The sequence below is a fragment of the Urocitellus parryii genome, chromosome 4 (assembly GCF_045843805.1).
Source record: "Urocitellus parryii isolate mUroPar1 chromosome 4, mUroPar1.hap1, whole genome shotgun sequence".
NCBI classification, from domain to species: domain Eukaryota; kingdom Metazoa; phylum Chordata; class Mammalia; order Rodentia; family Sciuridae; genus Urocitellus; species Urocitellus parryii.
The window spans coordinates 60,617,896-60,689,984 of NC_135534.1; the positions used below are offsets into that span (position 1 = coordinate 60,617,896).

Genomic DNA, 72,089 nt, shown 5'->3' on the forward strand with positions numbered 1-72,089 from the left:
CTCAAAAGATTAAACCCTGAATGTGGGTGGAATCCTGGAAGCTGAAATTCTGAAAGCTGCAATTCCCTCTGTGAGCAGTGGGGGCAGGCTATACAAGACGAAGGGAAAAAACAAACTGTGGGGAAAGTCTTAGTGTTTGGGTTGTAGGCAGGATTCTTGTGTCATTTTAGTTGAAATGAAAACCCAGAAACATGATAAAGCATTATTTTTGAGTCTGTGAGGGTTTCTAGAGACATGAGTGTATAGCTATGAGTGGCCTAGATGGGTAAGGTCCATTGTGGCTGGCACCATCCAATCTGCGTTGGCAGGAGAAAATAACTATAGAAGGTTGACCAGGACTTATCTATATTTCATTTTCCCATCACTGTTAAACCTGTCCAACTGCTGTACATATGCCTGAATGTTCATGCTTACAAAAATATGTATGAGATCCTTGCATATCTTAATGTATGAAGAGGTTATGAAGTGTTCGGTTTCTCAAATAATCTCCTTTAAAAAATGTACACAGATGACTTATAAAGAATTTTTAAATATTTTCCAGAATATGTTCTTGGGATTTTGATTTTTCAGGATATTAGACTTTGGGGATTTGATCTTTTGAGAGTTTAATATTTGGAATTGTGTCTTTAGGGACTTTGCCCAAAACTATGCACAAGTGTATATGAATTCATCAATTCTGAGCCAGGCACTTTAGTCTTCATCCAGCATGGCTGTTTTATTCCTCCTTATTTCTATACCTCTTTATGTGAATTCCAGCAGTGACACAAATGGCCCTGATTTACATTGTATACACAAGGTTATTTTTATTTATTAACTTAACTGCTCTGGGAGTACCCAGATTAAATATCCTTTTTGGGTATGTCTCTAATTGTTTCTCATTCACATTTGAACCACAGAACTAGAAATTACTCTTATAACTATATATCTGAATATCTATTTAACTGTCACTCTTATGCATGACTTTGTAGTCAATATAAGAAAATGGGGGAAATAGAGAAATTCTCTTCCTGACTTTGTGAAATTTAGAGTTGAGGGGTACAGTGTGGAGAGGAGGATGGATTTACTAATGATGGTCTTGAGGGATAGCAGCTGCCCACAGCAGTTCTTCTCATCACCCTCTCCTCACATATTTTCATTTCCTAATTCAGAGGGTACTGACTGAATCTTCACTTCTGCTAGATATTTGTTCCAGTGATCATCCTAGAAAGCTATGAATGGCCTTCTGGACCGGTTCCATAGAGACTAGCAGAGGAGAATTAGGCCTGGCCCTTCTCAAGCATGAAATACTTAGAGAAGACAACAGGGACAGATGGACAGTTCATTAAGGCTTCAATGCTTAACTGTTGTAAGTGTAATATTGTAATATTTCTGCATGGCTTTCCAGGTCAATTTCTAGCATCAAACCCTCTGAGTATGGAACTCTTAATGGTGTGGCAGCTGCAATGATCTGTGGCTTCATGGTTTACTCATCTTGTAAAACCCCCAAGCCCAGACTCAAGGAATTATGTCGGTACTCTAAATATCCTTAACTATGTATACTCTTCTCTATGAGCCACATCAGCTGGCTGAAAGCACAACCCAGCTAAGGTATCAGGAACAAGAGGAGCACATGGAAAGAATTTCCATTAGGAGCACCTTTTCTAACTTTCAGTACTATGTTGGGTTAACACGAATTATGTTGGAAGTGACAGGATAACAAGATCCTGTAAAGGGGAAAGGGACCAGAGAAGGGGGAAGAGACAAGAGGGTAAAAGAAGACAGTAGGGTGAGTGGACATGAATAAATCAATATATGCACATCTGGAAATGTCATAATCAAACCCATAATTTATATAATTGACATGCACTCATAATTTCGAAAAATCTGGGAAATAAAATACTCAACAGTAGAGCAAAAGATACCCAGAGGGCAACATACTAGGTAACAGCCAACATATTTCAGAGCTACAGTAATTCGAACTGTGGCCAGGCAATAGATAGCAAGTTGAATGGGTCAGAGGTCGTTTTACCTCAGCTCCACCTGCGGAAGGCAGGACTGCACAGGGGCCTATTAATTGGGGTGTGGGGGGACCAAGAGGCTTACGTGAAGGCAGCACATTGGCCGAGTTTCTCTTCCCCGCCCACAAGAATATAACTTTCGTTTCTCTGGAGGTGCACTAAGCTCAGGGGGAACGCCCTGGTGGAGGCAGGTTTGGAGAAGGAATCTTGCCCACATCTGCCTAATACCCCAGACCCCACTTTGAATGAGTTTCTGAAGAGCTACTGAGCCAATTTGCAGAGAGCAGAGTTAGGAAGACTTTAGAAGAAAACCCGGATTCCCTTGGGTGAGTTTAACTTCTTGCCAGGAAGCTGTTCTGAAAGCCCGCTGGCCCAGCTCCAGGATTCCCTGCTGAGAGCAGCCTGGGGGAGGGGTGCTGTGAAACAAGTTGGGAGTAAAGGGATGAAAGGCATTCACTTCCTGGAGGGACCTTAATTGTCCATGCTGAACCTAACCCTGTCTCCCTCCTGGTCTGGAATTTTGAATTGCACCTTGGTGAAGGGTGCCAGAGTCCTTTTTTCCTTGGATAGATGTTCCCTCCCGCAACAACTGTGGCAGAGCTGGAGAGATCTTTAAAATTGAAAGCATAATGCCCGTCAGGGTAATAATGTGATCTGCAGCTACAGAGCCATTCCCATCACCTGGGCCTGCATTCAGAAGCCCTGATGCTTTGTGGCCTCTTATCTACTCGCCAGGCCTATTTCACAGCCCCCACCCAGACGCGGAACTACTGCAGTTCCTTAAAAACAAAGAAAGTCCAGGGTTGTATATTTTCTCACATGTTGACTCTAAGGAGAACCAAGGGGATCTCCTGAAAAGAGAACTGTAGGGTAAAAGAAGGGGAGAGTGGGAGGAGGGAGAGAGAAGGGGCTACTTGGGATGAACTGTAATGAAGTTTGTTACATGCATGCATAAATATGTCACATGAAGCTCATTGTTCTCTATATAATTAAACAATAAAAAGAAGTCATCTCCCTTGCTCTTCCCTCCCCTTGAGCCATATCTGCCAAAAGCAGAACTCAGCTAAGAGTAGAACTGGCAAAGGACATGGGAAATTACAGAAATCTCACTCTTTTTTTTTTTTTTTTTAATACCAGGGATTGAATCCAGGGTCGCCTAACCACTGACTGAGCCACACACCGCCATTCCCTTTCTTAAAAAAAAAAAAATATATATATATATATATATATATATATATATATATATATATATATATAAAATAAAATATATATATCTTTTTTTTGAGACAGGGTCTCATTAACTTGCTTAGGTTGACTTTGAACATGTGATCTTCCTTTCTTTGCCTCCATAGTCAATGGAATTAATGCCACCTGTTATAGGTGACTAGTTCTTCTCCATTGCATGTTGAAGTTTGAACACTAGAGAAGCATGCAGAAGCAAGCATAAAAGGCAGAGTTTTATTTAAAAAGAGGTAACATAGACTTTCCCCAGGAAGAAGAAGGGAGCCATAGCTTGTATCCTGGTATCCCCAGAAACAAGTTGTTCTACCTTTTTATATGTCCTAGGTTTCCTTTGTTCTGCTCTCTTCCCCTTATCTCTCTCCTTCCTGCTTACTTGAATAGGCCCAGAATGCTCAGTGTGGGAAATAGGTGGGTTGAAGGGGGAAGGGCAGGATGGAGCAGCCCAGAGCACATTAATTAACAAGCTTATAGCTCTCTGTGGGGTGGGACAATTCCTGGGACAGGTTACCTTAGCAACCTGTTGGAGCAAGGGCAGGTTCCTGATGAGGGTGCAGGAAAGGCTCTGTAGGAATTAACATTTCACAGTATTTTGGAATTGACTTATTATTTTTCAGTTTAAAGCCTCAACTGATACTAGATGACAGTGTTTAGCAAATGAAGTATAATTCAATTCTATTTTCTCAGCCTCTTTAGAGAAAGTAATCCTTTCTACATAACATCAGTACTTCCATCATGCCAAGAGAAACAGTTTACCTCAATCACAAAAGAAGAAAGTTCTGTTATGTTGCTTAGCTTTTTACAAACCTAGTTTGTCCTCTGGGTTCATTCAGGTTGTGCCAAATGACAGGACTCCTCTTCTGAGGCTGAATTATGTATCATTAATAGATGATGGATGCATGGACAAACAGACATAAAAATTTCTTTATCCATTCGTCAACCAATGGACAATTTAATTGTTTCCAAGTCTTGACTATGGTGAATAATGCCACAGTGAACATGGGAGTACAGATATCTTTATAAGAACATGATTTCATCTCCTTTGGACATGTACCCAGGAAGAAGACTTACCAGGCCATTTGGTAGTTCTGTTTTTCATTTTGTTGGGGTCTCCATATTGTCACATGACTACATTCTCACAAAAGTATGCAATGGTTCCCTTTTCTTCATGGCCTTGCCAATACTTTTTATGTGTCATCTTGTCTATAAAAGCCATCTTACCTGGTATAAGGTAATGTCTAGTGTAGTTTTGAATTGCATGTCCCTGATGATTAGTGATGTCTAGTACCTTTTAAGATATGCCTCTTAGCCAATTGTTATGTCTTCTTTGCAGAAATATCCATCAGTTTCTTTATCCATATTTAAAATCAGGTTTTTCTGTTTCTGACTTGTATGAGTTCTTCGTGTATTTTTTGTATCAACCAGTTATTTGATCTGTGCCTTACAAATATTTTTTCCCAATCAGAAGACATTTTTATTTTGTTGATTGTTTCCTTTGCTGTGCAGAACCTTTTCTTATGATTATTTTTTGATTTTGTAATCTGAGCTCCATGCCTCCCTCTGGTGCTGCGAATCCAACCCAGAACATCACACTGTAGCCTGGATTTTTTAAAAAAATGTTTATATTAGTGCATTATAATCATAGTGGTGTTCATTTGACATAATCATATGTGCATGGAATACATTTTGTTCCATTTCAATCCCCACTACTTCCCCTTTCACTCTCCTCCCTTCTGTTCCTCTTTCTCTTCTCTGCCACAGTCTAGCTGGACACAAATAACCGAGCCCCCAGGAGGCACTTGTAGGTCCAAACAGGAAGTCCTTTATTGCCCGAACTCCACCAGCACTCCACGAACACTCCCCGGGAACTCTCTCATAATCCACCGGGCTCTGCTCCCACCACCGGGAACCCCTGCGAGAACTCAACTTGGGAACTCCAAAGTAGCAGGCACCGCCCTATTGCTGGAGCTGCCCTATTGCCGGACAACAGGGGTCTATATACAACTCAATACACAGTCTGTTTCAATCCAGCATCATCCAGTCACACCAATTATAACTTAATTATCATCATCTTAATGGCTCACTGGTGTCACCTCTCAACCACTCCTCTGGCAATGTCAGGTGCCATCCCGACTGGGCTGTGGCTCTCAACATCTCCCCCCTTCTGTTTAATTAAACAACAAGCATGTGGCTTAGGGACCGTGCCTGTCTTAGGTTGTCCAATAATACATGTGGTCCTTACCCATCATCAGAGGAGCTCACCTCAAGGTGTCAGCCTCCTGTCTTAGATTGGTACCATTGCAATTGGATCTTACCCATCATTGACTACCAGCCCAGCATACAGCCATACTTGTGGATAGCCTTTGCACCAGTGGGGGGGTGAGGTTCTTTGCCTCACCTCTGTTGGCCCCCAAATTTTAGCTGAATGACTATCACAAGCAGAAGGGAAGAGGATACAAAAATACCATGACACCAAGCCAATTGACGGCTCCTTTTGGAAAAATTGTACCACCGATGACATCATCAGCAAAAATACCCCGGCACTACCACAAGTCACTGCACCAACAGATAGTTCACAATGCATACAAGTAATACATAGTCCAGGCAAGTTCTGCAAGCAGTTCAAAGCAGAGGAATCCATTAATATGTCCATTTCCTCCCAAAGTAAATCAACTCCTTAATTGAGCATCACTTGTTGAGTTACATTATTCATTGATGTATCAGTTTATACAGTTTGTTGTGATAGCTATCGCAGAAGCTGTAGTTTGATTTTATCTTTGTCTTCACGGGCACTGGGATGAAGATAGGAATTCTGGCAATGATGGCTAAAAAAAAAAAATTATGTAACATTCCAGCAGGCACTAAAAAAAGCAAGTTTCTAAACAATTTAGTATCCTGAATAGAATTAGATATAATGAAAAGGAAAGGTGAAAGTAAACAAACAGGTCTGTTAACCTCCTTTTTTGTTCACATTTTAAAACAATCTTCAACAGCTGTTTACCCAATTTAAATTAAACCATTTAAATCACGTGAATAATAAAAAAAAAATTGGATCCATTTTTTTCATGAGCGCTCCTCATATATGATATATGGACATACGCACATACAGACATACAACACAAAACACAAGTGTGCATACATAATACAACACATACAACACATAACATAATAGTAAATGCCTTGTAGCTTTTCACAGGTGAAATCTCCATTACAATGTTTAAAAACTCCACAGTCAAAAAATAGAACTGATAAGAAAAACATCAACCTAGGTCTGTATGAGCTCAAAAAATAAAATGGAACTTCATGATGTGGGAAAGGGCAATAATAAAATAGATATTGAAAAAAGCATTCTGGTTACCACCTGGGTTTGACTCTTCTTTTGATATCCCATCTTTTTTCCTGTAACTTGCATATGGGTCTGAAGGTATTCCCTCAAGCAAGCCCCAAGGTTTTTTTACATTTGAAATAGGCCTTAATGGTATTCATTATTCATTAGCCTCCAGGTGTGGGAGAATCACTGTCACAGATGTAAGGATAGCCAAACTGGAGTTCTGGATATCAGCTGTTATGGATTTGAGCCAAGTCATCTTCATTTTGGTCTATAGAAATCGCTTTAGTTAGTTTCTCTGGAATCCAAATCAGCTGCTGTTCTCCCTGTGGAAACACACAAACAGACCCCTAACTCCAGACAATGACTGGGTCAGGAACTTTTCATTGTCCTGTTAGAATATCCTTCCAGAGTACCTTGGGCTTATGTAATTTTTTGGACACGTATGCCTTTCCAAAGCACTAAGCCCTGATGAATCCAAATTTTAAATGTTTAGAGTAAAAAGGGTTATTTTAAGTTTATCTTTGGGGGATATATACCCCTTCCCAATTCCCTCTTTTTGCTTTAAAAAGTACATTTTAATAGTATGATGAGCAAAATTGTTTAAAAGAGGCAGAAGTATAGCCAGGGCCATTATTTATTTTTAACTGTTTTGGAATGCCTACAGTGGCAAAATTTTGTAAGCAATGAGTCATAATATCTTTAGTTTTTTCTCCAGCATGAAGGCATCTTAACCACCTTCAATTTAATCTTTTAAAGCCTTCCAATTATCATCTATACTGTACTTTTAAATGACTATTCACCACCTACAGCTTCACTCTTTTAAATGAGGCTTACATTCTGTTTAAATCGCTTTAATGTTAGTTTACACGGCTGCCATTCAATTAAAGGCTTTTATTAAGAACTCTGCAATCCTCTTTAGACAACTTTTTTAAATCTCTTTTTTTTTTTCTTTTTTTTACTCCATTAAGAATCTTTGTCTCGGGCTGGGGATGTAGCTCAAGCGGTAGCGCGCTCACCTGGCATGCGTGCAGCCCAGGTTCGATCCTCAGCACCACATACCAACAAAGACGTTGTGTCCGCCAAGAACTAAAAAATAAATATTAAAAATTCTCTCTCTCTCTCTCTCTCTCCTCTCTCACTCTCTCTTTAAAAAAAAAAAGAATTTTTGTCTCAATCTGCCATGTACAAACACCTTTTTATTCTTTCTTTCTTTCTCATGCTTTCAAAGTAAGCCTAGTTTCCTCAAAATCTTTTTTAAATGGCATTAAAATTACTTTAAGAACTTAATGCTAAGCAGTATTTTAGAAAGCTATTTCCTATTTTTGTCTGATAAAGTTATCCTAGTCGCTATCTTTTCCTTTTAGATAGAAAAACTTCTCTGCTGCTATCTCAAGCTGGGCTTCCTCCTCCTGTGCTCTCTCTGCACTCGCTGCCAGAATGCCTCCTTCCTCTAGCAATTTACTTAACACCCTTTCGGTTTGTTTTTTTTGCTAATTTCTGACCCCATATTTCTGCTACAAGTATAACGCAACCCAACAAGATAACACAAAACAAAACCGAAACAGAATGAAACAAAAACGGAACAAAAATTTGTTGTATCAGTTTTTCTATTTTCTTGATATGTGTATCCGTGGTTTATCTCTGTCTCTTCCTCAGGGCCAAACAACTTTCAATCCTGAGCCAACCATTTTCCCCAGTTTGCCTGAGAAAGTTCTAGGGACAGGCAGCTTGAAACAAAAACAAAACAAATCAAAACAAGAACACATTGTTGTTTGAAATGGTCACCCATTCTCTCCCTCTCCTTCAGAGGCCAGCAATTTCACGTACCCCCAAGCTTCAGGCGTCCCCCACATGGGCCACCAAATACTGCAGTCTCCCTGGGCACAAAATAACCGAGCCACCACGGGAACTCCAAAGTACTGGGCGCCTGAGGCAGCAGGAGCCGCCCTATTCCCAGACAGCAGGGGTCTATACACAACTCAATACACAGTCTGTTTCAATCCAGCATCATCCAGTCACAGCAATTATAACTTAATTATCATCATCTTAATGGCTCTCTGGCATCACCTCTCAACCACTCCTTCTGGCAAAGCTAGGTGCCATCCCGACTGGGCTGTGGCTCTCAACACTTCTCTACTGGTCTTCTTTCTGCAGGTGAAAGTCATTGTACTATATTCCTTCATGTATATAGAACCATTTGTCAATTTCATTTCATGATTCCTCCCATTTTCTGTGCTCTTCCCTCCCCCCATCTTCTCTTCCTTTACTCCACTGATGTCTCTTCTCTTTTCCTGGAATGCTCCCCACCTTTTCCCCTTTATTTTGGTCTAGCTTCTGCATGTGAGAGAAAATGTTCAATCCTTGACTTTGTGAGTTCAGGTGCCTATTAACAGATGAATGGATGAAGAAAATGTGGCATATATACACAAGGGTGTTTTATTCAACCATAAAGGAAAATGAAATTATGGCATTTATTGGTACATGGATAGAACTAGAGAACCTTATGTTATATATAGCCTGGATTTTTAATATGATCCAAACTATTATTGCCAAGGCCAATGTCGGAGAGCTTTTCCTCTGTTTGCTTTTAGTGGTTTCATGCCTTACATTTAGATCTTTTATTGGCTTTCAGTTGGTTTTTTTCTAGGGCTTAAGATAAGTGTCAACTTTCCTTCTTTTGCATTTGGAAATTCTTTTTTCCAGTACTGTTTATTAAAGAAACTGTCTTTTCTTTATTGTTTTTTTCTTGGTTCCACTGTCAAAAAATTATTTGACTATATACGTTTGGATTTATTTCTGGGCTCTCTACTTTGCTCATTCATCTGTGTGTACATTTTTATGTCAGTTGTACTGTTTTCAGTAATTTTGCTTTGTAACATACTTTGAAATTTCTCAGGGTTGACCTTTTGAAGTTTTATTTGTCATTTCCAATGAATGTTAGGCTTGTTCTTCCTATTTCTGTGACTGATACCATAGAGATTTTTATAAAGGTTACCTTGAATTTGTGTATTGCTTTAGACAGTATGGATTTTTTTAAGAATGTTAATTCTTGCAATCATTGAATACCAGACATTTTTATATTAACTTATGCCCTTTTCAATTACTTTCAATAGGTTAGCTTTTATTGTGCAAATATTCCATGTCTTTAGTTACATTTTTCCTATTTTTATTTTTTATGCTTTTGAATGAGGATAGAATAAAATAGATCAGTAAAATGGCCAGGCAGTCAAGAAAATGGGCCCCCTTCAACCACACCTGGAGGCTAAGGGGTACAACAGTGTACATATGAATGCACATGTTAAGGCCTATTTCAAATGTAAAAGTCCTGAAGGCTCACCTGTGAGTACACCTACAACCAACTTCTTTGTCCCAGAGGTAGAAAATGGAAGGTGGAGGTGAACCAAATGGAAGTTACAGGAAGGAGAATGGATTACAGTAAGAAGGATTGAAGTGAAACTTGGATGATAGCCACATGCCTTTTCCATACCCAGTTTACATAGATTTGCTTCATGCTCTGCCCTAGAACCATATATAAACTCCAAAGATAGCACAAAGTGGGATTGTATTTCTTCTCGCTTAAATAAATCCTGTTCCATTTACTTCCCTTCTGTGATTATCTGTGGACTTTATTCTTCAAAACTTGGGAATTTGGTAAAGTGGAAAATCTAGTCTCATCCCCCAACTCTGGTTTCACTTTCATAAATGGAATGATTTCTTAATTAATTTTCAATACTAGGAATGGAAACCAAGCCCTTGCACATCCCAAGTTGCATCCCCAGCCTGGTTAATTTCTTTTTCGGGTGTGTAGGTGGGTAATCATTATTTGTGCAAAGAAATGCAGCCTGATTTTTCTATGATGACATTGTATCTTGTGACTTTGCTGAATTAATTTACTGGCTCTAAGAGGTTTTATGTAGTATTTGGAGTTTTCTGTCATCTGTAAATACATACAATTTTACCATTTCCTTTCCCATTTGTATAGTTTTCTTTCTTGCTTTCATCTGGTTGTTCTTCTTAGTACTTTTATAACAGTGATCCATTTTATGCTTTGAATGTAGTAGCCTTTGTTGCTCTGGCACTGCAACTTATTTTTAAAATTTTCATGCTTCTTTCTCTTCTTCTCTCCCTGCTCCTCCCTAATCTTTCCTTTTCCTTAATCTCATGGGAAATAGGGTTACCTTTCTTCCCCCATGGTAACCAGATTTATCTGTCCTTGGATACACACCCACCATAGGAAGAAGTAACTCAGACTTTGGGGGTGGTATCAGAAGAATTAACAAGTAAATTACAACTCCAACAGAGAACACAACACGTGGAATGTAGCCTTTGAATCACCTCTTTAAAAGCCCCCTTTCTGCTGACAGGCAAAATCATAGACTTCAGTGCAAGAATCCCCCATGTTTCTCCTTAGCAAGTAAAGCAATAAGTCTTCTTTTTCTTTTTCTAAGTTGCCACTAAGTCGCCACCAAGTCACTACCACCGACCTAACAACTATGTCCTCATTATTGGATTGGCTTCAAGGACAAAGACTGACTTTTCAGCAATACTTTCAGTACTATGATGAACAGAAATGACAAATGTGAACATGTTCTCTATCAGATCTGCAAAGAAAAGCTTTTATCCTCTATTAGTTATGGTATTTTCATATATGGTCTTTATTATCCTGAGAAAATTTTTCTTTTATTCCTAATTTTTTTTTTTTAAACTGGGGATTGAACCTAGGGCTTCTTAACCACTAAGCAACATCCCCAGCTCTTTCTTCTATTTTATTTTGAGACAGGGTTTCACTGAGTTGCTTAGGGCCTTGCTAAATTGCTGAAGCTGGTTTTGAATTTGTGATTCTTTTGTCTCAGCCTCCTTAGCTGCTGGGATTACAGGTCTGCACTACCTTGTCCGGCTTGATTCCTAAATTTTTTAGCTTTTAATAATAAAAGGATGTTGTACTTTGTCAGATGCTTTCATGCACCAATTATGGTCATCATTTTTGTTTGTTGTTTGTTTGTTTGTTTGCAGGGAGGCTACCAGGTGTAAGCAAAAATAACCAACATGGTTTCTGCACCATAATGAAAATACAGATAACCAGGACCGAAGCTGATCTCAAACAGATCAGCAAGCTCTCCTTTATTCTACAGGGCAGTCAATCAATTTTGCATGAGAGGGCTCATTTTCTGTTTGCAGAAATGGCCTGTGGATTACAGAAGGAGTCTGAGTTTTATAATTTACAATGAGGGTGAATTAATCATTGGAGACTGTAGAGGTGCTATTGGAACAATCAGGGACCTAGTTGTGCAGGTTAAAATTTTAGCTCATGAAGACAGTTGTCAAAAGTTTGAAACTCATTGTCACTGGGAAAAGCTCAGAACCTTTTTTTTTCTTTTTTTGTATGTTCACTGCTTATCTTCCTTCCTTTGGGACCCATTGTTACCTAGAGTTTCACTATTGGCTTTTCACCTTCCAAAACTCATCTGCAGTGGGAAAGGGTAAAAGTCCAGGGCCTAGCTTTTCAATACCTGCCTCCTCCTTTCAGGATTGATTGTGGTTGGGAAGGGATGAATGTTTGCTTTTGGTGGAGATGCTGGGGATGAACCCAGGAAAGGATGAAAGTTTGTTTTTTTTACCTTGGTGCCCATTGTTTCTAGGAGAGGTTTAATGTTTGGCTAGTTTCCTTTCCTCCTCCTGAGTCACACTGTTCCTCTGTTGTTAGGGGGTGGTGGGGTTCTTGTAGGAATATTATTTTCCATAACCCCTTCACTGGGGATTGAACTCAAGGGGACTCTACTGCTGAGCCACATCCCCAACCCTATTTTGTATTTTATTTAGAGACCAGGGTCTCACTGACTTGCTTGGTGCCTCAATTGTGCTGAGACTGACTTTGAACTCAAGATCCTCTGGCCCCAGCCTCCTCAGCCACTGGGATTACAGACTTGCATGACCACACCTGGCCACCATGTGGTTTTAATCTTTTGTTCTGTAATATTATGTGTTTTATTGATTGATTTGTATGTGCTAGTTTTTTATGCCACAGATAAATCCCACTTGTGTTTTGTTTTTGTTGTCATTGTTTCTTTGTTTGCTTTACTAGAGATCAAAACCAAGGCCTTGTGCATGCTAGGCAAGCACTCTACAACTAAGCTAAATACAAAGCCTTTATATTTAGGGTCAGGGTTTCACTAAGTCTCACAGACTAATTTTGAAATTTCATCCACCTGCTTCAGCCTCTTGAGTAGCTGGGACTACAGACATGCACACCAAACACAGGTTCCCAAATTCATAGATTTTTTTTTCTTCTGCCTGAGCTAATCTACTGTTGAAATTCTCTCCTGCAGTTTTAATTTCCTTTGTTGTATTGAATTTTTCAGCTCTAATATTTCTCTGTGGCTCTTTTGTTAAGTTTGCTGAAATTCTTCTTTGCTCGTTGTTATTTTGAATTGCTTTGGGTGCAGTGTAGATTTTCATTTCCTTGGGGTCAGTTACTGGAGGTTCCTTTGATAGATTCCTCTTTCTTTGCTTCTTCACACCTCTTGAGTATACATGTGGCTGTCTGCATGTTAGCTTTGCAGATTATCTTTTGTGGGGAAAGACTTTCACTTCAGGTGACTACAAGAGTGCCACTTGAACAGGGTGAAGTGGCTCTGGTTTTAGGTAGGCATAATGGTGGAGTCTTCATGTAGCTCTGTCAGCTGTAATCAATGTGCAAAGTCTGAATGTGACTCAGTGGCCTGCACTGCAAGAACCTGTGGCAACAGCCATGGCAACACAGCTGGTGTCTTGTCTGTAGCTTTTAGATGCCACTTGGGTTCCAGGGTACATATGTTCAGAGTGGCTGCAGAGCCAGGATCTTGGACTTAGAGACTTGTGGAACCAACTTCTGTGGCACTTAGGAACTTCTGGTTCATGAGATCATTAACCAGGGTATATGTAGGTCACCCTTACAACCCTACCCTGAGACTCTCAGGTGTACCCTAGCAGCTGAGGCCCAGGGAGAGGACATATAGCTATGGCTCTGACATGGGGTAGAATGGGGCCAACCCTTGAATCTATGCCAAAATTTACATGTTGTAAACTTAATCCCCAATGCTGTTGACAGGTGGGCCCTCTAAGTGATGAGGTCATGAGGCTTCTGTCCTCATTAATGGATTAATGCTGTTATTACAGGAGAGAGTTAGCATGGGAGTGAGGTGCTGATGAGTTTGGCTTCCTTCCCACTTGTCTCATATTCTGTCTCTTTCATGTATGCACTTTACTCCTTTTTGCCCCGTACATCAGGCATTCTGGCAATTTTGTTCATTTGTTTATTTACTTAGGTACTAGTAATTGGACCATGGTGTGCTTAACTACTAAGCCACATCCGTAGCCCTTTTATTAATTTTTTATTGTGAGAAAGGGTCTTAACAAGTTGGTTAAGTCTACACCAAGTTGCTGAGACTGTCCTCAAACATGCGATCCTCCTTCTTTGACTTCCCAAGGTGCTGTGATTACAGGCACATGCCACCACACCAGCCTATGCTAGCAATTTCAAAAACATTGAAGAGCTTATGTCATACATGAGTAGGCTCTTCATAAGGGTGATTTATTTTACCTAACACATTTGTCTCCTTTTTCATTCCATATTCCCCTTCACGCTTTTTAGTTTTGTTAAACCTTTGTTTTTACCTTGGAATTCTTGGAAAAATCTTCTATTTGCCCCTTTTATTTAGTTTTGCAGCAACTTGCCCATCTCTCTAGTAGTGTTTGTCATGTCTGCTCCTTCTGGCTATTTAATTTACTATGCCTGTCCAGTTGATTAATCCCTAGTTGTTTATACTGTGCTTGGGCTCAGTATAAACAACTATATATTTAATCTAGTTTTTGACATTTAATCTAGTTGCTAACACATCATCAGTGACATTTTGTACAATGATTGCAAGACCTATAGGTAACTATGCAGTTAGCTCTTTTGTCTTGGATTAACTGTAATGTAGAGAGGAGACTTCTAAATGGACCCTAAATGGAATTAGTTCATCTCACGTCAATGTATTGAAGATAAATCACATTGAAAATAGTAAGTCACTTAGTATCTCTATTAATACATCTAGTGAAAGGATTATAACTTATGAGGTTCAGACACACTCCCAGGAGCACACACTCATTTTTATTTATTATGTGCTGATAAGAAAAAATAGCATTGCATAAGTATCAGAGATGAAGGTGTTTGAACTCTTAGTAAGGTAGCCAGAAAAGCTCTTTATGACAAGATAACAAATAAGGAGTCATACTAATATAAAGGGGACCTTTCTATTACTGGGAAAAAGCAAGGGTGAAATACCTGAGGCATAAATGGTTTGGTGCTTTTAACATTGAGGATGTGTTTTTGGCCAGGGGAAAAACAGGCAAGGATAGATGGTAGGTTACACAAAATTCTTGCTAAAACAGGCCTCCATTTCTCTGCCTTTCCAGTAATAGTAAAGAGAAATAACAGTCCTTACATATATGAAATTTATCATGTGACGTAACCTACTTGATATCATTATGAAAAGATCTTACACCATGTTACCAAACTCTGTTCTTTTTTTCTCTTCTTTTTTAAAAATTTTGGTCTTGGTCCATTATTATTTCTACATAGTCAATATCCATTCTATTTCAATCTTTCTTACTCTGCCCACTTTTAATCTTCCAATCATGTAGGAATCTGAGCAGGAGGAATCTCAGAAGTCAGGACAGACAGGAGCAGGAAAACAGATGCTATGGCTGCAGCAATCCTGGGAAATGTAAAGGAGGAGGTGACCTGCCCCATCTGCCTGGATCTCCTGACACAACCTCTGAGCCTTGACTGTGGCCACAGCTTCTGCCAGGCCTGCATCACTTCAAGCTATGAGTCCATGATGAGTCAAAAAGGGGAGAGCAGCTGCCCTGTGTGCCAAATCAGTTACCAGTTTGAGAACCTGAGGCCTAATCGGCATGTGGCCAACATAGTGGAGAGGCTCAGGGGGTTCAAGCTGAACCCAGAGGAGGAACAGAAGGTGTATCACTGTGCACGGCATGGAGAGAAGCTCCTACTCTTCTGTCAGGAAGACAAGATAGTAATTTGCTGGCTTTGTGAGCGTTCTCAGGAGCACCGTGGACACTCCACATTCCTCTTGGAGGAGGTTATCCAGGAGTACCAGGTAAGAGATCAGGTGGAGGGAGGACACAGACGATATCTCTTCTAATTTCATTGTATCATGAAACCGATGCCTGTGATTTGTTTCTATGCTATGCTATGCTTACCTTCTGAGGCCTAAAGGAGGTGATTTTACCTTCACTTAATTGCTAAGCCTGGAGTAGAAACTCTTGGACAGGGAGCATAAAAATACAGTGCCTTGTGCTAGATGGGTAGAGATTTCGAGTCCAAGAAAAGCTCTGAAGGCTTTTTTCAGCAGAAGAGTGAAGGAGAAGGGTTGATATATAAGTTCTTTCCTTGCTGCAACATCAGGTTCCTCTTCTAGTGCAAAAATATTTAGACTACTGTTGGTGAGAGGTTGGTAACATTATTACCAGAGACTTAGAGAAGACACCTTCCACCACAGGATTTCTTCCAATTCATATATTACCATTGTCTGTTCACACAGTTTCTGAAAGCTCTAGTTTCTTCTGAGATCTACCTGATTTTTTTCCAGGTTTATCCTCTCTCTAGGTGCTAAGAAAGTTCTTCCCTTGATTCTGGTATGGTTCTTTTCTCACAGGAGAAGTTTCAGGAAATGTTGCAAAACCTGAAGAGATCCAAGGAAGAAGCTGAGAAGTGGAAAGTTGACATCCAAACTGAGAAAACTTTTTGGAAGGTAGGAGGAAATACTTTCTGAGAGAATTAGCTAGAACTCTGGGCAGGATCTTGAGAAGAAGGGATTCTTCTTTATTTCATGTCAGTCTATAAGGTGGAAAGCATTTGAATAATCCTCTTTGCCCTTTTCCTTTTGGAGTGGAGGCTGGAGAGTGGGTACATCACAAAGGAATACAGCTGTTTGGAGAGAGCTATTCACAGGGAGGCACTCCAGTGAGGTTGGCTTGCATCCTGTTGCTGTGGTGCTTTTTGAGACTCTGATTCTACTGAAGGAATACTTTGGCAATGGGTCATGGTTCTGTCTTCGATGTTCAGCTTTTGGCAGAGGTTCAAGATTGGAATGAGGAAGTGGTAGCTGGAGGGTGGGCATCCCCAAGAGTTAAGTGGTTCTTCTCCACTGTGCCAATACAGTCGCCACATTTTTTTCTTTTTAATTCCTTCCAAACCACTTGCTCAAAAAATAAGATGCCCAAATAGCGCTGGTTGGACCTACAGGAGGATAACTCCTCCAACCAGAAGCCTGCAGGGAACAAGAGAAAGTAGGACTGAGAATGTGATAGAGGGCCCAGAGAGCCAGAGAGAGAGAAAGAAAGCCAGAAGGAATTGTGAGCTTCAACCAATTGCTGTGCTTATCAGTGCTGTATTAGGACCTTTGAAACCTTCCCATTTATCTTATCAACACATTCTGCCTATTCAGTGCACCCACTGGACGTGCAGGACACAAATCACTTCTGCAGTGTATTAATCCACTCACCAGTTTACCCCATACACCTTGATACTATGATATTCTAAAGAAATGACTTCAGCTCTTTGTTTTTAATAGGTTTACAGATATGCTGGTTATTTGTTATTTGTTCTGGTTGGTGAGACTGGGTCTGGTAAGACAACACAGTTCCACAGTTGTGTGTGGAGTATGTGTGATCTTCACCAGGACCCAAGAGAGGAGTTGCCTGTACCCAGCCCAGGAGAGTGGCTGCAATGAGCGTGGCTCAGAGAGTTGCTGATGAAACAGATGTGACGTTGGGCCAGGAAGTTGGTTATTCCATTTGATTTGAAGGCTGTAGTAGTGCAAAAACTATACTTAGGTATATGACTGATGAGATGTCACTTCATGAAGCCATGAACGATCCCCTCCTGGAGCACTATGGTGTAATAATCATTGATAAGGCTCATGAAAGAACACTGGCTACATATATTCTCATGGGTGTTTTAATGCAAGTTGTAAGACATCGATTCGATTTAAAGGTTATAGTTACCAACCAACAATAAAAATAAATAAATAAATAAAAATTAAAGGTTATACTTACGAATGCTACTCTACATGAGGGAAAATTCAGATTTACTTTGATCACCCTCCCCTATTAATTATGCCTAGCCTCATACATCCTGTTGAGGATCTTTTATACTCCAGAACCAGAGAGAGACTATCTTGAAGCAGCAATTAAAACAGTAATCCAAATACATATGTGGGAAGAGGAGGAGGGAGATCTTCTACTTTTCTTTACCAATCAAGAAGAAATTGATGAAGCCTATAAAAGAATAAAGCTTGAGGCTAATGTTATGGGTTCTGAAGTTGGTGACATTAAAATTATTCCATTGGGCTGGGGTTATGGCTCAGTGGTAGAGTGCTCATCTAGCACTGTGAGCCACTGGGTTCAATCCTCAGCACCATGTAAAAATGAAATAAAGATATTGTGTGTCCACCTACAATTAAAAAATAAATACTTAAAAAAAAGTTATTCCAAAAAATATGAATTGTAATGAATTCTGCTATCATATATAACAAATTAGAATAAAAAACCAAAAATTTTTAATAATCAAAATAAGGCATTTCTAAAACAGTGTACAGAACTGAGAAAGCCATAGATTTGTCTAAATTTTCTTCTCAGTTCATCTAAGTGTTATCGTCAAGAATATATTAAAAAAAAAATCATTCCACCCTTCTCTACACTCCACCCCAGCAGTAGCACCCTCCACCTCCCAATAAATAAAATGGAGTAATTAGAAGAATGTTGATTGTGTCAACTAACATTGCAGGACATCACTGACATCACTGTCACCCTTTTGGTGACAGCTATTAGAGCAGCTTCAGAGCTGCTTGAGCTAGACATACCAAACCTAGGAAATGCTTCAGGATTTACAGAGAGAAACATTATAAAATAGGAATGCAGGATAACACCTATCCTGAGATTGTGCATTTTAATTTAGCATCAGTGGTGTTACAGTTGAAGAAACTTGGTTTTGATGAATTGGTGCATTTTGATTTTATGGATCCATCAGCTCCTGAAACTCTGAAGAGAACCCTAGGAATTTTGCATTATCTGGGTGCTTTAAGTGATGATGGAGCTCTGACTGAATTGGGATCCATGATGGCAGAGTTTCCTCTAGATCCACAGCTTGTTAAAATGGTTATTGCAAGTTAAAACTACAACTGTTCTAATGAGGTCCTATCTATTACTGCTATGTTGTCAGTCCCACAGTGTTTTGTTTGCCCCATGAAGGCCAAGAAAGCTGCAGATGAGGCCAAGATGAGATTTGCCCACATAGATGGAGATCATCTGACCCTGCTGAATGTCTATCATGCTTTTAAACAAAATCATGGGTCGGTTCAGTGGTGTTATGGCAACTTCATCAACTACCAGTCCCTGATATCCACAGACAATGTACGCCAGTAGCTATCTCGAATTAGGGACAGATTATGGACAGTACTTCTATGCCTCATAGAAGTACTGACTTTATCAGCAGGGACTATTATATTAACATAATAAAAGCTTTGGTACTGGGTATTTTATGCAGGTGGCACATTTAGAAGGAACAGGCCATTACTTAACTGTGAAAGTTAATCAGGTCATTCAGTTGCATCCCTCTAGAGTTCTTGACCACAAGGCTGAATGGGTGCTTTATAATGAGTTAGTTCTAACAACAAAGAATTACATCTGGACACATACAGATATCAAGCTATAATGGCTGGTGAAAATTGTCCCTCAATATTATGACTTGAGCAGTTTCCCACAGTGTGAAGTAAGCAGGCAGTTGGACTACATTATTGCCAAACTTCAATCCAAGGAATACTCGCAGTACTGAATTCCATGCTTAGAACTGAAGTTATTCAGAGGAGAGCTTTAAAAGATGAATGAATTCAAAAGTTCAAGTTGTGCTCTTCATGTAGGTTCAATAATGGCCTTTAGGCTGGCTGTGGTGATGCACGCCTGTAATCCTAGTGACTCAGGAGGCTGAGACAGGAGGATGGCAAGTTCAAAGTGAGCTTCATTAAGGCGAGGCATTAAGCAATTCAATTAGACCCTGTGTCTAAATAAGATATAAAATAGGGCTGGGGTTATGGCTCAGTGTCAAGTGCTTCTGAGTTCATTCCCTAGTACCAAAATAATAATAATAATAATAATAATGGCCTTTATTCGAAAGCTTTTTAATTTTTCTTTACAGTAAGTATTACAATTTGATTTCATAGATTTAAACATTTATGCCTCCCCTTTGTGTTGACATGCAAGGTCATTGTAATTGTTGAGATTGATTTTAGAAGTTGTAAAATGTTACATCTTCTGCTTATGTAAATACAATCTTCTGTCTCAGTACATAGGCAGTGACTTTAAAAAAGTCTATCATACTAAAAAAAAAAAAAAAAAAAGAAGAAGAAAGAAAAAAGAAAAGAAAGTGAAATGAGGAGCAGATATGAGTGTCCTGGATAGCTGAAGCTGAGCCACACCCAGGTATCCCACTGCAGCTCAGGTTGAGTCTGGACAATGCTGACCTCAGGTCATTGTTTTGGAATGCCATGAAGGAAGGGAAAGGGAAATATCCGCCTCCCTCAGAATCTCTCCCTTGGTTCCAAGACTACCCTGTGAGAACTCTCCATGTAAAATAGTTCTTTTTATGGTTCCTATTTCCAGTCTCTCTCTCTCTGTCTCTCTCTCTCTCTCTCTCTCTCTCTCATCCCAAAGAACAAAATACAGAGTGAGGTGGAAAATGTCAAGATAGAGTTTGGAAAACTGAGAGACATCCTCCAATCTGAGGAGGAGCAGGAGATTCAAAAGCTGAAGAACGAGGAGGAAGGTATTATGAACAGCCTGACAGAGTCTGAAAGTGAGCTGATGCGGCAGAGCGAGTTGGTGAAAGATTTCATCTCAGATCTGGAACATCGGTTGGGAGGGTCAACAGTTGAGATGCTGCAGGTAAGACTTTCAACTTCTCTGGGCCCTGAAGTGCCTCATTCCCAAATCAATTATGAAGCTTATGGAATAAGTAAATGTGTAAATAGCAAGGAAAATAATCCAATTTTCATTATTTTATCGAGTGCAGTTCAAAAGTTAAACCTTGGAGGGAAGATCCACTGTAACCACTGATATTTGGTAGGCCCTGTTTTCTGCTTTTTTAAGCATCTTTGTTTTTTTTTTTTTTTTTTTTTAAGAGAGAGAGAGAGAGAGAGAGAGAGAGGATTTTTTTAATATTTATCTTTTAGTTCTCTTCGGACACAACATCTTTGTTTGTATGTGGTTCTGAGGATTGAACCCGAGCCACACGCATGTCAGGCAAGCACGCTACCGCTAAGCCATATATCCCCAGCCCTAAGCATCTTTTCCTCAGCTTCATTGCTGACAAACAAATGGCTTCCGGTTACAAGAGATGTATCTATCCTTTCCCGCATAGAATGAGTTGAGACTTCCCCCTTTCTGTAGTTCCTGGGGACGGGGGGGATTGGAAGAATTGGTATTATTTCTTCATTAAATATTCAGTGAAATTCACCCGTGAAGCCATCTCAGTCTATTCTGCCCTTTTGGGTGCAATACAAATTTTTAAACTTTTTTATTGGTGTCTGGCTGTTTTAGATTTATACTTCCTGTGTCTGTTTTTGGTCATTGATATCCTATAGGAATTTGTTAATTTCATCTGATTTTCAAATATGTAATCCTAATTAATCATAAGAATTCTTTGTAATCCTTTTAATGTCTATGTGTCTATGTATTGACTATTTTAATTTACAGAAAATGTGTATATTTATCACATGTGTGCCCAATTCTCCAGCCCTTTAGCCCCTGACTAGCCCCATTTTAACTCTCTACTTGTATGAGATCATTTTCTGCCCATTCCTCATACTTAAATGAAATCACGCAGCATTTGTTCTTTGTGCTTGACTTGTTTCATTTAGTGTAATCTCCTGCAGGTTCATTTCATGTTGCTGCAAATGACAGATTTCTGTCTTTTTTAAAGCTGAATAGTATTCCATTGTGTGTGTATGTGTGTGTGTGTGTGAGAGAGAGAGAGAGAGAGAGAGAGAGAGAAAGAGAGAGAGAGAGAGAGAGAGAGAGAGAGAGAGAGAAAGACATTTTCTTTATTCATTCATCCTTTGATGGGTGCTTAGGTTGATTCCAAAGCTTGGCTATTGTGAATAGTGTTTTAGTAAATCTGAGAGATATCTCATGGACATACTTATTCATATACTTTGGATACAGTCCCAGTTGCTGGGTGGCTAGATTATTTTCAATCTTTTGAGGAGCTTCCATATTATCTGTCATCATAGCTGTGCTCATTTACATTCCCCCAATATTGTGCCAAGGTTTCCTTTTCTCCGTGTCCTTGCCAATGCTTGCCTTTCCTTTGTGATAATAGTCTTCTTACCAAGTGTGAAGCGAGATCTCTCAGTGTAGTTTTAAATTATGTTTCCTTGATGATTAGTGATTTTGAGCATTTTTTCATATACCTGCAGTTTGTTTGTCTTCTTTTGAGAAGCGTCTGTTCAAGTCCTTTGCCGGTGTTTAAATTGGATGTTTGTTTTTCTGCTATTCAATTATACGTGTATATGTGTTCTTTATATATTTTGGATATTAACCCCTTAAAAACATATGCTTTGCAGATGTTTTCTCCATTCTGTAGCCTGTCTTTTCATTTGGTTGATTATTTCCTTTTCTGTGCACAAGCTTTTCAGTTTGGTGTAATACCATTTTTCTAATTTTGTTTTTGTTGCCAGGGTTTGGGGTTCAGTCAAAATATCATTGCTCAGACCAATCACATGGAGTACTGCAGTATATTTTCTTCAAGTAGTTTTATAGTTCCATGTGTTATGTTGAAGTTTTTTATCTACTTTGAAATGATTTTTGTATGTGGTATGATATGTTCTTAATTATCATTCTTCTGCATATAGTTATCCATTTGTCCCAATGCAATTTATTCAAGAGACAGTCCTTTCTTCTCTGTACTTAACCCCCAGCACTATTGGTTGACCCAAGGGGAACTCTAGCACTTAGGTACATCCCTAGCCCTATTTATTTATTTATTTATTTATTTATTTAGAGACAGGATCTTGCTAAGTTGTCTAGGCTGGCTTGAACATATGATCAAGTCACTGGTTTAGTGGGCATTGCCACTATGCCTGAACCTTCTGTGTACTCTTGGTACACAGTGTATTAAAAATCAACTGACCATAAATACACCCATTCCCACCAACCTTCAGACTCCCTATTGTTTTCCATTGACAAGTGAATCTGTTTTCATAGCCATTGTTTTGTGTCTTTATTAGCATAGCTTTTTTGGGGGCTGGCACACTCGCCTGGCATATATGCGGCCCAGGTTCCATCCTCAGCACCACATACAAACAAAGATGTTGTGTCTGCCGAAAACTAAAAAATAAATAAAAATTTTTTTAAAAAAGATTGCAGATCAGGGCTGAGAATATAGCTTTGTCAGTAGAGTGCTTATTTAAAAAAAAGAAAAAAGCATAGTTTTGTTATAGATTTTAAACTCATGGTGATGCCTCCAGCTTTGCTCCTTTAGCTGAATTTGAAATATTTTAGTGTTTCTCTATATCAGTTTTTTCAACCCATTAGCACAAGATATCTTTCAACTTTTTTTGTCTGTTTCAATTTTTGTATCAACTTTTTTATAGGTTTCATTATATAGATATCTCACTTCTTTGTTAACTTTAAGTATTTTATTTTATTATAGCTATTATAAGTGGGGGTTTCTTCATTTCTTTTGGATAGTTGTTAGTATAGAAAATCAATTAACTTTTGTATATTGATTTTACATCCTAGAACTTTACTGAATTAGTTTTTTATTCTAAGATTTCTGTGTGTATGTTTGTGAAATCCGTAGGGTTTTCAATAAGATCATGTTGTCTGCAACGAGGAAAAATTTAACTTCCATGTTGGATATCTGTTTCTTCTTTTACTTGCCTAATTGCTTGGGCTAAGACTTTCTGTACCATGTTGACAAAAGTGGTGAGAATGGGCTTTTTCCTGATCTTGGAAGAAGGGTTTTCACCATCTCACTGTTGATTATGATATTACCTCTGAGTTTGTCATGTACGGACTTTATTTATTGTATATTCCTTGTGTAATTAATTTGTTGAGAGTTTTTATCATGAAAGGATATAGAACTTCATGATATGCTTTTTGTGTATCTTTTGAATTCATCATATGGTTTTAGTATTACATTCTGTTAAAATTTGTATGTTGAAGCATCCTTGCATTATGAGTCAGGGTCTCACTAAGTTGCTTATGACCTCACTGAATTGCTGAGGCTGGCTTTGAACTTGTGATCCCCTGTGCCACTGCACTTGGCCTTTCTTTTTCTTTCTTTAGTCAGGTTAGTTACATTTGATCACCTTTATTAACTCTTAAAGGAACATTTTTTTCATCTATTGTTAGCCTGTTTATGTCATTTATTTTTGCTTGATGTTTATTTGGCAATCTCTATTGTGATAAGGATATGGAGACCATAGAATTCAGTGCAGTCACTGATATAATTGTGTTTATATTTACTACTTTGTTATTTGTGTTCTATATTTCTTCTGAAGTTTCTTGGTATTTTTCTTCTCTTGAGTGCCTTTTTTTGTTGTTGTTCTTGAATAAATATATTCCAGGATAGAAATTTAGTCTTCCTGTGTTTCTAGCTGTATTTTTGTTGTCTTAGTGCTTGATCTGGTGATTACAAAATGCACTCTATTCTGTCTCAATCTACTTCACATCAATACTAACTGAATTCCTGCAAAATATAGAAACTTGGCACAAATACTTCATTTCCTTCCTCCTTCTTTGTGAGCTTATTGTTATATATACACACACACAATATACATATATAAATTATCAAAGTAGTACTTAATTATCGTGTTAATATATTTCCAAATTATTAAGAAGTAATTTGGGAAATGAACTATAGAGTTTTTGATAGTTTATTTCTTTCTATGAATTTGAACCACGTGTTGAAGGAATTTTAGTTGCAACTGAACATCTTTCAATATTGTGCCACACACCATGGCACATGCCATAACCCCCAATTTGGGAGGCTGAGGCAGGAGAATCGTAAGTTCCATCAAGGTCAGTCTCACTAACTGAGGAAGTGTCTGGGTTCAATCCCCAGTGGGCCCCCCGTGTGCCCCCCCAAAACAAATCCAAAAAAAGAAAAAAAAATCATCAAGCTCATGTGCCAGCAACACACTCTAATTCTCTTCTGGTATTACATCTATTTCCCTTTATTTTTGAAGAATTTTTTTTGCCTTATATGGATTTCTGGCATTTTCCTCTTTCTTTCAGTCTTTTACTCAACTTTGGTTACCCAGAGTCTGCTTATACTTGGTAAATAATAGTATATCAGTTTATGTAAATGTTGAATAAGTGAACGAATTGTGCTTTATTTAAATTATCTCATGGGGAGCCATAGAATGACTGGCTTGAATTATCTTTTTTTTATTTTTATTTGTGTTGTATGTGGTGCTGAGGATTGAACCCAGGGCCTCGTGCATGTGAGGCAAGCACTCTACCAACTGAGCTATATCCCCAGCCCTTGAATTTATCTTTACTATTTTGTTCATCACACTGTGACCATCTCTGTTCTCAGCTGATCAGGGGCTGGTAACAATGTGATGAAGCTTGGTTAGTGAGGACAGTCTGTGATTTCTTAACTTGTGTTTTTCCCCCCTTCTTTCTAGGATACGAATGATGTCATGAGAAGGTATGTGTGCGATACCAGGGATGATCCTTTTGTGTAGTAAGAAGAGATTTGTAGTTAGTAGAATTATCTGGCGTTCAGTTAGAATACAACATCTCCCAGATCAGGTAAATTTAGATATAGTATTATCTTAAATTTATAATCACAAATCACGATTTGAGTATTGTATAGACTAGACAGATTCTATGATGGGGACTTGGGTTGTGGAGGTCAGAGTTTGAAACAGTAGTTGTCCTGGGGATAAGATGTTCTAACATCAGACCCCCTGTGGCATTTCTTGCCCTCTTGTGCCTACTTCTAGCTCTGATTGCAGTTTTAATGCCTGCTTTATTTACTGTAGGCAAGATTTTTCTTCTTTGTCTGATAAGTACTAAGAATTATTCGTTGGGACAATTCCTGGATGTTTGTATGTTTCTTCTGGGAATAAAGGAGACCAAGGGCTTCTTTGTGATTTCTATTTAGATTTTCACAAACAAACTAGAATCCCTGGATAATTAAAAATCTTGACTGAAGCTGAAGTTGGTCTATCAGGGATAAAGTGTATGAAAGAGTTTCTGTATGTACAAGCATCTTCCAGTTGCATGATAAGGAGTCTGAACCATCAGGAACTAAGTTGAAGTTGCCAGAAGGCACTGCCTTGATGTGCAAGGATAGCAACACACCAGAATCAGTTGATCCATGTGCATCACATACATTGGGAAAGGTGCATATTTTCAGAAACATAGACTTCAGACTACTATGACTTTTGTGTTCATAGTATTGCCCTTCCCAAATGTTTGACATTTTTCCCCAGAGAATATGAAACCTCAGATGTCACATGAGGGCTTCCCTATTAGTAATAAGCTTTGAACATTTCCAGATATGATTCTTACATTTCTTATTTCTCAAATACCCAGGAGCCATGACCTGCAGTCTTAGTTTCTGAACATTTTCTCCAGAACACACACTCATAGCACTGATTTTCCTCATATTCTTTTTTCTTAGACACCAGAGTTTCGTAAAATCCAATATTTCACCATTGACCATGCATTCTAGGAGGTAGAGAGAGAGGGGCAACTTGATTCATTTTAGAAATTATGCTTCTGAGATGTTAAGCCCCTCACAAGATCACAAAGAAAGTAAATAGGGAGGTGACCATGAAACATTTCTTAGGAGTTCAGAGTTAGGAATCTTCCCTTCCCTTCTCAGGATCCTTGGTGAAGAAAGTTCAAGTGCATCAATGGGGTGAAATGATGGAAAGAAATCGTTGTTGTCGGGTGGGACCACAAGGTCTGAAGTGTGGGTCAACTTTTTCCATCCCTAGGCATAAGGACTTAATGCTGAGGAAGCCAGAAACTTTCCCCAAGGAACATAGAAGAGTGTTCCAAGCTCCTGATCTGAAGGGGATGCTGCAGGTGTCTCAAGGTGAGAAGAGCTAGGTTAAGTGTGTGATTCTAGTGGTGGCAGGTGATAGATGGGGAAGAAGGTGTGGTTTCTAGGTATGGGTAGAGGAGACAAGGGAGAGTGGACTCTGTGTGTTCACAATGTGATCATATTTAATGGGGAGTGGCCATTCATCCTCACTTGCCAGTTTACTGCCCTATGATATCCCTCCTCCTTTTCCTAATCTGGAAATGGAATGGATTTCAGTGCTGACACCTTTGTATTTCACACTATGAATTTTTCTCATTTCAGAGCTGACAAATGTTCAACGATACTGGGGTAAGCAGAAATTATTGTATCATAAGCCACAGTCTTCTCAATGTCTTTCAGAATTGATTTCTCTGATAGTTCTCATGTTGCTCCTTCCAACAGTCACTCACATACCTTGTTTCTTCAGTGTTCTATCTCTCTGACTTTTTTTTTTTGGTAGTTGTACATGGGTAGAGTGCCTTTATTTTATTTGTTTATTTTTATGTGGTACTGAGGATTGATCCCAGTGCATCATGCATGCTATGCAAGCCCTCTACCACTGTGCTACAGTCCCAGCCCTCTCTATGACTTCTGATCAGAATTTATTCCACTTCTTAAATTCTTCTCAGGATTCCTTTAATAAGATCACAAATAAAGCTAAATTGTAGCTGTCATGTAACTCTAATTTTTCTACAGTTCACCTGACACTGTCTCCAAGCAACAATCCAAATATTGTCATTTCTAAGGACCAGAGACAATTAAGATATGTAACTCCCTACTCACGCAAGCATGTATTTGAACACTCGCGTAAGCGTGGGAATTATCATGAAGGTGTTCTGGGCTACCCACCTATCACATCAGGAAAACATTACTGGATGGTAGATGTGTCCAAGAAGAAGGCCTGGTATCTGGGGTTGTGTGATAGAAGTTATTTTCAATCCTCAAATTTCCAGGGACAGAGTAAAAATTATCAACCTAAATGTGGCTATTGGGTTATAGGGCTTCACACATTTGAATATAATCCTTTTGTGGAGGATGCTAGGCTTCCCATATTTGAATATAAAGCTTTTGCGGAGGATGTTCACTGTGATCCTTTGACCTTGGTCCTCTCTGTGACTGTTCCTCCACAACATATTGGGGTTTTCCTAGATTATGAGGCTCGTGAACTTTCTTTTTACAATGTTACAAACCATGGGTTTCTCATCTATAAATTCTCCAATTGTTCCTTTCCTAAGGAAGTTTTTCCTTATTTCAATCCTGAGACATGTCCAGAGCCCATGACACTCCACTGGCCAAGCTCTTGAAACTTCTTACTCTGACTCCGTCTGTGCAGTGCCTCTGGCCCTTTTGTGTATCCTATGCACCTGAGCTCACCTGCATCATTTTATTCACCTTTCCTTGCTATCTTCAGCATTTCTGTTAGGAAGTCTTTCACTCATAGATGTGTATAAGGATTTATAAATCTTCATATGAGGATTTATCCCTCCATCATCTCCCATGCTTCCAAGGCAAAATGACCATTAAATAATCCTCATTAAATAATCCCATTGTTGAGATAACACCTCTGCCAAATCTTGAAAACTCTATTCTTTTTTTGCTACTGACAGAAGATTATTGAGGTCTATGCATAGGAGTGCCTCTATAGAATGACCCCTTAACCCATGTCAGTTTACCCATGATGCTTCTTATTCATCAAGGAATCAAGGAGTTAAGAAGATGTCTCCTAAATGTAATATACTAACAATAGTTGTTTTGTATATGGAGTATCTATGTTCAGATTCTGTCCCTTTACACATTAGCCGTATAACCTTGAATAACAACAACAAAAATGGATGTGCTTTTTTTTTAATAATAATTTTGGCTTAAAAATTGTATCTGATACTTTGGATCAGTGTGAGAAAGTAAATGAAGTACAAAGTATCTTTTGAAGTGTCCCAATGAGTATTTGTTCTGTTAAATACCAGAAAGTATCAGTGGTATCAGTATTCCATGAAACAGGTTGTGTGAAAGGGAGCTAGGATTGACTTTTTACTGGAGTCTCATTTTTATGTCCTAGATACTAATACCAAGACCACCTATGTGCCAAGTATATATTATGTATTTTACTTTTTCAATTTGTTTATTTGTTTTGCTTTTTTAATTCTGGTGATGCCACATGTGGTCCCTATCAAGTAAATGAAACTAAATTGTAAGGGATTCAGATTACCATTTAAAAGAAATAGATACAAATAATCCTTATGAAACTCACTCCATGTACTATTGTGAAAATTAACCAACAGGATATTTTTAATAACCTATCTTGATTTGATAAGAAGTAATCCCTTGATAGGCAGTAATTCAGTGATAGATTATTTCCTAGCATGTGCAAAGCCCTGGAATTCAGTCCTCAGCACCCCCTGAAAAAAGTAAGAAAATGTAATACTGTAGCCTGATGTCCATTCTTTTTTATCCTCCTCACAATGATTAAATAAATGATTTTTTAAAAATAACTAGATTAAAAGATCACAGATTTTTAAATTTTAAATAGATTGTAAATAAGTGTTTCTGTATAATTAAAAATGTTAACTTCATGCCTGTTTAGTCTTTTTTTTCTTCATACTTCTATAGTAATTCTGTTTCATTGAAAGTCCTTTTCTCTGTTTTAAAATAAATTTTCATGTATATTAATTACAATGTTACAGGGAGTTAGAAGCATATTTGAGGATTTCTGAACAGTAGTATGGTAAGTATTTTTGTTTTTGTTTTTGTTTTTTTTTTCCTTATTGTGATGAAGAAAAAAGCCTGTTATTCAGTGAGCTCCTAGGAGAATTGTTTCTGTGGTGAATGTTTGTACAGTGTCCTGTGGGAGCCCTATGTATTCCATTTCTTCCCCAGTTGAACTCTAGGCTAAGAAGAAGAAAAAGAAAAAAAAAAAAAAAGAGGGAGACTGTTTGGTCAAGTAGTATTTGTTCTCAGTAGTTCTTTGACATAGGAATTCCTAAGTTCTTTATCTTTGGGTGAATTTTAATGAGAGTCCAAGATAGACAATGCCTAACTGCTCTGTGTGTGTGTGTGTGTGTGTATACACGTGCGCACACGCCCATCTCAGTACTCATCCTTTGAAACTGGAGAAAATCAAACCTATGAATTTTCCCTTAAATCTTGCCTTCCTGTCACCCCATTGCTCTGATGACTGAGGTGTTCAGTCACTAGAAACAATTGGTACTACCTTAAGTTCTTGAAAAGTGTCATTCATGTCTTTCCATGTACTGAAATACCCAGTAGCCCGGTTCAGAATGAAGTTTACAGTTACAAGGAAATAAAACCCAGAAATTGTGGAAACAACAGAAGAGAGGGATGTACTACAGGGTATCTATCTGCCGCAGTCTGGCTGGGCACAATTCAGGAGCCACTTGTCAAAAGAAACTAACTTTATTTTTAGAAACACACACGCCAAACAAAACAGCTCCTCAGGAAAAACCCTCAGAGCCCAACTGCCACCAGCGGCTTCCCACAAGCCTCTCACCACAACACACGCCTCTCCACCTCCCACAATGCTCCTGCTCTTGAGGCCGATTGGCTGGGTATGTGGGCAGAGCGAAAAAAGTCCCCCAATGAGCAGCTCTGTGGTCTGAAAGGGCAGGGAAACAGCCCAATGAGCATCACCGCAGAGGAGCCAATCAGCTAGATGTTGCTGGGGCCGCTGTGAGCCAATCATCAGTTGGCAGTCTGAAAGGGCAGGGAAACAGCTCAATGAGCAACACCGCAGAGGAGCCAATCAGCTAGATGTTGCTGGGGCCACTGTGAGCCAATCATCAGCCGGCAGCTGGAAGTTTGCTGGCAGCTGGAAGTTTGCTGGGGCCCCTTTGGCTGTGGCTCTCAACGTCTCCCCCTCTCCGTTTAAACAACAAGCATGTGGCTTAGGGACCGTGCCTGCCTTAGGTTGTCCAATACTATATATGGTCCTTACCCGTTATTGGATGAGCTGACCTCAGGGCGTCAGCCTCTTGTCTTAGGTTGGTACCATTGCAATTGGATCTTACCCTTCACTGACTACTGGTCCAGTGTACAGCCACACCTGTGGAGAGGTCTTTGTACCAGCAGGGGGGTGAGGTTCTTTGCCTCACCTCTGTTGGCCCCCAAATTTTAGCTGAACGATCATGACAAGCAGAAGGGAGGAAGATACACCAAGCCAATTGACGGCTTCTTTTGGAAAAATTGTACCACCAATGACATCATCAGCAAAAATACCCCAACACTACCACAAGTCACTGCACCAACAGATAGTTCACAATGCATACAGGTGAATTCACAATGCATATAAGTGATACATAGTCCAGGCAAGTTCTGCAAGCAGTTTAGTGATGGCTTATTGCAGAAGCTGTAGATTGGTTTTATCTTTGTCTTCACTGGCACTGGGATGAAGATACGAATTCTGGCAATAATGACTAAAGAAAAAATTATGTAACATTCCAGAAGGCATTAAAAGAAAACAATTTTCTTAACAATTTACATTATCTTGAAGAGAATTATTAGATATAATGAAAAGGAAAGGTAAAAGTAAATAAACAGATCTGTTAACCTCCTTTTTTTCACATATTAAAACAATCCTCAACAGTTGTTTACCCAATTTAAATTAAACCATTTAAATCACGTGAATAAAATATATATATATATATATATATATATATTTGGATCCATTTTTTCATGAGCGCTCATCACATATGATATATGGACATATGTACATTCAAACAAATAACACAAAACACAAGTGTGCACACATAATATAATACATACAACACATAACATAATAGTAAAGGCCTTATAACTTTTTACAGGTGAAATCTCCATTGCAATGTTTAAAAACTCTATAGTCAAAAAATAGAACTTATCAGCAAAACATTAACCTAGGTCCAGCATCTTCAAGGGATACTATAGCATTAACTATATACTAACCTTCACATCCTTCAGGATCCTTCCAATCTAACCATTGCACTGATCAGCAAAACATTAAACTAGGTCCAGCATCTTCAAGGGATACTATAGCATTAACTATATATTGACCTTCACATCCTTCAGGATCCTTCCAATCTAACCATTGCACTGATCAGCAAAACATTAACCTAGGTCCAGCATCTTCAAGGGATACTATAGCATTAACTATATACTGACCTTCACATCCTTCAGGATCCTTCCAATCTAATACCATTGCACTTCTATGGGGACTAGTTGCCACTCCTAAGCCTCGAAGCATTTGAATGGCTTGTTGTAATGGCCAATGTTTTGGCCATTCTTGACGAGAGATGATGCTAAGGTCTGCACCTGTATCCAGTAGCCCATTAAATTCATGTCCTTGAATATTTAGTTTTAGCATGGGGCAAGAATCTAAATTTAAAGAAAGCATAGCCCAATCTACACCTGTAGAGTCTAATCCCTTGGAACCTTTTTCTACAGCATGACTGGAAAATTTATCTTGTAGGCTTGGTATTATTAGTAACTGTGCTATTCTATCTCCTGGTGAAATTACTGATATACCCTTTGGAGAACTGGCTATAATTTTTATTTCACCTTCATAACCAGGATCAATTACCCCAGGACTTATCAGAAGTCCTTTTAGAGTAAACAGCTGCGTCCCAATAATAAGCCTACTGTTCCTTTGGAAAGAGGTCCTTTTACCCCTGTGGGAATGATTTGAACTCCCATCTCTGGAGTTAGTACTGATCTGGCGGAGGCGCAGATGTCCAACCCTGTGCTCCCTCTGGTTTGTCTGATGAGGGATCTGATGGACATTGTGTCCTGGGCACTACTCTGATGGGGTTGCTGGGTTCCTCCAGTGCTCCGTTTATTTGTGGTTTTGGGCCCCGGAGCATTGGGCCCCCCTGTCCACTTTTTGGCAATGGAGCCCGATGCCTTTCTCCACGATATCGTGGATAAACACCTGATCCTTATTCGTTTTTTGATAATGGAGTACCCTCTATGGTGTTTTGAGAAAGGAATTCATTAGCCCAATGTCTCCCTCTATGGCATCGTGGGCAAATACCCTGTATTCTACTCCTTTGATACCTAGTTTTGTTAAACCCTCCTCCTATGGGGCAATTCCTTTTAAAATGTCCTGTTTGTTCACAATTGCAGCATGTTCTTGGCCTGGAATCTAAAGCCTGTTTTATTGCAGCTGCCACAATTTGCCCTTGTTCATTAATGTCTCTGGCATCCAAAGCCTGTTTTACTGCAGCTGCCATGACTTGCTCTTGTTCATTAATATCTCTACATAATTTAATATATGTGTGTAAATCTTCATGCTTCCATGGTCTAATGATATCTCTGCACCAACGATTTGCTTGGTCATAAGCCAGTTGTTTTATTAATGGCATTGCTTGTTCTGTATTCCCAAAAACTCTGGTAGCTATTTGAATAAGCCTATCTACAAATTCAGCGTAAGGTTCATTAGCTCCTTGTATTATCTTAGATAATTGACCTTGTAAACCTCCATGTCCTTGTAAAGTCTTCCATGCCTTAACTGCATCTACAGCAATTTGTAAATATACACCAGGATCATATGCATTTTGTTACTGCCGATTCTCACAAGGTCCCTTTCCTAACAACATATCTAGATTTCTCTGAGTATAACCAGCTGCTGCATTTCGCCTAGCCTTCTCCTTGCAAAATTCCTCATTGGCAACCTTTCATAACAGGTATTGTCCTCCATTTAGCACAGCTTTACACATATTAGCCCAATCTGCTGGCGTCATGCTTAAGTTGGTAATGGATTCAACCAAGCTTACAGTGAAGGGTGCTTGAGGACCATAGGTTGTTACAGCCTCTTTTAGCTTTTTAACTGATTTGAAATTTAAACCCTGGTAAATTAACTGTCCTCCTACCTCAAAGACAGGGCATACTTGAGATCCTGTCTCAGGATCCCAACTATCAACTGCGGGGGTTGGGAGTCTCCTAGCATATGGAGGTGGTGCTGTTGATTGGACACTTATGCCCTCTGGTGATAGAATGCTGTTAGTAGCAGTCTCCTGTAGAGGTGGTTCTGTTGGTTGGACACTTACACTCTCTGATAGAAAGGTGTTATTAGCAGTCTCCTGTTGTAACTTTTTCCCTGATGGATTTTTCTGCTCTACACTTCCTGGACTAAGCAAACCAGATACGTTCGTCCACAATGGCAATGTGCCAACTGGCAGAGTCGCTGGGTTGTTCTTTTCTATTCTTTTTAAATCTTCACCATGATGGTTCCATTGTGATATATCTAACAACTCCTCCTTAAAAAGCCATGGGCTACATTTTTGTATTATATCAACGTATGCCCTGACTGCTCTTGATTTTACTGGGAAGCCTCCTTGCTCTAACAATTTACTTAACACTCTTTTGGTTTGTTTTTTACTAATTGCTGACCCCGTATTTCTACTATAATACAACCCAACAAGATAACACCAAACCAAACGGAGACAGAATCCAATAAAAATGGAACAACAAAAATTCATTATAGCCTTTCTATCCTCCTGACATGTGCATCCGTCCTTTCTCCCTATCTGTTCCTCAGACTCAAATAGTTTTTCCTCAGATGTGAGCGGTTTTTCTTCTCTCTCACTCATCTCCAAGGACAGGCAAGTTAAAACAAAAATGAAGCAAAACAAAAGAGGAAACTTAGAATGGCTACCGATCCTCTCGCCCTGCCCTCGGGGGCAAGCAGTTTACTTACCCTCAGTTGCTCCCCGTTCGAGCCACCAAATGCCGCAGTCTGGCTGGTCACAATTCAGGAGCCACTTGTCAAAAGAAACTAACTTTATTTTTAGAACTACAAACGCCAAGCAAAACAGCTCCTCAGGAAAAAAACCCTCAGAGCCCAACTGCCACCACTGGCTTCCACAAGCCTCTCACCCACACAAGCCTCACCACCTCCCCCAATCCTCCTCCTCTTGAGGCCAATTGGCTGGGTCACGTGGGTGGAGCCAAAGAAGTCCCCCAATGAGCAGCTCTGTGGTCTGAAAGGGCAGGGAAACAGCCCAATGAGCAGCTCCGTGGAGGAGCCAATCAACTAGATGTTGCTGGGGCTGCTGTGAGCCAATCATCAGCTGGCAGTCTGAAAGGCAGGGAAAGAGCCCAATGAACATCACCGCAGAGGAGCCAATCAGCTATATGTTGCTGGGGCGCTGTGAACCAATCATCAGTCGGCAGCTGGAAGTTTGCTGGGGCCCCTTTGGCTGTGGCTCTCAACACTGACTAGCTCGAGAGACCTTCTCTTTTACTTGAATCAATGTGTCTTCTCCTTCCTCTACCATTGTCTGAACTGAAGGCTTTGGACTAAGCAAACAAGAGACTAACGTCCACAATGGCAATGTGCCAACTGGCAGAGTCCCTGGGCTTTTCTTTTCTATTCTTTTTAAATCTTCACCATGATGGTTCCATTGTGATATATCTAACAACTCCTCCTTAAAAAGCCATGGGCTACATTTTTGTATTGTATCAATGTATGCCTTGACTGCTCTTGATTTTACTGGGATGTCTCCTTCCTCTAACAATTTACTTAACACTCTTTCAGTTTGTTTTTTACTAATTTCTGATCCCATATTTCTACTATAATACAACCCAACAAGATAACACCAAACAAAACCCAGATAGAATGAAATAAAAATGGAACAAAAAATCATTATAGCCTTTCTCCCTATCTGTTCCTCAGACACAAATAGTTTTTCCTCAGATGTGAGCGGTTTTTCTTCCCTCTCACTCATCTCCAGGGACAGGCAACTTAAAACAAAAGTGAAGCAAAACAAAACAGGAATCTTAAAATGGCTACCCATCCTCTCGCCCTGCCCTCAGGGGCAAGCAGTTTACTTACCCTCAGTCGCTCCCCGTATGGGCCACCAAATGCCGCAGTCTGGCTGGGCACAATTCAGGAGCCATTTGTCAAAAGAAACTAACTTTATTTTTAGAACCACACACGCCAAACAAAACAGCTCCTCAGGAAAAACACTCAGAGTTCAACTGCCACCACCAGCTTCCCACAAGCCTCTCACCACAACACACGCCTCTCCACCTCCCACAATCCTCCTGCTCTTGAGGCCCATTGGCTGGGTCACGTGGGTGGAGCCAAAGAAGTCCCCCAATGAGCAGCTCTGTGGTCTGAAAGGGCAGGGAAACAGCCCAATAAGCATCACCGCAGACGAGCCAATGAGCTAGATATTGCTGGGGCTGTTGTGAGCCAATCATCAGCTGGCAGCTGGAAGTTTGCTGGCAGCTGGAAGTTTGCTGGGGCCCCTTCAGCTATGGCTCTCAACATCTATCCACTTTTTGACAGAGGCTCCTGGTCTCAGAAATGAAGACCTCTGCAGAAAAGAATAGGAACCCTCTAAATGAACTCAGCTTCAGTCTTTCTTAGTAAGAGGCTGGAGAGGCATCCTGGCCTCACATAGTCCAGTGAAAAGCAACTGGACTGCTGTCCATCTGTGTATCAGTTCTAGGGTTTTCTCATTACCTCTGAATCTCTGAGTAGCATTCATGCTCTCTTGCATTTCTGATGTCTTAGGACTGTATTGTGCCAAGAATTAGGTCCCATGAGAGGACTGAATGAGTTCTTCAATTAGTAGAATTATCCATGGACAATGTGCAGGCTGTTACTTGAGCCATCAACAAATAGTGATCAGAAGTTTGTCGACCTGGGGTTCTGAGGTGCTCATTGCAATAGACATTACACTCACCTGCACAGGATGCCAGTGACTTTCCAGTTTTCCCAAACACAGTGCTGCACAGTCTCTGCATTCTGATTTAAAATATCCCTGTGTTTTCCAATGCCAGGTACATTTTTATTTTCAGTGCCTGCAGTCACTCCACCCCTCTGTCATGCCTCTACTAAATTGTATGTCCTCCCAGCCCAGGGTCTCGTGTCTTGTCGGCAAAAGAAGTGGAACATTCTTTTTCTTCTCAGTATTACTTTATTTCTGAGACCCTATAGGTACATTTTTGATATCTCCTACTCTACTATTCTTATATAATAGAGTCAGAGATATTTGTTGTAAGTAAACGTCTCACATATATACGCAATCAGATAAGTCAAAAATCTGCAGAGTAGATTGGGAAGGATGGATGTTTCCACTCTAATAAAAGGCAGTCTGGAGACAAAACTGCCACTTTTTGTGAAGAGCCTCTATTTGCATGAGCCTACCACCTTATAGAGAGTAATCTGCTTTACTCAAAGACTACTGTTTCAACTGTCAATTTCATTTAAAAAACAAAAACAAATAAAAATCCTTCAAAGCAACATTTAGAGCATTTGATCCAATATTGGCACATCTCATGGCCCAGCCAGGATGACAAATAAAATAAAAATAGTCAACATAGATTCACTCATTATCAAGTTGAAATTTTAGGGTCAACACTCCAGCACATAGGCACAGGCAACTACATTTTCAACAGGACCCCCAAAGCTCGGGATATATGGCAAATGTTACTAAATGGGATGGCATCAAATTAAAAGTTTCTGAGCCTCAAAAAAAAAAAAAACAGGAATATGTGAAAAAAGAACTCACTGAAAGAAAACATTGCTCTCTACTCTTCTGAGAGAACATGAATACATAGAATACATAAAGAACTCTCAGACAGTGGCCCTCCCTACTGGGCCCACTGTGATGGCAATCCTGCTTTAGAGACACCCTGGAGAAGTGGGCTTACTCCTCCAGCCCTGGGCATTGGCCTAGTCTCTGAGACCTTGAGCTGCACCCTCATGTCTGAGATTTGTTCCATGTCAGGTGTGTCCAGTGAAACAGAGGAGACAACCTCATTCCCACAGGCCTATGATCTCTGGGCCCGCCATGAGAAAGGCAGCTCTGCTGATCTCTTAAGTCAATACATGTTTGGAATTGAACAGCTCTCTCCTATCATCCTGTGAAGCCCTGACTTCCAATACTCCATTTTTGTTCTATTTCTGTCCTCTTCAATCCCAGATGGCAGTGTTTCTGCTAGCATAGCACCCTATCTTCTCCTGGCTTTAGCTAAGATGATGGATTAGTTCTGTGGTTCACATTCATAGTATCTTATCAAATTATTTTCCAGCCAGATATATCCTTGGTGTTCTCATTAAAATATGCTTTTTCATTTTTTGAAATACAGATTGGCTGAGAATTTTTCCAAATCTTTAAGTTCTGTTTTTATTTTTTTCTTAACAATCCTTCAATTTATCTCTCTCCACTTATATTTTACTGTAAGTAGTAAGGAGAAATCTGGCTGCACTCTCAAAGCCATGCTTCAAAATTTCTTCAGCTAACTATCCAAGTTTATCACTTGCAGTAGCTACTTTCCAAAACACAGTATAACACAATTAGAAAGCTTTTATCACTTTATAACAAAGACTATCTTCCAGTTTCCAATATCATGTTCCTCCTTTAGGTCTGAGTCTCACCAGAATCAGCTATAACATCAATATCCCTGGCAACAAAATTGTGAAGGAAATCTTAGCTTTTGCTAGCATGCACCTCAAAAATTTCCCAGCCTCCATCAATCATCCAGTGCCAGTGCTACTTCCACATATTTAGGTATTTGTTACAGCAGAACCTTAAATCTATCTTAGTCTTCTAGCGATACTATAACAAAATATCATGGACTATATGATTTTTAATAAAAAGAATTTATTTTCTTACTGTCCTGGGAGCTGGTACTTCAAGATCAAGGTGTCAACAGGTTAGTCCTGAGGCCTCTCCTTGTAGTTTACAGATGTCCTCTTTTTCCCTGGGTCCTCGCATGTCCTCCTCTGTGTGCACCCATCCTGGGTGTTTTTCCATCTTCTTAAAAGTTCACCAGTTATATAGGATTAGTGCCCCATCCCCATGGCTGCATGTAAGCTTAATTACATCTTTAAACACCATTTATACCAAATGCAATCATATTTGGAATTAGGGCCATGACATTTGAATTTGAAAAGACACAATGTATTCTATAAAAGCTACCATACTTCATAACACTTTCGTGTAATTGTTAATGTACTAATGGAGGTATATTGGGGGGGGGGCGCTAGGGATTAAACCCTGGAGGTATACATTTTATAAAGGGCACATCTCACATAAAGATCACAATTAGAAACTTTGAACAAAATGGCTGAGCATGGTGGCACATGCCTGAAAATCCCAGCAGCTCAGGAGGCTGAGACAGGAGGATCATGAGTTCAAAGTCAGTCTCAGCAATTTAGTGAGCTCCTAAGCAGCTTAGGAAGGCCCCATCTCTAAAGAAGGGATGGGAATATGGCTTAGTGATTGAGCTCCTCCATGTTAAATCCCTAGTACCAAAAAATAAAAATAAATAAAACCAGAAAGAAAGAAACTTTGGAAAAATGTAAAAGATGAGTAAATCTAAAGGAACTATATGGCAACAACAAAAATAAAAATTACTGAATCAATATTTGGAAGAAGGGAACAAACATCAATTGGGGGCAAACATCAGTATCAACTGACATTGGGTGGGATATTTAAAACTCAGAAAAATATACTTACTCATTCAAAGAACATAAAGAATGATTTGGTACTACCAGACAAGTTGGAAAGTGATGGGAGAATCAGAGAGAATTAAGGCCCAAATTGTATATATAAACTCTGACCAAATTTCTGAAGTGCATAATTTGAGACAGATGTCAAGCAGTCCAGAATAGCCTACCAGAACTGAATAGAAATTTCAGCTGGTGCATGCTGCAATAGAGAATTTAGAATTTGAGTGAAATCCAGTTAACTGCCTGTAAAAATATTCTTCAGAGTATCCCAAATCATTAGATCATTGGATACACTATAAAATTATTAGATACACTATAAAATTATTGAAAATACAAAGAAACAAGACAGCATGACCCATACACAAGAGAAAAGGTAGTTAATGGAGACCAACACCAAAATCAACTAGATGTTGGACTTAATAGGCAAGGACTCATAATTATAGCCAGGATAAAAGATGAATAAACATTATAAAATTAAAATAATGGATAAATAAGAAATGTGAGGAAAACTTACTACTATTTAATTGAAATACTGAAACTTAAAAACAAAAAAAAAAGAACCAGGATCAAACAAAGAAAATTTTGAAGTCATAAAAGAAATACTATCAGAACTTAAAGATTGATCATTAAAAGCTGTGTAATCTGAGCGGACACTCCACCGAGGCAGTCAGCGACCACCATCCGGGGAAGCTGAAGGATACACCGCCACTCTCAGACAGATTGCAACATCAAAACAGCCAGCAGCAGGACCCGAAGATCCAGGCCGACTGATTCGCACGGCCTGCCCCGCAGCTAAAGAAGGCGTGGCGCCGCAGAGAAGCCATTAATTAGCAAGCAGGGAGATTAGGGACTGCCATTAAGTGGAATCCTGCAGGCCAAGCCCACACTGACCCTTGGGCTGAGTACGGGATTTCAGAAGGGGAAGGAAGCAGTACAGCCCCATCCCCCACAGCGGACACTCCACCGAGGCAGTCAGCGGCCATCATCTGGGAAAGCTGAAGTATACACCACCAATCTCCGACAGATTGCAACATCAAAACAGACTACAACATCAAAACAGCGGACACTCCACTGAGGCAACCAGTGGCCACCATCTTGGAAAGCTGAAGTATCCACCACCACTCTCCGACAGATTGCAACAACAAAACAGGAGAAACCAAGACTAATAGGAGAAACCAGGAGACTAGAGACAAGACCCTGGCGAGTGGGCGGCTGGAAACCGCAGGCCCGCCGGTGACAATTCACCCACTGCCTGCGTAACGGGGCGACGACCGATCACCCGCCAACGGCCTGTGATACTGGGTGGCTGGAGACTGCCTGCCTGCCGTGACTGGGAACTGAAACCAAACAGAGATAGTCCAGTCACACCCCCCTTAGGACACTCCAGCAAGGAGCCTGGGGCCCGCCATAGCAGAGTAGTGTTGTCACTGGAGCTCAGACGTCAGAATTCCTTCCCAGCGGAATCCAAGTTAGCAGGCATAGTTTAACAACACAAAGGAGAGACATCAGAGTAATACAGAACCAAAACAAAGCTATAGAAGAGAGCAGAAACACGACAATCAAAAAGAGCTGGGAAGTAACGTGGACAACATGAGAAAACAAGGGAAAAAAGGAGTACAAACAATGCAAGACAACTTAATTCTACAGGAGGACATAGAAACATCAGAAGCAGGGATAGGGAAAGAACTCAAGAAATACCTAACTCAAATGGAAAGGAATATTAGAGAGGACGTGAGACAGCAAGTCCAAGAAATAAAAGTATATTTTGAAAAAGAATTAAACAAACAAATTCAAATGGCAAAGAATGAGCTCTACCAGGAGATAGAGATCTTAAAAAAAAATCAAACGATAATCCTAGAATTGCAGGAAACTATTAACCAAATTAAAAATTCAAACGAGAATATTACAAATAGACTTGATCAGGTAGAAGTCAGAACATCAGATAATGAAGACAAGGTTTACCAACTTGAAAAGAGTATAGCCAACACAGAAAAGATGCTTAAAACCCACGAGCAATCTATTCAAGAGATATGGGACGTCATAAAAAAACCAAATTTGAGAGTCATTAGGATAGAAGAAGGAACAGAGATTCAAACCAAAGGAATGGACAACATATTAAATGAAATAATTGTAGAAAACTTCCCAGAGATGAAAGATAGAATGGATTGCCAAATCCTGGAAGCCTACAGAACCCCAAACATTCAAAACCATAATAGACCAACTCCAAGACACATAATAATGAAGATAGCCAACATACAGAACAAGGAGAGAATATTAAAAGCTACGAGAGAAAAGAGGCAGATCACATTCAGGGGTAAACCAATTAGGTTAATGACTGATTTCTCATCACAGACTTTGAAAGCGAGAAGATCCTGGAACAATGTATTTCATACACTGAAAAATAATGGATTCCAACCAAAAATACTGTATCCAGCAAAATTGAGCTTCAGATTTGACAACGAAATCAAAATCTTTCATGATAAACAAAAGCTAAAAGAATTCGCAGCAAGAAAACCAGCACTGCAAAGTATCTTGAGCAAAATACTACAAGAAGAGGAATTGAAAAATAGTGCACAAAACCAATAGCAAGAAGTAGCTCAGTAAAGGGGGAGGAAAATAACCAAAAAGTAAAATTAGCCAAACTAAAATAAATAAATAAAGAAGCATGACTGGAAGTACAAATCATATCTCAATTGTAACCTTAAATGTTAATGGCCTAAACTCACCAATCAAGAGACATAGGCTGGTAACCTGGATCAAAAAAATAAATCCAACAATATGCTGCCTTCAGGAGACTCATATGATAGGAAAAGACATACACAGGCTGAAGGTAAAAGGTTGGGATAAATCATACCACTCACATGGCCCTCGGAAACAAGCAGGAGTGGCCATACTCATATCGAATAAAATCAACTTCAAACCTAACTTAATCAAGAAAGATAAAGAAGGGCACTATATACTGTTAAAAGGAACCATCCACCAACAAGACATAACAATTATCAATGTGTATGCACCAAACAATGGAGCTGCAACGTTCATAAAACAAACCCTCCTCAAGTTCAAGAGTCAAATAGACCACAACACAATAATTATGGGTGACTTCAACACACCGCTCTCGCCATTAGACAGATCCTCTAGACAAAAATTGAATAAAGAAACTATAGAACTCAACAGCACAATCAACAACCTAGACTTAACCGACATATATAGAATATATCAACCATCATCAAGTGGATACACGTTCTTCTCAGCAGTGCATGGATCCTACTCAAAAATAGACCATATTTTATGCCATAAGGCAACTCTTAATAAATATAAAGGTGTGGAGATTATACCATGCACCATATCTGACCATAATGGAATGAAATTGGAAATCAATGATAAAAGAAGGAAGGAAAAACCCTACACCACATGGAAAATGAACAATATGTTATTGAATGATCAATGGGTTACAGAAAACATAAAGGAGGAGATGAAAAAATTCTCAGAGTCAAATGATAATACAGACACAACATACCGGAATCTATGGGACACAATGAAAGCAGTTTTAAGAGGGAAATTCATTTCTTGGAGTTCTTTCCTCAAAAAAAAGAAAAAACCAACAAATAAATGAACTCACACTACGCCTCAAAAATCTAGAAAAGGAAGAGCAAAACAACAGCAAATGTAGTAGAAGACAAGAAATAATTAAAATTAGAGCAGAAATCAACGAAATTGAAACAAAAACAACCATCGAAAAAACAGATAAAACTAAAAGTTGGTTCTTGAAAAAATAAATAAGATAGACAAGCCCTTAGCCATACTAACGAAAAGAAGAAGAGAGAGAACTCAAATTACTAACATACGGGATGAAAAAGGCAATATCACAACAGACACTACAGAAATACAGAAGATAATTAGAAAGTATTTTGAAACCCTATATTCCAATGAAATAGAAGATAGTGAAGATATCGATAAATTTCTTAAGGCATATGATTTGCCCAGATTGAGACAGGAAGACACACAAAATTTAAATAGACCAATAACAAAGGAAGAAATTGAAGAAGCCATCAAAAGACTACCAACCAAGAAAAGCCCTGGACCGGATGGGTATACAGCGGAGTTCTACAAAACCTTCAAAGAAGAATTAATACCAATACTTTTCAAGCCATTTCAAGAAATAGAAAAAGAAGGAGCTCTTCCAAATTCATTCTATGAGGCCAACATCACTCTGATCCCAAAACCAGACAAAGATACTTCAAGGAAAGAAAACTACAGACCAATATCTCTAATGAACTTGGATGCAAAAATTCTCAATAAAATTCTGGCGAATCCAATACAAAAACATATCAGAAACTTGTGCACCATGACCAAGTAGGATTCATCCCTGGGATGCAAGGATGGTTCAATATACGGAAATCAATAAATGCTATTCACCACATCAATAGACTTAAAGACAAGAACCATATGATCATCTCGATAGATGCAGAAAAAGCATTTGACAAAGTACAGCATCCCTTTATGTTCAAAACACTAGAAAAATGAGGGATAACAGGAACTTACCTCAACATTGTAAAAGCTATCTATGCTAAACCTCAGGCTACCATCATCCTAAATGGAGAAAAATTGAAGGCATTCCCTCTAAAATCTGGAACAAGACAGGGGTGCCCTCTATCACCACTTCTATTCAATTTAGTTCTCGAAGTACTAGCCAGAGCAATTAGACAGACAAAAGAAATTAAAGCATAAAAATAGGAAAAGAAGAAGTTAAATTATCGCTATTTGCAGATAACATGATAATATACTTAACAGACCCAAAAGGGTCTACAAAGAAGCTGCTAGAGTTAATAAATGAATTCAGCAAAGTGGCAGGTTATAAAATCAACACGCATAAATCACAGGCATTCCTGTATATCAGCAACAAAACCTCTGAAATGGAAATAAGGAAAACCACTCCATTCACAATATCCCCAAAGAAAATAAGATACTTGGGAATCAACCTAACAAAAGAGGTGAAAGATTTATACAATGAAAACTACAGAACCCTAAAGAGAGAGATAGAAGAAGATCTCAGAAGATGGAAAAATGTACCCTGTTCATGGATAGGCAGAACTAACATCATCAAAATGGCAATATTACCCAAAGTTCTCTACAGGTTTAATGCGATGCCAATCAAAATCCCAACGGCATTTCTTGAAGAAATAGATAAAGCAATCATGAAATTCATATGGAAAAACAAAAGACCCAGAATAGCAAAAGCAATTCTAAGCAGGAAGTGTGAATCTGGAGGTATAGCGATACCAGAGTTCAAACTGAACTACAAAGCAATAGTAACAAAAACAGCATGGTACTGGTACCAAAACAGGCGGGTGGACCAATGGTACAGAATAGAGGACACAGAGACTAATCCACAAAGTTACAACTATCTTATATTTGATAAAGGGGCTAAAAACATGCAATGGAGGAAGGATAGCATCTTCAACAAATGGTGCTGGGAAAATTGGAAATCCATATGCAACAAAATGAAATTGAATCCCTTTCTCTCACCAGCCACAAAAGTTAACTCAAAATGGATCAAGGAGCTAGATATCAAACCAGAGACACTGTGTCTGATAGAAGAAAAAGTTGGCTACGATCTACATATTGTGGGGTCAGGCTCCAAATTCCTTAATAGGACTCCCATAGCCCAAGAGTTAACAACAAGAATAAACAAATGGGACTTACTTAAACTAAAAAGTTTTTTCTCAGCAAAAGAAACAATAAAAGAGGTAAATAGAGAGCCTACATCCTGGGAACAAATTTTTACCCCCCACACATCAGATAGAGCCCTAATATCCAGAATGTACAAAGAACTCAAAAAATTAAATAATAAAATTAAATCAACAAATGGGCCAAGGACCTGAACAGACATTTCTCAGAGGAGGACATACAATCAATCAACAAGTACATGAAAAAATGCTCACCATCATTAGCAATCAGAGAAATGCAAATCAAAACCACCCTAAGATACCATCTCACTCCAGTAAGAATGGCAGCCATTATGAAGTCAAACAACAATAAGTGTTGGCGAGGATGTGGGGAAAAGGGTACACTTGTACACTGCTGGTGGGACTGCAAAATGGTGAGGCCAATTTGGAAAGCAGTATGGAGATTCCTGGGAAAGCTGGGAATGGAACCACCATTTGACCCAGCTATAGCCCTTCTCGGACTACTCCCTGAGGACCTTAAAAGAGCGCACTATAGGGATACAGCCACATCAATGATTATAGCGGCACAATTCACAATAGCTAGACTGTGGAACCAACCTATATGCCCTTCAATAGATGAATGGATAAAAAAATGTGGCATCTATATACAATGGAGTATTATGCAGCACTAAGAAATGACAAAATCATAGAATTTGGAGGGAAATGGATGGCATTAGAGCAGATTATGCTAAGTGAAGCTAGCCAAGCCCTGAAAAACAAATGCCAAATGTCTCCTTTGATATAAAGAGAGCAACTAAGAACAAAACAGGAAGGAAGAGCATGAGGAAAAGACTAACTGTAAACAAAGACAAATGGGGGGAGAGAAAGGGAGAGAGAAGGGAAAGGATATGCAAATGGTAGGAGACCTTCAATGATACACAAAAGTATAAGAGGTTATGATGGGCAAGGGGGAGGGGGGGGGAAAGGGAGAGAATTGAACAACAGCAGAGGAGGCAGAGAAGGAAGGTGGGAGGGGAGGGGAGGGGGGATAGTAGCGGTTAGGAAAGGTAGCAGATCAAGACAGTCACTAATATGCCATTATGTAAAAATGTGAGTATGTAACAGATGTGATTCTGCTATCTGTATTTGGGGTAGAAATGGAAGTTCAAAACCCAATAGAGTCAAATGCATGAAAGATGATTTATCAAGAGCTCTGTAATGTTTGGAACAATCAAAAATAAAAAAAAATAAATAAAATTAAAAAAAAAGAAAAGCTATATTGGAATTTCTAAACTGTAAACAATGAAGAACTGAAACGTCAAAGGAATCACATTAATGATCATATACAGACAATAACTCTTACATTTTCCTTTTGCCTCCATACAATAAATGCAGATATTTCAGAAAAAAAAAAAGCTGTGTAATCTGATAATAATGAACAGAGTCTCCAGTGACATACAGACAATTACCAAGAGGGACTGGAGTTATGGCTCAATGGTAGAGTGCTTGCCTGGCATGTCTGAGGCCCTGGGTTTGATCCTCAGCATGATATAAAAATAAACAAATAATAATATGTTTATATTAAAAAAGAAGAAAATAAAAATAACTTAACTTATGTAAAGTCATAAAACACAGCAGAAATAAACCATAAAACTAGCTGAGTTGAATGAGGAAAAAGGGGCACTCATATCCCTCAGGCACATTTTTGCAGCAAAATCTTCAATAAAATACTAGCAAACCAAATTCAGCAGCCCATTAAATGGATCATACACCAGGATCAACTGGAAATGATTCTTGAGGATGGTTCAACATATATAAACCAATAAATGTGATAAACCAGATTTACAATACAAAGAAGAAAAGAACAGGATCATCTCAATAGACTCAGAAAAAGCATTTTACAAGTTCAATGTCCGTTCAGGATTAAAAACTCAATAAGTTAGGTAAACAAAGAACTTATCTCAACATAGGAAAGACCATACATGAAAACCCTATAACTAACATCAAAACCAATGGGGAAAACCCGAAAGCTTTACCTAAAAGTGGAAAGGTTACCCACTCTTACCACTTCTATTTAGGATAGTAGAATTCCTTGCCACAGGAATTAATTAAGAAAAAGAAACAAAGGTCTCTAAATTGGTAAAGAAGGACTAAAAAAAAAAGTATATCTGTTTGCAGGAAATGTGATTATATATTTATGAACCTTAAATTTCAAAAAAGTTAGAATAAACCAATTCAATAAAATTGAAAGATACAAAATCAACATGTAAAAAATAGGTCACATTTAGCCAAGCATAGTGGCATGTGCCTATAATCCTAGATACTGAGGAGGCTGAGATAGGAGAAATTGCAAATTCCTTGCCAGTCTGGCGAATGTAGTAATTTAAATTTAAGAATAAGAACTGATAATGTTGCTCAGAGATTAAGCACTCTTGGATTCAATCTTCAACATTGAAAAAAAAAGGTCACATTATTATACATAAATACCAATTATCCAAAATAAAATTAAGAAAAAGTACAATATCAACAAAAAGAATAAAATAAGAAATGAAAGACTTATACTCTGAAAATTCTCAAATCAAAAACAGGAAAGTAAAGAAGGCAAAGATAAGTGGGAATATCTATTATATTTGTGATTGGAAGAAATAATATTGTTTAATCTCCATACTATTCAAAGTGAGCATAGATTTAATGTGCTCCTAAAAAAAAACTCCCAATGGTGTGGCATTCTTTCAGAAAGAGAAACATATCCTAAAATTCTTATGGAACAGAAAAAGTCTCCAAATAATGAAAGCAATCTCATGTAAGACCAAAGCTGGAGGCATCACACTTCCTGACTTAAAAATGCATAATAGATGGGGCTGGGGATGTGGCTCAAGTGGTAGCGTGCTTGCCTGGCATGCGTGCAGCCCGGGATCAATCCTCAGCACCACATACAAACAAAGATTTGTGGTGCCGAAAACTAAAAAATAAATATTAAAAATTCTCTCTCTCTCTCTCTTTAAAAAAATGCATAATAGAAATACTATAATTAAAACAGTATGATGCTATCTAAAACAAACAGATGTACATATCCATGGAACAGACTGGAAAGTCCAAAAATAAATTATTGCATCTTTGGCCAAATAATCTTTGACAGGAGTACCAAAAAAAAAAAAATGAGGACAGAAAAGCTTCTTTAATAAATAGCATCAGATCAACTGATATCCACATGAGGAATGGAATTGGAGCCTTGCCTCACACTACCTTTTGAATATGGTTTATCTCCCAAGGACCTTGTAAACAAGTCACAACAGCTATATTTTAATATGTTTGGCAGGGATCTGTTGTCATCTCTTCTAGGTCTGCAGTCAAAGCTTTACAGAAGGAGGCATCTCTCTTTGTTTTGATTTTTTTGAGTCCTCATTCAGCCCAAGCAAACATACTAGGAGAAATGGAGCTAGTTCTACTTCGGAGAAATGTAACTAGTTCCCACTGCCCTAGACAGCCAGCACCCTACATGAATGCCTGTTCTAAGTTCCATTTTCAGGCTGATGAACTGAACTCCTATAGGGACTGAGCTTCTAGGGAAAATATATAGCAACAAGATCCCCATGAAGTCCTCCCTAAAGTGATGGCCATGTGATTTCCTGTGGTCTGAGAAGCAGGTGGACTAAGACAGTTCCCAAATGTCTCTGGAAGTTTGGAGAGAATGGAGTTCATCTATTTGTAGTACCTATTTGCTGCCCCTCCTCAAATAGGAAGCACATTTCCTCAGTGTCATGAGGAAATAATTTCAGAAGGAAAAAACCCAGCCATCATTACAACTATATAGGGAGGAAAAAAAATCCAAACCAAGGTTTTCTGCTTCAATCAAAACTTATTCCAATCTCATTTCTTTTCTCCAAAGAGCCCTTTCTTTCTGAATTCCTGGCTCTATGTCCAGCTATATTTGCTTGTCAGCAGTTAAAGTCAATAGTCTCCTGTCAGTCTCTATCTGCTTGTCATAGAATGATTGGTGCCAGAAGAACCCCTTTCTCCCAGGGCCAGGTCCCTCAGCACACAGTTCACATTCAAACCCTGAGTAAAATGAAGGCCGCTTTGTTTGATGGAATGACAGAACCTGGGAAAGCCTTTCTCTTCACCAACTGACTACAGTTTTTCCTCACCAAACAGTCTTTCTCTTGGTGAACAGTGTTAGTAGGAAGAGTCTGTTTAGAATGAACTGAGTACAATTTTAAACGGGAAAAGATTCTAGTAAGAGGTAAATGAAAGCATTTATGCGTTTGCCCGTATTTCCAGGAGGTCATTCAGGTTACATGGGCCCCTCCACTCCCATTCCCACACCAGGGACAAAACCATCATATTACCTCATTTCTCCTGAGACAGAATGTCACTGGGGGTTTTAATAGTAGGTGGATATTGGACCCCTAAGTGATTCAGCTCTTGACAAATCCAACAACATCAATTGAGGCAGAATTCACAGAAATCTAAGAATAGTCTTGCTTTCCCCATATTCTTTAGTTAATCTTTTTGAATACTATCATCAATACTATTCAAATATAATAAAAATTTTCTATATTCTTGATTTTGGAACTTCAAAAATCTATTCACCATTCTCAGCACTTTGCATTGACATTGTAGTTTTATAAGCTGTTTCTTAATTTACAAATATGCACACATGCACGCTCATGCACACACAAACACACACACACTACTCAGTTATTTGGCTTTATTCAATATGTGCATCAATGTGGAAAGATCTGATATATAGATTATAAAGAATTTTGGAGAATATTTTCATTGAAACAATTTCTATGTCTACAACTCATAATAAACACTATAATTTCTCTTCAATGTTGGGGTTCTATGTTTTAGATCAGGGTCTCTAATAATTTCATGATTGTGGCATGCTTGGTGGCTAGGAAGTTCCTGTGCAAGACACAGAATGCCTGCACCTGGAAAAACTGTGCAAAGACACAGGATGCCTGGCTGCTATAGCAATGTTCTTCATGATGAGTCTCTGTGCTAGAGTCTGAGATCAGCCCCGGCCTTGATCTCAGGCACACAGCTTCTGGGAATAAAGGAACTCTCTTGTTTAGACAACCACAATGTTTCACTGAGCCTAAACCTACCCACATAACAATAACTGTATACAATGGACTTTCTTGAGAGCTACACAAAGCTCCTAACATTACACATTTCAACTTAGTATGTAAATGAGGAATAAGCTACATAATGTTGCTAAGTCTGTAACCTGCTTAGTGAGACAATAAACAATATGATGATGCCAATGACCTAAAGTAACCTATTGATATAAATAAAGTTTGGCAGCTTGGCCCTTCTGCCATTCTTCCATCTTTCTTTCCTGACTCTGCATCTTGTCTCTATGTCCCTTTTTATTTTCCTTATCCTTCGGTATCTTAGGTTTCCATTTTTCATTTTCCTAAATGTTTTTTTTTTCAAAGCCTGCTCTTTGATTTCATATTTTTGTCAAGAGAATTTACTCTCTTATGTGCTGGTTATTCTTCTAGGGATTTAATATATATTGAAGAATAAAAATATTCATGTTTGATGATACATCAAGCTTACAGTCTACTAAGTGTAATAACCAAGTAATCCTCAATCTATGCATAAAACGCTGTACTGATATATGCTATAAGGAGATTTTACCAATGATTAACTGATATGCACTAAGGCTACCGAAACCTGAGTGGTTGAAGGAACTCTCCTTTCTACAATGGAGTTGGGGGAAAGTATAAGACAATCTCCAGAGTAGCTAAAAACATCAATGTCACTCATGATAGATGATAGATGACTTTATCTTCCCCTACTTCTCTTCCTGGCCTTACAGAATTGTCCTCAACTTATTTTCTATCCACCCCATCGATTTCCCCCTCATGCCAGCCTCCATGAGAAGGCTCTGGATTCTCACCACCATTAGAGAAAGCTTCATCCACCACAGCTAGCACATTTCTTGCACCTGAGGTCTGCTTCTGTGTGGGGTCCACAGTGGCTGAAGTTGGCTCAGAGCACCAATGGTCCCAGCTGCTAAACATAGGGATGACTTTTTGGATAAGATCCCTAGCAAGACACACTGAGACTCATGTCAGGACCACTTTTAAATGCTAGGCATATTGATTTACAGGAGAAGGAGTCACCATCAACCTATACTAAAGCACTAATAGTTCCCAACCTTGAGATTAAAAAAAAAAAATCTAACCAACTGTGCCAGAATTTGGGGAAAAGCAACTCAGGAAAAAGGAATAAAGACAGAATTGAAGTAATGCAGCTCATGTCAGAATTTGCATTTTATTTTTGTTGCCAAATCTAATATCACATACTAGCTACTTTCAAGACCATGATCACTTGTCTAATGTGCATTTCTCTATGGGGAACTTGAACTTGATTCTTTTTTTTTCATTTCACGTGTTTGTATGTTTACTAGGGTAATTTCTTGTATTCTCTTCTTGATCAAATTACACCAGGTGATTAATACTTAATCAGAGTTCCTGCTACTTATGGCTCAGTGTGAAGGTGCTGACTTTCCCCATAATCTGCAAAGGAAATGACATGGAGGCAATTGTTGAAGTACAAGCAGGAGCTCAGAGAAAATGTCCATGTGGGAATATAGGCTCTCAGATCATCATCAGCAGAAGCATGGCAGTAATTTAAAGCCTTGAGGCCAAATGAGATGAAGAGATAGAGAATGAACATAAAGAGCACCGAAGATCATACCCTAATGTTTAGTTGACTCAAAACAAAGGAACAGTGAAGAAGACAAATAAAAGGTAGATATAAAGAAGTGGAGGGGAAAAACTCACTGGAGCTAAGGGAAGAACATAATTTTAAAAGGAAAAATGTGCATATAATAATATAAAAAGTATATAAAACACTGCTAATAGTTCAAAAAATAAGAGGAATAGGACGCCTTGTAGCAACAATTTATTTAGCAACAAATTAAAACAGAATAATGCAGTGGTAATTGATACAAAATTTTTGTAGGAGTGTGTTAAGGAGAAAGTTCAAGAGATGCATTGAAAGCAGTGGCTATAAACAACTCTTTCAAGGAGCTGTACTGCAAAGGAAAATATAAAATTGAAGGCAATAGCTAGAAAGAATCTGGAGTCAAGAAACATATTAAGGTGGAAGACATGTTATCAGGTATTTATCTTGATGGGGACAGATGCAACTGAGTGAAAATCAATAATTCAAGAATATGAAGGAAATTGCTGAACCCATTTCTGTGGCACAACACATAGTAGGTGTAAACATATGTTTAGGTGTGGAGGCTGCATTGCTACAAGAAAGTGCTTACAAGTGTGTGTTAGAGAGACAGGTAAGAAAGGAGACAGGGAGAGAGAGAGAGAGAGAGAATGTTTGTATTATAAATTAAATTTAGGAATGGATCATAGCATTAATGCTGGCAAGAACGAGAATTAGGAAATGAGAATAAAGCATAAATGTATAACTGTAAAAGCCAGTAAGTTCGATGTATTATTAATGCCTTGAAGTTCAAAGACTGGATTGTGATTCAAGAAAAAGTAAGCGGACAATAGTAGGTGATGTGCTCAGGACTAAATATGCTCAATTTATATTAATAATGATTTGCCTGTATTTGAATCAATACAAACTGTGAGATTTTTCCAGATGTTTAAATAGCTGAGGTAGATATGTCAAGATTTTTGGAGAAAGATCACAGTCCTAAGAATCCAATTTTCCCAGTTATCTCTTATTCATACAATTACCTCCAAATGTAGTGATTTTAAAAGAATTTGTCATCATCTCTTTGATTTTGTGAATTTTCTAGCATCAATTGGGTACTTCTCACTTGGTTTCTCTTTCTCAACTGGCTAATCAGATTTTTGATAGAATCCTAATCATCTCTAAATTTGACCAGAATTGATGCTGGTTGTCAATTGGAACCTCAGCCAGGACTGTCCACCACATGGCCTCTCCCTATGATTTGGAATTCTCTCACCACACAGTGGTTGTGTTCTTGAAAGTGTCCTGTACATATTTAAAGACTCCAATGAAGAGGTTATAAGTTTTCTTACAACACTGCCTCAAATATCTCAGTATATCATATCCATCTTCAAGGAAATCAGTTAAGTCAACCCAGAAGAAGGGATGGGAATTAGACTGCACTGCCTGAGAAGGCAGATACTATTACAGGAAAGTATATGGGATGCAAGATACTGTTTTGGACATGCTTGGAAGATGTATCCTGTGAAAGTGCATCCTCTAGCAAAATAATACATATCTCCTCCTATGTCCAATATCCATGGATATATCTCTTCCGTAAGATGTGAACTCTCATTCCCATTATGAGATTAATTTAAGCACACATTTCATATGATTTGAGAAATGAGCAGTTATTACTTAAAACTGGATGAGGAAGGGAAAGAAGGAGTGGGCAAACACAAGTCTCTGGTTACAATGTTCCAGACAAATACAAGATATAAATTCTGGTATTTCTAAGGCACAGCAGGGTGAATTTAGTAACAACAATGTCTTATTTTAGAATATCTAGAAGAAAAAAATTTGAATATTCTCATCATAAAGAAGTGAAAAAAGTTTACCTTGATGAATAAATTAATTACCCAGATTTGATCATTGCCCAGTATACACATGAATCAAAATATCATCTTGTACCTTGTAAATTTGTACAATTGATATATGTCAATCAAGAAATTTAAAAACTAAGTTCTTGTTTTCAGTTCCCTGTACACAGTTCTTTGAATACAGTTCTTCTCAAACTGAAGTTCTGTAAGGTAAATAACTGAGTATTCTGACCTTTATATAGCCATATAGGATAGTGATGCTGAGACAGGATGCCTGCAATAGATACTTGTAGGTCGAAGTACAGGCGAGGTATATTAAGTCACTTGTCATTACAATTTTAAAATTCAGTCCAAAATGTAACAATATTCTATGAATAAATGTTACAGAGCAAGGCCAACTACACAGACAAGCAACCAAGGATGTCATCTGTCACTGGTACTTGCTACTGTGCCAGAAGAATTTCAGACACATCACACATAGTATCCAGAGTGAGTTGATTAGAAGGGATAGGTAAAGGAAAAAGGCGACATTCTCAAGGGAAAAAGTGGTTCCCCTGGGAAAGGAGAGGGACAGTGTATATTTCCTGCTCCCCAATTTTGTTGGGCATCTCAGAGAAGTTTCCAGAAAAGTCCTGCCTGTGTCCACCAGTTGACCTTTGATAACAGGATTGCATTAGACTTCCACGTCCTCACTGCACATGGTCTTACCCCATGGAGGGGAGATTTTACTATTATAATGACATGTGAAAGATCCAGGCAACTCTGAGTCATTTGGGTGCATGTTGAGGGGTTCTAATTGGGAACATGTTCTTACAAATTTTATGGTTAAGAGTGTTGCCTCTTATCATCTTATCTCCCTGAGTTCTGCAATGTGGTTGGTCAGTGTAAAGATCATGAAATCTTCCACTTCAGGGTAGCTTGTGTTCTTCTTAACAGCAGGGAGGATTCTTTAGGGCCTGCATCTCTCCTGCAGATGACATGTTGTTTACTAAATAATGTGACATATCCAATCGACCTCAGTCAGGCAGGGTTGCAGTAAATTGCTTATCTAAAAGAAGGCATGTGGAGGTCAGCACAGTAGGTCAAGTTTGTGGCATTATCTCCTTAACCTCACTGTACCCACTTCTCTCTCATGTCTGTCTCTTACCTACCAATAAGGATCCTAGCCCCCTTCCTGGGAAGGATTATGGAAAATTGCCTCAGTAAACTATGTCTTTTTTTTTTTCAATGAGAAATGACCTGAGTAACTTTCTCAGCATGTTGCCTGCCTGAAGAAGTTGAAGATTCAAAAACTTCTTTTCAAAGGACTATGCCCTTTAAGTAGAAGCTGATGGTGGTTTCATCTATGGATTTCTCTTTTTAAAAATCTATGAATATTTTATAGTTTTAATCCATTAGACAAAAGCCACACCCACAAATATCTCCCTGATTGTCCACTGTATAATTGTGGCTGAGAGTTATCATGTCAGAGGAGAATAATGCTAAGATTCATAGAAGTTCTTTGTCTAGTAGAAAATATTTACAAGGCACATCCTTAAATATTTCTGTATTCCTAGTAAATAATATTCTTACAAACTTGATCTATAGATGATACAACTCCCTAAAGCATTTTTTACTTGGAGAATTTTTCCTCCTGTGAAGATGCTGTGGGTGGGAAAAGCCACATTTATTAGAACCTAGCTAGGCTTGACTCTTTAGTATCTACCCTAAATTCTGCTTCAACACTGAACAATTTGATTATTATCTCATATCCTTTTATCTATACCTTATCATATGTGGCATAAAATCAGTGTTAGCACTTTCAAAACTCTACTTCCAAATCTCCTTAGCCAAATACAACAGTGCATTAGGCATATTTTCTAGATTCCATATTTTAGTTACAAGCAATTTGAAGGCTCAATTAGACTGGATGTGCAAGATGGCTTAATGATATGGCTGGTAGTTGTAGTTGTCTGCTGTCTGGGATTTCAATCGGGGACATTTATTAGAATATTTATAAATGGCTCCTCCATGTGTCCTGGGATTCGCACAGCCTAGTAACTAGGGCTAAGAAGGAGTCTACTAATATCAAGCCTTTGAATAAACCATGGTGGATTATGTGAAGGCTTTTATTAAACTAACACACAAAGCCCCCAAATATCACTTTTGTGAATATCATTTGTCAAAGATATACTAAGTTCAGTCCAGATTCAAGAAGAAAGATCAGAGTCCATTGATGTGGGACGGCAAGATGTACACCTTGCAGAAAAGCACAGAAGCTAGAAAATATCATTGTGGTCATTATGGAAAACACAATATGCCCTATCAAGGTACTATAGGCTTATCTATTATACACACTACATTCACCAGGAATATTGACAAGTTTTGTGAGAGAAAAACAAAACAAAACATTTTGCCAAAGAAAAAAAATCTTCAAGAAAGAATGACCCAAGCTAAAAAGATAATGCAACAAATACAGAAAATATTTTAATGATATAAGATTTTATGAAGTATTATGATTTTATGAGATTATATGAAATTTTAGGATGCATGAATAATGTTAGACAACAAGCAATTATGGGGAATATACAGGAGTGCTGTCTTTCCTTTAAGCTCCCCCAAATTATTACAAGAATCAAGTTTATTGGTTTTTTAAAGACCATGACTTTTCTGACATGAAAGGAGCCAGGACCTTGGTATCAGAATCACCTGGAGGATTATTAAAGAATGCAAAGGTCCACGGCCTGAGTGTAGAGCCTGGAGTTGGCATTTTCACCTAGATGTTCAGGTGATTCAGGTATCCACTATGTGTTTGGAAATAATTGCTTTAGTGGATTAATTTTCCCAGAGGATGCTTTAGAAAGTGTAATGATCCCATGTTATGTTTACCAACTTTCAGCTTCAATGTGCTCTACAAAGATAACCCAAATTATGAGGCTTTTCATTGCTTTCAACTTGTTTATAAATTGTTTATAAAAATCTTCTATTTTATATATAATCAATATGCTATCCTATACGTCTTGCATATTTTATCTGAATATGAGACAAAGATCTCCCTCTAATCTATCTGTGCATGAAAACATCTTCTTCAATTTTTAGCTTCTCTTCACATACAAATCTTTTCTTACTGCTTTCTCTTACCCATAGTGGATTTCTAGGATTTTATATAAATTGAAGTCAACATTATGGAAATATCAGCTTTTTTAAAAAAGTGGAAAAACCCCTCACATCACTAGTATTACTTTTTGTTTTTCCCATGCCCTCAATCTCATGTCATTGATTCCCTTTAGGGAACAGGAGGAGGTTGATTCTATCCCGAATCTGCTTGGTCTTCACCCCATAGATGATTGGATTGATAGCAGGAGGGAAAGTCACATAGAGGTTGGCAAAAAGTATGTGGAAGGAGTGAGGAATATTGTGACCAAAACGGTGGGCAAGGACGGAGAATATGGCTGGGGCGTAGAATGTAAGAATGACACCAATGTGGGAAGCACACGTACTGAGGGCTTTTTGGCGGGCATTCCAGGAAGGAAGGTTAAAGACAGCATGAAGTATGAGAGTGTAGGAGATACCAATGAGGATCAGATCTGACATGACAGTCATCACAGGCACAGCAAATCCATACCATATATTGATGGAGATGTCCGCACAAGCGAGCCGGGCAACACCTATGTGCTCACAGTATGTGTGGGGAATGACGAGTGTTCGGCAGAAAGGTAGTCGCTTTAATAGGAAGATGCATGGGAAGATGATACAAAAGCTCCTGCTGATAATACCCATCACAATCTTAGTAATAAGCTGATGGGTGAGAATCGCAGAGTATCTCAGGGGGAAGCAAATAGCAACATAGCGATCAAATGCCATGGCCAGTAGGATAGCAGAATCCATGGCAAAGCTGAAGTGGAGGAAAAACATCTGAGTAAAACATCCATGGAAGGTGATCTCCTGAGGACCCAGCCAGAAGATGCTCAATGTTTTAGGTACACACGTATTAGACAGGATGAGATCTGTAGCAACCAGCATGGAGAGGAAAAAGAACATGGGCTCATGGAGGCTGCGCTCTGTGAAAATAAGGCAGAGGAGGACACTGTTTCCTGCCAGGGCCACAAGGTAGATAATAAAGAAGGGAATCCCGATGCAGTGGTGGAAGGGCTCCAGCCCTGGGAGTCCAAGCAGAATGAACACGCCTGGATTGAAGCTACTCATGTTGAATGCCACCATTATGATCGTAGGTTGGAGGAATCTCAGAAACTGAAAATAAAAATTTTATGATATTTGGTTATCATCTTCAATAGAAATAGTATCCATTCACTTTCATTTCTCGGAAATGATTAGTTATCTTCTTCTCTTTGCTAGTAAATGTCTGCCACATTTCAGACACAATTTTAAGTCATAATAGAAGTGTTATTGAAACATTGTCCCAGAGACATAAGTCACAAAACTAAATAGTCTTGCCTCTGTATCAACAACTCAGAAAATTCTTTAAGAAAATGTGTGCATAGAATAATATTAGGCAGATACCCACTTAATTGCTAGTTAGGATTTGGAGCAAAGTTCAAGGTGAATTCCGAACCCTAGAGAAATGCCATAACTAATATGTAGGATCACAAGGTGCTTAACAAAGGCAGGATCAATGTCTAAATCCTTAGGTAAAACAGGGAGTCTCTTTTCTTTCTTGCTTCTCCCTCACACTAAACCATCTTCCCTGGTTCTCTTTACTGTTAAAGAAAAGTTCACCAAAATAAAGAGGAAAAAAAAAACACTCTTCCCTAAAATTTAACTTTTCAGTGACTTTCTCTGCCCTTCAGACATTCCTAGTCCAGAATAATGTTCAAGAAAAGGCAGACTATGTTTATCCAGGCTTAGTAATCCTAGCAAATCAGGAGGCATGTGGATTTCGAGTTCAAATGCAACTTAGTGAGGCTCTAAGCAACTTATGACACCCTATATCAAAATATCAAAATAATAATTTTTAAAAAGGTTAGGGATGTGGCTCTGTGGTTCAGTGCCCCTGGTTTCAATACTTGTGTTATGAAGGAAGAAGAAGGAGGAGGAGGAGGAGGAGGAGGAGGAAGAAAGGGAGGGAGGGAGGGAAAGGAAGAAAGAAAGAAAGAAAGAAAGAAAGAAAGAAAGAAAGAAAGAAAGAAAGAAAGGGAAGGCATACTAGCTGGGCAGGGTGGCTCATACCTGTAATCTTTGCAACTTGGAAAGCTGAGCAGGAGGATCACAAGTTCGAAGCCAGCATCAGCAACTTAACAAGACAACCCGTCTCAAAATAAAACATAAACATTTAATCCTTGGTACCAAAAGGAACGAAGAAAGAAAAGACAAAAATAAAAGAGTATAGTCTGATGACTTAGTATGTTAGATTTGCCTCATGAAAAGATGATCAAATCCTTCTCCCAACCCTCCAAGAAGAAAAACAGAAGATGGGGAGCCTGGACTTCAGGATAAGTTGCCCAGCAGCATTCTTCCCAGTCTAGTCCACTTAATGACTCATTCTCAAGTAACTTTCTTAAAACAATTGAGTCTTTTCCCAAAACTCTTTTGTAACATGATAGAAACTCTTTTTCTCTAAACTTGCTGCCACTCTTTTTTTTTCTCTCTCTCTCTGTGTCCCCTGAGTGTTGAAATTTTTCAGTGTTCTGTGCACATCTAACTGCTTTCTTGGTGAGAAACTTCACCTGGGAGATCTTCACAAATCCTGTGATTCTCACTGAGACCCCTATGTCGAATATTTTGAAGTCTATGGTCTTAAACACAGTGCTCTCTCCTCAGTCACACAATTAGTTACCCTATGCCTTCCATCATCACTTAAAAGTCCCACAGGTACACCCCACTCAGAATATTCCAAATTACCCCACTTCTCTGTCTCTTGCACCAACCCTGATTCTACTACATTGTTATATAACTCAACAAATGACAGCACATCACAATGTTTTTGTCTAGAAACTCTGACTCTATCTTAATTATATCTTCTTCACAAACTCCCTCCCCATCTTCTAAACAATTATCCTATCACAAGTATTCACCCTGTAAGTATCTCTGTGTTACATCCACTCATTGCTATCCCTTCACTGACTGCTCTACCCTATGGATCATTAGATGGCACCAAGACCTCTGCATCGGGCTCCTAATTCAAATGCATTTTCCTTTAGCAATTACAAGTTGGGGAGGGGTTGAAAAAAGAGCCAGAAAATATAAAGAGAAAATGAAAATAGTATTTAAAATATATCTCCCGGTATACTCCTTTTGGCTTACCTGCCATTAAGAAAGAGTAGAATGAATAAGAGTAGAATAAATCAGACATAACTTTCCTATGTGCATATATGAATACATGACCAGTGTAACACATATCTTGTACAACTACAAGAAAGGAAAGTTATACTTTCCATTCAAGTGTCCCTGGCTTCAATGCTGGTGTCAAAGAAAAAGTAAAAAAAAAAGGAGGAGGAGGAGGAGGAAAATAAAAAGAAGAAAAAAAAAGAAAGAAGGAAGGAAGGAGGGAAGGAAGGAAGGAAGGAAGGAAGGAAGGAAGGAAGGAAGGAAGGAAGGAAGGGAAGAAGGGAAGAAGGAAGGGAAGAAGGAAGGAAGGAAAGGCAGACTAGCTGGGCAGGGTGGTGCATACCTGTAATCTTAGCAACTTGGAAAGCCGAGCAGAAGGATCATAAGTTTTAAATACAGTGAACTTGAAAGTATATTCTTACTATTCCAAGAGAAATGAAAATGTGGTCTAAGGTCTATTGCAACTAGAGAGAAAAAGAAAATGGAAAATCTATAACTTCCGGATGGGAAGAAATGGCAGGATGAAGTCAGCAGTGGATTTCACCTGTGTGTTACTCAAAGAAAGCTCCACTTCATTAACAAAAGCTTTAATTACAGGAGAGGCCAATATACAGAGAAGCTTTGTCAAGAGCCCATAACACAGGATCCAGGGTGCCCACTTAGTACCACAAAATTGTGTGGAAGTTCCCTTTCCCACACCCTACCACACATGCACCCCATGCTATCTAAGGAGAGGAAAAAGGACAATACAGAAATTGAAAGGAAAAAATAATAAATAACAGTTATGATTATTAAATAACCAGAAACAAATACACTAATCTACATGAAATAAATAGAAGTTGTCAGAAATTTAAACAAGACAATCGAAGCATATATCTTTGTGTATGTGGGTTTACAGGGCTGAGTGTTGAACTCAGGGCTTCCCACATACAAGAACAGTGGTAAGTTATATCACTATCCCTATCTTCTTATTCATAAAAAGCAAACAGTTTATTTAGAATACAGTTGGTTTCCAAGCATACAGAAAGCTTAAAAGCCCTCTATGCATGCTTCTTTTTACTTCCTTCCTTCCTTCCTTTCTTTTATTTATTTCTTTTTTCCCTTTCTTCTCTTTAGTTCTACATGACAATAGAATGTATTTTGACATATCAAACATACATGGAGTATAACTTTCCATTTTTGTAGTTGTACAAGATGTGTAGTTACACTGGTTAGGTATTCATATATGCACATAGGAAAATTATGTCTGATTCATTCTACTCTTTCTTAGTTCCTTTCCCCTCCCTTCTATCATTTTCCTTTGTCTAATCAAGTGAATTTATATTCTTCCCGCTGCTTATTATGAGTTAGCATCTGAATATCAGGGAGAACATTGGTTTTTGGGGGATTGGCTTATTTCACTTACTATGATCGTCTCCAGTTCCATCCATTTACCAACAAATGTCATAATTTCTTCTCCTTTAATGGTATATGCACCATGTTTTCTTATCGATTCATCTCTTGAAGGGCCCCTACTTTGTTTCCATAGCTTAGCTATTGTGAATTGAGCTGTTATAAATATTGCTGTAGCCACATCACTTGTAGTATGCTGAATTTTAAATACTTAACAACATGGAATGTTTCACAAATTTGTATGTCATCTTTGCATAGAGACCATGATAATGTTCTCTGTATTGTTCCAATTTTAGTATATGTGTTGCTAAAGTGAGCATTCTCTACTTATTTTTAAAATTTTATTGTAACTATTTTGTAAAAGCCTAAATGCTTCATTCACTCAAATGATATATTTAACTCTTAATTTGTATCCATCACACAATTTATAAGCAGTAAATTATAGAATGTTGTAGAGAAGTAGATAATGGCAATCTGAATTAAGGTAACAATAGAGATTGAACTTCTGACATATAAAAAGATGGAACTGGTAGATCTTGCCTATTTTTAGAAGGATGATAGAAATAACAAACAAAGGTGTTGAAAATTTGGAAAGCTCTTTCATCTCCACGAACTTCCTAAAAAGTTTTTTTAAATTTGTTTATTTGCTCATTTGTTTATTTTTTTCTTGGATTCTGCTTTGTCTCACAATTTTAGAAATAATTTAAGAGTTATCAAAATACGCCCACCTGTTAGCTATCCACCAAGGACAGCAAATTATGTTACTTGGAAACACATTAACTGGCTGGGTGAATAGCATCCACTTTTTTACATCTCCAATACTTAACTCATACCTGAAGAATTTGCATAAAACTCTTCTAGACCTAACCAGGACCTGTGGCATTATTGACATCATGGTAGGATACAGTTCCTACATGACACTCTAAAGGCCTTCAGTTATTTTCTTTGCTTGGTCTTAAACTTCATGTTAACACCCCACCTCAAGTAAGAGTATTAATTGGAAGAGCTCACAGAATCCTCTCCCACGTCAAAAGTGAGATAACTTTGGTCCATCGACTATGTCACCCCCAATTTAACCTTCACATTTTGGGAATACTTCTGTCTGAAATCCTGCATTTGTGTTTGTTCTTGATATTCAGCTAAATTAATTGTCTCTTTTTTACTGGCTAACTCCCACTCACCTACCATCCTCAACAAGCTTTACTGACAAATATTCATACTAGAAATGTTCCTAAGAACTCATGAGGCCTTTTGCATTCTTGAATCAGAATGCTTACTGCACTATTTTAGTTTTGCTTTATTAGCTTTCTCATGTAATAAACAGTAAACTTTAATAGGACAGAAGTAAGTTCTCTTAGAACAGTTTTCAATAAGTATAGGGTGAAGAAATTAGCATAGGAGTGTCCTTGGGACTCCACACTAATTCATTTCATCATTCAATTAATACAGTTCATACAGGTTCACTACCCTGCCATTCACCTAGGTCTCTTTCCCAACTGTCCCTGCACAGCCTACCATAAAATAACACAGAGCAGTGTCCAGTGCTGTTAAACGTTTCTGGGAAGCAAAAAGATCTCAAAGAGCATGGGAACTTGCTTCCCTTATTCATGTATCTTCAACCTGATGAAGACTTTCACCAAAGGAATCCACTGTCACTACACCCCACTGAAAAATGGTCTGGAAGTAAGGACACAGGAAGATGTGAGAAATGATTACCTTCCCCACCCACCTTCAAAATTCTAAATAAAACAAAAGATCTGTAGCTTTGCATCTCCATGATTCACTCAATCTTCCTGGATATCACAAACTGTATATTTTCTTTAATGTATTAATAAGTCTTTGTCTTAGATCACAATCTCTTTGATCACACAATCCTGATTTTTGTCATTAGCAAATATTCTACTCATTATTACTTATTGATTGATCTCTGATTAATGAGTATTGTTCTCTTTTCTCCCAAGACTAAAAGTATGTCATGACACATTCTACATTCTAGCTCAGTCCCACTCAACACTAAACACAAGACACATTTTTCAGTAATATCTTTAATATAAAGTAAATAACTTATGGCTGGCTTTTATTTTAGATGCACTGATATGATGATCTTACTTCTACCCCCTTAAAAATAATGGGCACCCATGGTTGGTCTACGAATTGCAGAGAACTGCCTTTAAGACTCATCCCAGAAGACAAGTCCTCACCCCATTTTGTATGTTTGCTGCTCTGTGGTGTGAATGGGGAAATGGGCTTGTTGGTGCTTGCCCTCATCTTCCCAAGAAACAACAGATACTCCTTCACATACCTGTTCACAAATACAAGCACATGCTTATACTTAGGAGTTAAATGAAAAGTCTCTGAGCTGGACTTTCACATGTCAATCATCAGATGGCTAGTCCAGTCTGGAATGGGCCAACCTAAATATATCATGACTACTTATTGTCTTAAACATTTCTCATATTATTAGCATTAGAACTTTTGACCACCAGAAAAATCTAAAAATAGTTTAGGTAATTTAGTGTAAAGGACTCAGAATTAAGCTCCTCCTAGTTCCAGTGACACATGCCTGTAATCCATTTACTCAGAAGGCTGAGACAGGAGGATCACAAATTTTAACCAGCCTGGAGTCTTCACTTGACGCTGTCACAAAATGAAAAGCCAAAATGGGCTGGAAGTATAGATTAAGGGTAGAGCACTTTTCTAGTACATAGGAGGTCCTGAGTTCAATTCCTAGTACAAAATTTATTTTGAAAAGGAAGAAAGAATGAATATCTTGCTAGGCATTCCTCTTTGATTCTACTCTCTTCAGTAAGCATAAGCTCTAGAACTATGTTCAGGTTTTAACCTAGGCCTTTCTTACTTCTTGGAGTCTCCCCTTTCCCCACCTTCTTTGCTCTTCTTCCTCAGGCCCCCTCTGCACCAGCTTTTACTTCCTCCAAGAGTTCTCCCCTACTCCCCACAAAGTCATACCTCCGAGGTCCTGGTCCTGGAATTGTTTTTACAAAGGCAGGATTAGGAACAGAGGGTATAAAAATAAAGTAGGTCAAAGGCAGTCCACAGACAGAAGTGGCAAGGTCAGGAAGGACAGACAGAGGGACAAAAGGAACAGATGTGGGATCCAGGTCACAGTGGAGACGAACAAACATAGAGCCTAGAGGATTTAGCACAAAAATACCTCCCTTGTCTTCTCCTGGGATGAAAGACAAATTAGAAGAGAGGGCTTCTGAGACAGAGAGACTTATAAGCCCCAGTGATTCAAACAAATTAACACTCCCTATACTAGGAACTTATTCCTCTGCTAATATTAGTGACAGCTTGTATCTTAGAATCCAAAACCATAGTGTAAAGATGTAAATGTGTAAGTTCTTTCTCTTATGCATTTCAATGTCGATGGCCAACACCGCTAAAAAAAAAGGCAGATTGTCAAGAGAAAACATATCATATTTATTCAATCTGATTTTTAGTTGTCTCGGGAGATTTCAGAAATAAAGATCCAAAGACTCAGTGAAAACTGCATTTTTAAATTCAAGTTCAATGAAGAAGGGACAGCTGGGTAGAAATGTGATTGGACAAAAAAGGTAGGATCTCATGGTAACTAGCTGGGGAAACTTAATGACACCTGTTGATTCAGATTCTTGTTCGTCTGTATAACATTCCTTTCCCTCCAAGTACGTTCTCAGAAATTAAGGACTTAGATCCTCCTTTCAGGTGAGGTAGATGAGCAACCTCTCCAGGTTTTATGTCTTTCCTCCAGGGAGACTTTTAGTTTCTACGCTTTCCTTGAGGAAGAAGAATTTTAGTTTCTATGACATTTTTTTCTGGGGAGAAATAGGAAATAAGGAAAAGAGAGATGGATAGGAGCAGAGGAGACTTATTTCTGAGGCCCTTCTAATTTCTGGTATTTCAAAGTATTCAACATGCCACAGACCACACTTTAGGGTAACATGTTGTAATACCACTGGTAGCATAACAGAATCAAAATCTTACTGAGTTGAAATACTTCCCCTTGTGTCCTTAGATGACAATGCCCTGGAGACATTTTTCAGTGCCTGGCATTTCTACAGTTGTGAAGAGGCCTCTCTTTCTGATGGTTTCTTCAATGGCCAATCCTGCTTGGCATTCTTCATCTTGCCTCTGTGGTGAATCAGCATGGTGCTGTGGAATTTTATTTTTCTTTAAGTTGAATTATAAATCCAGGCTAAAACTCATTTGTTTTAACCCACTTATTGAGCATCTATTATGTGCTACCACAATTGCATTCAATAGGAATACAATAGTAAACAAGGCAGGTACTAATTTGGTCCTCAGGACTAATGAAGATCAGACATTAAAAACTAAATACAAAAGTAATCATCTCATCAGGACTTTGATAATCCTAAAATTAAAAGTACATGTGCCATGAGAATATATATAAGAAACACTATTATAGAATACAGTATTCAAGGAAAGATTTTTTTTCTCTTTTTTTTTTGTACAGGATATTGAACTCAGGGGCACTCAACAGCTAAGCCACATCCCCTGCCCTATTTTGGATTGTATTTAGAGACAGGGTCTCACTGAGTTGCTTAGCACCTCACTTTAGCTGAGGCTGGCTTTGAACTCACAATCCTCCTGCCTCAGCCTCCCAAGCCACTGGGATTACAGACGTGAGCCACCATGCCCGGCAAGGAAGGACTTTTAATTGAAGCCTAAATAAGAGGCACCAAGCCAATAACAGTGACTAGAAATTGTACATATTTGTGAAGCTGAAACTAGGCAAGTAATGGTGGGTATGTGGTCTTAATTCAATTATCAACAATTGTATCATTCTAGCCTTTTGGGACATTTTCACCAGCTTCTTCAAAATACAGAGCTAACTCCACCAAAATACCCTGAATATATTTTTCAGCTGAGTATATAAGAGAGATGGTGAGTTTAGGACATAAAACAATGGCTAAAATAATTTACTGTGAAATTTATGCTAGCCATCAACAATTATTTACAAGGCCATGAACAATAGCTGAGAGAAAAGATTTTTGTTGATGTTTGAATATACTTGAAAAAACATTAAAAACATGAGGGGCATTAGGTATTTTCATTGGGCAGAGAGTAAAAAAATACAAAAGACTATGTTTCAGCCTTCAAGAAATATATGAAACAGGTATTGGATAGAAAAACACATAAGAAAATAAGTGATAGTTTTCAATAATGCCAAAATTAAAGTTCCTATATGAGCCTCTTTTGAACCACTTCACCAACATGTCAGATAGAAAAAACATATCTCAATACACACATACAAATAGGTTTTTATGTCAGAATGCCATTTTACTCATTATTTCCTTCAATTTTTAAATATATATTTATTATGATTTAAAACATGCCTTTATTTTGAGTGGAGATTTGGGATCTAGATGGTCTTATCCTAACACAGTTTCCCAAGAGGAATATTGATGGCTTCCACCCAACCCCATTGGAAATTTATACCAATTTTATATTAAGAACTATCACAAGACACTGGGTATGGCAATATAAAAAGATTATTTCTGGAATTACTTTATCAAAGATGCAAGGAACTACTATAAATTGTAAATAAACATAAATTAAGTATAAGTAAATGTAACTAAAATGTAACAGTTGGAGTTTTATGAGAGCTTGCTCTTTTCATTTAAGTTTTCCTTGTCCTGCAATCATCTTAAAGGAGGACAATATTCAAGCATGGTCCTGAGGACCTGGAATCACTGAAAAATTTCAAGGTAATGGTGACCCAATCACACGTAACTTATAAAATGCTCATTATGGCTTTCATAGAGTGCATTAGAAGGAACAGGTGGGAAATCCTTCAAAAAGACTATGAAATACTCTGAGAGAGATAGGTAATACACTAAAGCTCTGTCAAACTCCATGTCATAATAAAGGTCAGAAAGTGATGTTTATATTCACCGGAATGACTTATAGGAACTTCAGACTCAAATGTTCAATTATTTATTATTATTATTATTATTCATTACAATTCTTAATACACCTTTATACCACAATTTATCATGTCTGATTGTATATCAGGTATGTTGAGTTAACTTTGTCAAAAGAGAAATAAAGGCAAGTCACAGTTCTAAGGTATTAGCATTCCTATTTTTAATAGTGCAATTTATTATGAAGGAAGATGGGAAAGAACACGTGGTACAGAGACAGGGAGTGAGTTTCCAGGACAGTTTTGGAGAAAGTAATCTGGGAGAGTTTGTAAGGTATTAGTGTGAGTAGAATCCCAGGAAGTAATTAGATGAAGAGTTCAGAATTCAGAATCATATAAATCATGGGTTCTTTGTTTGGATCCTCCTTTAAGCATCTTTCTACAATTTTGTTAAGTCTGTAACTCCTCATTCAAAAACAAATTAATATTAATCCCTCAAACATATTTTTATCTATTAATCTTAAACCATAAAATAAAATCTAAGGGATATTTTTTAAAAGTGTTGGACTTTCTTTGTGCATTTGATTAAGAAAAATGGGGACAAAAATATGTACCTCTAAGCTTTCCCAGATGGGGAGGAAAAAATAAAGCAAGTAGAGAATTTAAGAAAAAGCAATAATAATCTATGTTATCTGGACCAAAGTTTGAAACATAGTGTTTGATTATAGCAGAGAATGTTGATAACTACCTGACAAAGGAAGGCAGAAGACTTTTGCTTTTATTTCAAAACCACAGGATGAGTTGCATCTGAGGAAATATCTATTCTTCAAATATCTTCAAAATTAGCATCAAGAATAATATGAACCTTAGTTTGGCTCTGCTGCATCCACATCAACTTTTATACACACACACACACACACACACACACACACACACACACACACACACAGGCAAGGTATTAAAGAAAACACTTCATGTTTCAGAAATTTAAATGACTTGTCTTTATCTACTTTTCCACTTCCTTATATTCTTTACAAGGGTAGAATGCTTAAATTTCAAATTATTAAGAGGTATATCCTCATTTTGTGTCTTTCTATGTTACGTAAAATTTCAAAAAATCAATTAATCTAAATTTCACCTTTGGGGGCTGGGGATGTGGCGCAAGCGGTAGCGCGCTCGCCTGGCATGCGTGCGGCCCGGGTTCGATCCTCAGCACCACATACAAACAAAGATGTTGTGTCCGCCGAGAACTAAAAAAAAAAAATATTAAAAAATTCTCTCTCTCTCTCTCTCTCTCTCTCTCTCTCTCTCTCTCTCTCTCTCTCTCTCTCTCCCCCCTCTCTCACTCTCTCTTTAAAAAAAAAATAATAATAAATAAATAAATAAATAAATAAATTTCACCTTTGGTGTCCACTCACTGTGGCCTCTTCCAAGTGATGAGAAGAATAAATTTCTCCTGGATCTGCTTGGTCTTCATGCCATAAACAACAGGATTTAGGGCAGGAGGGTTGGCCACATAGAAGTTGGCAAATAGGATAAGGACATTCCGAGGGACACCGTGCCCAAAGCGATGAGCAAGGATAGAGAAGAAGGCAGGTGTGTAAAACATGAGGATAACACAGACATGGGAGCCACAGGTGCTCAGGGCCTTTTGGCGGGCACCCAGGGATGAGAGTTGAAAGCACGGAGGATGAAGACATAGGACACAGCAATAAGGATGACATCTGAGATGACAGTCATGAGAGGTACAGAAAATCCATACCAAATGTTGACAGAGATGTCAGCAGAGGAAAGCCGAGCAACACCTATGTGCTCACAGTATGTATGTGGGATGATGCGGGTCCTGCAAAATGGTGAGCGTTTTAGAAGAAGCACATCTGGCAGGACAATAGAGAAGCTCCTCACAACAATGCTCACCATAAGCTTGATGATCACCTGTGGGGTCAAGACGGTGTTGTCAAGGGCAAACAGATGGCCACATAGCGAACAAATGCCATGGCCAATAGGACAGCTGAGTCCACTGCAAAGCTGAAGTGCAGGAAAAACATCTGTGTGAGACAACCAGAGAAGGTTATTTCTTGGGAGCCAAGCCAGAGGTTACTGAGCAGTTTGGGCACTGTGGCAGTGGACAAGATGAGATCCGTGCTGGCCAGCATGGACAGGAAGAAGAACATGGGCTCATGGAGGCTGCGATCAACTGCAATGAGGTAGAACAGGATGCAGTTGCCCACAATAGCCACAAGGTAGATGACACTGAAGGGAATCCCAATCCAGAGGTGGAAGTGCTCCAGGCCAGGTATTCCAAGAAGGATGAAGGAACTTGGGTTATAACAACTTGAGTTATACATGGTCTCTCTCTTCAGTCTGGGATCCACTGGTTCTTGAGCCCTAAGGACAAACCAGCTGTCAGTGTGAATTATGAAATCTGCCAATTCTACTGTGGAGCTAAAAATAGTTCGTTACTGCAACCATCACATTCAGGGTTCCTACATTAAAAGCATGTCCTCTCCCAGGGATGATGAGCTGGCACCTTTGGGATTGACTAGTCTTGTACATTGATATATATATATTCTAATAAACCCTATGGTATAGCTATTTTGGAGGTCAATAATGTCTTATGATCACACATCAATAACTTTCTTTTCCATTGTGGATTATTTAAATTGTGCCCTCATTCATAGGGGAAAAAAATCAATTTTGAAGAAAAAGGCAAAAGAGATTAGAAGAGGAGGACATGGAAAAGAATAATAAAAGTAGTAAAACTGTTATATATGATGAAGATATACTGTGAAGAATGCGGAACTGCTGACTTTCATAGAGTAAATTTTATGTTTCAGGCAATGAATTTGATGGAAATAAATTGAAGACTTTGGATAAAGCAGGAGGAAAAAAAATAACAAAAAGAGAAGAAAAGGGGGCACATTTCAGGGCTGGGGTGATGTGGGAACTTTTATTTCAATGATTGAAATATGGTTCAAATTTGGAGGTGTATTTATTGAGGTGCCATGTACCAGAGAACATTCCCCCTTCTCAACAAGCAGTGAGCTCAATATGATTTAAGACTTCACAGGCAATATTGGACTCCTTAGAGGATCTCTGTTCCTTTTGCTAGTTGGGGAGATAGCTTTATAGATCAGTGATGATCAGTGAGTCTCACAATGCCTCCAAAACAGAAAACAACTAGTGCAGTTTGTCATAGGCAAAATCAAACACAGCCGACTCTCCTCCACTGCAATTAAAACAAAGAGATACTAAGAAGTTTTGCAAAAAAAAAAAAAAAAAAGTTTTTTTTTCCTCAAAGTTCTCCTTTCTTTTCGGTATGCCAGTGTTTGGACTCTATGTGTGAAAAGCTCCATCTCTGTAGAAAATTGTACATTAGGAGTGGTGTTTACTTTGAAAATGCCCTTTACACTTTAACTCCACTTCTGTGATCTGTTTTATAGAGTACTTTGAAATGAGAAGGGAAGGGAAATGGGCACGCTGACACCAGTAGGTATGGCACTGGAGAGGCCCCGCAGCATATATGCCATCCTTACAAAAGTTTTGAAGAAGTTTTCCTTTTACCTTACACACACCAAAAAAAATTGTTTTTTGCAAAATCATTCTAAAGCTTTTAAGTATAGGAAGTGGACTTTGCACGCCTGTCACAAGTCACAACTTGCATGAGTGTGTTTGCCAGGACTCCGTTGTCCTATATACAAGAAGAGATGGGAGAAACCACATAGGATTTTGTGACATCTCTCAACTCTTTTAGGACCCCCCACCCTTCCCATCCAGTCAAAGCTTTACAGAAGGAGGCTTCTGGCTTAGTTTTGAATTTCAGAGTCTTTAATCAGCCCAAGCAAAACCACTATATCTACCTAGGAGAAAAGTAACTAGTTCCCATTGTCCAAGATAACTCCCTGTATGAATGCATGCTATAAGTTCCATCTTCAGAACTGATGCAAACTAAACTCCTATAGGGACTGAGCTTCTATGGAGAATGTACAGCAACAGAGTCCCCATGAAATCCTATCAAAAATGATGGTTATGTGGTCTCCTGTAGCCTGAAAAGCAGGTGGACAGAGAAAGCTCCCAGCATCTCAGGAGTTTTGGAGAGAATGCCACTTATAGCACAGAATTGCTGCACATATACACCCCACCTCAGGAAAACACTGAAGGAGAAGAAAACTCAATAATCATTACAACTACAAAGGGAGGCAAAAATAAAACATCCAAACTCAGATCTGCTGCTTTAGTGAAAACTTCATTTCTTTTGCCCAGAGAGCCCTTTTCTTCTGAATTCCTGGATCCATCTATTCCTGGCTCTAAGTACAGACCAGCTATATTTGCTGGTCTGCACTTGAAGCCAATAGTCTCCTCAGGCTCTAACTCCTTGTCATAGAATCATTGGTGCCAGAAGAATCCCTTTCTGTCAGGGCCAGGTCCTTTAGGGCTCAGCCCATACTTGGACCCTGAGTAAAGGGAGTCTGCATTGTTTGATGAAATGACAGAGCCAGTGAAGGCCTTTCTCTTCACTAAGTGACTGCACTTTTTAACTCACCAGACTCTGAGTTCTGTCGCTTGGTGAACAGGGTTCGTAGGAACTATCTATTTAGAAGAAACTGAGTACATTTTTAAACTAGGGAATGTCTTAAGAAGTAAATGAAAACATTTATGCATTTGCTCATATTCCCAGGTCATTTAGGTTATATGGGCCCCTCCACTCCCCTTCCCTCATAGGGGATAAAAGTCATCATAATAAGTTATTTCTCTTGAGATGGAATGTCACTGGGGTTTTAATAGCTTGTGGATATTGGACCCACAGGCTATTCAGCTCTAGACAAATCCGACAACATCAGTTGAGATAGCATTCTCAGAAGCCTAAGAATAGTTTTGTTTTCCCAATGTTCTTTAGTTAGTCTTTATATATACTTTCACCAATACTATTCCAATACAACTAAGACTTTCTAGATTATTGACATTGGAGTTTAAGTCCTGCAATTTTGTCTTTAAAATTTTCTTACCCATTTTCAGTACTTTGCACTGACATAAAAGTTTTAGAAGTTATGTTTTATAACTAACACATACACACACACACACACACACACACACACACACAAGTTGGATTATTTGATTGCATTGAATCTATGTGTTAAAATGGAAATATTTGACATTTTTGTAAAATTGG

General features: G+C 38.6%; 2 protein-coding genes, 1 non-coding gene and 2 pseudogenes across 3 annotated transcripts; 2 read left to right on the forward strand and 3 right to left on the reverse strand.

Annotated features, from left to right (window-relative positions):
* Window positions 1-2,263: 2,263 nt before the first annotated feature.
* LOC113178168 (tripartite motif-containing protein 5-like) lies at window positions 2,264-28,020 on the forward strand. Its single transcript, XM_077797598.1, has 8 exons — window positions 2,264-2,323; window positions 15,232-15,710; window positions 16,269-16,364; window positions 20,323-20,553; window positions 25,305-25,327; window positions 26,628-26,728; window positions 26,999-27,025; window positions 27,413-28,020. Exons 2-8 carry the CDS (start codon window positions 15,291-15,293, stop codon window positions 28,018-28,020), a joined length of 1,506 nt encoding a protein of 501 aa, XP_077653724.1. The 5' UTR covers window positions 2,264-2,323; window positions 15,232-15,290.
* On the forward strand, window positions 17,342-19,447 carry LOC144254684 (ATP-dependent RNA helicase DHX15 pseudogene; annotated as a pseudogene).
* Window positions 28,021-56,631: 28,611 nt separating the features above from the next.
* LOC144254486 (olfactory receptor 52H1-like) lies at window positions 56,632-57,579 on the reverse strand. Its single transcript, XM_077797720.1, has one exon. It carries the CDS (start codon window positions 57,577-57,579, stop codon window positions 56,632-56,634), a length of 948 nt encoding a protein of 315 aa, XP_077653846.1.
* Window positions 57,580-61,248: 3,669 nt separating this feature from the next.
* LOC113178692 (U6 spliceosomal RNA) lies at window positions 61,249-61,355 on the reverse strand. Its single transcript, XR_003300247.2, has one exon. It is a non-coding gene; the product is annotated as a U6 spliceosomal RNA (small nuclear RNA).
* A 6,978-nt stretch (window positions 61,356-68,333) lies between these two features.
* LOC144254600 (olfactory receptor 52H1-like) lies at window positions 68,334-69,267 on the reverse strand (annotated as a pseudogene).
* Between the last annotated feature and the right edge of the window lie 2,822 nt (window positions 69,268-72,089).

Coding starts and splice junctions, on each gene's coding strand:
- LOC113178168 (XM_077797598.1), top strand. CDS start 15,291: ATGGCTGCAGCAATCCTGGGAAATGTAAAGGAGGAGGTGACCTGCCCC. Junction 15,711..16,268: donor AGGTTATCCAGGAGTACCAG/GTAAGAGATCAG, acceptor CTTTTCTCACAG/GAGAAGTTTCAGGAAATGTT. Junction 26,729..26,998: donor GATGCTGCAGGTGTCTCAAG/GTGAGAAGAGCT, acceptor TTCTCATTTCAG/AGCTGACAAATGTTCAACGA.
- LOC144254486 (XM_077797720.1), bottom strand. CDS start 57,579: ATGGTGGCATTCAACATGAGTAGCTTCAATCCAGGCGTGTTCATTCTG.